The sequence below is a fragment of the Symphodus melops genome (genome assembly GCF_947650265.1).
Source record: "Symphodus melops genome assembly, chromosome: 19".
NCBI classification, from domain to species: Eukaryota; Metazoa; Chordata; class Actinopteri; order Labriformes; family Labridae; genus Symphodus; species Symphodus melops.
Window position 1 is genome coordinate 20,868,899 of NC_136709.1, and position 72,089 is coordinate 20,940,987.

Consider the following 72,089-nt stretch of genomic DNA (forward strand, 5'->3'; position numbering starts at 1 on the left):
CTGCACCTGCGTGATCCCCGTCACATGGTTTCTGAACTCCACATGCAGATTATGATCTCCCAGGCGGGGGGAAATATGCCAAGAGCAGATCCCCCCCCCCCCCCCTGTCAGTGCAGCGCTCGCTGAGAGGAGCTGAACGTGCGTTAGCTTCTTCCCCGAGGCCGCTGCATCGAAAACGAAAGCCCGTCAGCAGATCCTAACAACATTTAAAGATCTGACGATGGAAAGTTCTAAAGGCCCTGTGATACCTGGGTGATGTATTTGCCTAATTCTGATTAGCCTCCTGCAGAGTTGCCTCTCTGTTTGTCACAGGGAGGAACGTCTGATTCAGTGATTTCTTTAAGTGTGTGAATGGGGCAGGATGGGTGGGAGGGCCGGGGGGGGGGGAGAATAAGCCCCTCGCCTGCTCTGAAGCTATTAGCTCGCTCTCCTTTCACCTGTCACACATTGGTGACTTTATTTCGACTCAGACAGAGACCCCCTGGCAGATATCAGAGAGATCATCTCCGTCTTAAGCTAAATGACTCCAACAAGCGTTGCAGCCCCCCCCCCCTTCCCCTCCCGCCCCCTGTGACACCCCCGCGACCCCTCGGCACCACAGGGCCGCCCGGGGAGCAGAGGTCTGAGCCCCGCGGCCGGGAGGAGTGGCCATTGGAAGAGAAGGAGATGGGGTTGAAATGAGCTCGGTCATGCAGAAAACTGCAGGAGGGGGAGGCGACGAATACACACTCCCACCCCCCACAGATACGCACACACAGCTGGGACAAAGAGTGACACACACACTCACACACACTTTTTTTTCAGAAAAAGCTCAAAAGCAATCAAGCTCTGTTTTCTTTTTGTTCCTCACGCTCTTTCCCTTGTGTTTTCTCTCTCTCTCTCTCTCTCTCTCTCTCTCTCACACACACACACACACACACACACACACACACTACACAAATACACAAAAGCAGCTGTGACAAAGCCCTCCGCAGGATTAGCAAGCCTTTGTTGGCAAAACACAAATTACAAGTCTTTTAGTTCTAACTCCGCCCCCTCCCTGCAAGTATGGTGTGTGTGTGTGTGTGTGTGTGTGTGTGTGTGTGTGTTCTTGTGCTCAGGGTTTCATGTGAGTGTTTTGGTGCTTATACTGTCACAGTGTGTGTTTAATGTGACCTCAGCAGATCCAACAGGTGAGCCAGAGATGAACGAGTCGCTGTGTGAAACAGAGGGGAGGAACAGGTTGTCAATTAGAGACGTCTCTTTTTAAACCCCCCCCCAATGCCCCCCCATGCCCCCTGATGCCCCCCCTCCACGATATATCTTACCAATCTGTGTGTTTCACATCTGCTGCACACGCACGATGACGCTCTGGAGGAGAAGTTGGCGACGCTGCGGGCTGTTTGAGTCGCTGTCTGTCGTTTGTCTTCATGAACATTCGGATGATGACAAACTGGCTGTCAGACACGGAGAGCGGCCGCATTACAGAGTCAGCTTACAGCTTCACAAACACGCTGCAACCGAGCCTGTGAATGAAAAACTAAGACGCAACATGAATCACATTTGAAGTGCGTTCAACGACGTCCTCTGCTGTCACACTGTGGGGAAGTGTGTGTGTGTGTGTGTGTGTGTGTGTTAATCCATATCTGTCTCATGTTTTCGATATTGATAGTGATATTTCCTGTCTTCCTACTTTGTCCTTCAGAGTCGTCTCCTGGAGCTCAAACAAGCGGTGGAGTTATCAAGTATTGATCAGTATTGATGAGCACAGAAGCTCAGTGATCGTGTGGTCTGCGAGGTCAGGAGAGAACAAATGCACTTCATCACCCATTTTTAAAAAAAAACCCAACCTAACCTAAACCTCTGAAGTCCTCTTACATGTTCAAGCCAAAAAGGGGAAATTGAGAATGATATTGATTACCGTGCGAGTGGGCTTCATCGGAGGAAAGTTAAACAGGAAGTCTGTTATTTGTGACGTTCTCATTTGTGGGTGCAGTTTGTTAAAACCACGCAGAGTGAGCGAAACCTCCACTTAACCAGAGAGAACAGAACAAGCCGTGGTCTTTAAGTGGAAACGCTGCCAACGATTTGTCGGTGATAAAATGAAATGTGAGCACTGGATTAAATTTAAATCCAAGAAATTATGAACTGACTTTCAATTTATTTCCAAACCAAAGTTTTACCCGCCAATGCAGTCTGTTATTTAGTAGTGAGACATACTGTGGATTTAAGTTGCCTTTAACCTTTTGTTTTCTTTTCACCTGCAAGTCTCGGGCGACGTTGATGTTTGATGTTTTTACTTTGTTCTTTTTTTTATGCCTTTTGAAATGAATGAAGCAAAAACAACAACAACAACAATCCTAAAAAAAAAATCCAATAAAAAACAAGAAGACGAGAAGTGACACACTTGACCAGAAATAAGCGTAAAGGATCAATCTGTCCCTGAGCTCCTTTCCTTCATATTCCCCCCCAAAAACGTATCAACAGCACAAAAGAAATCAGAATATGAATCTATGAGAAGCTCCTGATTTTATCGGTTAAAAGATGGTCATGCGCTCTGATCAAGCCGGTGAGGTTAACAGCTGGGAGATGTTACCGACCTTCATCAGTTAAGAACCGAGGTCAGCCGTGTCAGTATGTTCTCAGCATGTCGGCTCAGCATTGTCTCCGTTATTTACCTTCCCTCTCCCCTTTGGCACTTCCACTCACATCTTAAGATGCCCGCAGATCACTTAAGCCACTGACCATATGTCAGAACTCTGCACAGGATTATCGGCACATTCTCCACTTTATGGGCTGACTTTGTGGGAAAGTGTGCGCACCTTGGACTAACAGTATTTGTTGGAGGAGATAAATAAGAATCTGGATTTATAACATGATAAATGACTTTACATGTTTCTTTTTGTGCCACAACCTCAAAAACATTTCTTGGTAACTTGATTCTTTTGTTTCGTCTCCATGTTGCAATCAATTAGCATCATTAGCTTCATGTAGCTTCATGCTAGTAGCCTCACTTTTGAAGCCTGCATGATAGATTTGACTTTCCTCGGGTTTTATTACAGGTGCATTAACACCTGAGAAACCTTTACAGTCATGCTTTAGACATTTAGTCTTCACAACTATTATTCTGTTTCCTTCTTACAGATTGTGACCAGTGAATGAGTCCAGCAGGGACACGGTGTGAACACTCAACTACATATTGATTGTTCATCTGAGTGATTACAGCAGCAGGATGCAATAAGGAGACACATAAAGAGGTTTTCAGAGCTGCATTTATGTAACATTTTAACCTTTTATGTACCAGCTTCAAAGCCTGATGGAAATCGATGTCATGCATTATGCATGCTGCAGATGAAGGTGAAAAGCAGCACGGATATGGTTGTGATGTGTTTGGAGAGTTTGTTGTTGGCTTGAAAATTTACACCTCAACACACAATGGGTCCATGAAAGCCTCCTGGGGGGGTTTGGACCTCTACAAAACACCAGACTGTTTACAGGAAGAGACTAAAGCTGTGGAAATATGCACACGTTTAATTCTTCTCTCTGTTATCAAAAATGAGCTCATGTGCAGAAACCTGCCGAGAAGATTAAGGGGAATTCTGAGTGTTTATTTTTGTTTGTTGCATAAAATGTCACAAAAGACAAAGATGTACAATTTCCACTTTCAGAAACAAAACTCGAATTTTCACACATGCGCCCCTGAACACATCCTCCTGATCTGCTTGTTCACACACGTGAACATGTGTGCAGATTCAGTATTAGTGAGAAACGATGAAGTGAGGTGAATTATTAACGGCCTACATTTTACCATCACGGACTGTGACAAACCAAACATCATGTTGTTCTTCGCCAAACCCCTTCAGGATGTTTTATTTGCTGTATAAATAAATAAAAGTGAAATGTCCTGCAGAAGGAAAATAGACTTTTACAGCTCAACTCATCAACTTTCAAAGGTGCCAGAGAGAGGAGGTTAAATCTGACAATAAAGAACAACTTCATTAACTAATGAAGCTCACTGTATCCAGCTCTGCATTATGAACAATGACCTCCTTCACCTTTCCCCGATCTATCTGAATCTATCTTGGAGCACAGTGTCGGGTCGATTTAAATATACATGCAAGCTTCCTACACGAGCGCCTTTAAACGCCTCACTTTAAAAAAAAACAACAAAAACACTTTTCTTCCTACATTATCAGAGACCTCAGAGGCAGCAGAGCAAAGAATCTGAGTTATGCGGTGTTGAGCGGAGGTGGATAACAGCTCAGCGCTCGGACCGGATATGTGACAGTCTTTAGATTCTTCTTGTGTTGAATACCTTTCTATCTCTCTCTCCGCCCCGCGGGACGAGCTGCAACCCGTCCAAACAGCGAAGTCACTGCACGGAAAAAAACACAGAGAAAGTTTGTGAGGGTCCCAACTCAGAGTGACATGTCACTGCACATGTGCAAACATCTGTTGGTTAGGTGATCAGACTGTGTTCAGATGAATGAATGGATGCTTGGAAATAACACTAACCAAATTATCATTTGGAATTATTAGAGTATTAATTTCAGCGAGACTCGTTAGTTGATTATAAAAACTCTCATTAAAGCAATCATGATGATAAAACTCCAAATCAATTTCTCTGGCTCTTAGCAGCCCCGCGGGTAATACTGTGATTAGCAACAGTGGTTTGCCTTAATTGGAAATAAACAAATGAGGTTTGAGCAGAGAGGAGGTTTACTTTATTTACTGCGGTTTAACTTTCTATCTCAGTAGCTGTTTTTTTTATATATCTTCATATTTATTTATCTTATTAACGTAACAGCATAGAGTGTTAGACGTAGTGTTACATATATTAGCTGTAGTGTTACATATATTAGCTGTAGTGTTACATATATTAGATGTAGTGTTACATATATTAGCTGTAGTGTTACATATATTAGCTGTAGTGTTACATATATTAGATGTAGTGTTACATATATTAGCTGTAGTGTTACATATATTAGTGTGGTGTTTTATATGAAATAAAAGGCGAGGAGTTGTTATATTTTGGGATCAGGATATGCACGAGCAGGACTGTTGATGTTCCAAAGTTGGGTCAGAACCAAAACCTCATCCATCATCTGCTGAGAGAGCAGTCTCTCCAGACAAGTAATAACACCTCAGCAGACCTCGCTTGATAGCCTCGATGTAAAAGGATCCAGCTGGACTTCTCACTTTGCTACTGTTAGCGCTCCTCTCTTTCTCTTGTTGGCTTTCTCGTCGTGTTTCTCCTGCTCGTCCTCCTCTGAGTGCAGGTTCAGAGACTGTCAGTCAGCCCTCCACATCCACCTCCTTGGTCTCCACATACATGTATAAATAAATGTCCTCCTTCTCCTTTTATTGTCTGGCGTGAGTGGACCGATGCCCACTCTCCATCCCGCTGACAGACGCCTCTATATTGGCGTCCAGCCGGCCGCTGCAGTTAAATACGGGTTACTATGTCTGCTTAGCGGTTTTTGTTCCCTGTGACAGCATGCTCTGTTTTCCCTGAACCCAAACATTTAGTGTTATGACAGCTAAAAGCAGGGAGCGTAATTACTGCAGCATAGTAACCTGAGTGTATCTGTGGGGGCGAAAGGACTGCACAAACACACACACACACACACACACACACACACACACACACACACACACACACACACACACACACACACACACACACACACACACACACACACCACTCTTAAATAGGTCGCATCCAAAATAGAAGAGCACAAATAACCTGCAGTAATAGAGAGAGCGCCTGAGAGCACTTCAGCCCGAGCATCACCTGCTGCAGAGTGCAACACATTGTGATATAAAAGCCTTTTACCTCTCTGTTAGTTTGTCTTATCTCCTTCTGTCAACTAACATTTCATATAAAGAGCTGGAACCACTTACAGCAGCCCGTACTTAGCTGAAGATCTCGCTCACACGTGATAGACCTGCAAGATCGCATACCTCCACCAAGTCTGCACAATCCTCTAATCCGGCTTTTTTAATAAGACTATGTTTTCCTTTTCAAATCAGCATCTGGATTTGGATCGGCGTGATCGGGGAGAGTCATGGCATGGGTGTGCGTGTGTTTTTTTCCAAGTTTAAGTTAGCTCTTTGTTTCACGTCTGATCACCTATCATGCTGCGTCATGTTTTGGGAAAACACAACAAACTAAGAACAGAAAGAAAGGGAGGAAGATTTTGCCGTTTGAAGAGATGAGCAGACTGCATACAAACATGGAGGAGTCTCAGTGATGTCATCCACTGGTTACTAAAGGGTAGCCAACAGGAAATCAGGATGAGCTGCATGTGTGAACACAAACGTTTGTTTACCTGGACGTCTCCTGCTGGCACTCTGGTGAAATGACTGTGTAAAGTCAGGGTGTGTTGATCAGAGACTGAGCCAGGAAATATTCAGGTAATTCAGAGCACGTGGGCTGAAGGGATGATGACGAAGACATTTATATCATTCGAGTGCAACACGTGCGATCATTGTGCATGCTATGAAGCCGCTTTATACTATTTTATGATTTCATTCAATTTCCTTTTTTATCATAAAGTAAAAGGTTTTAAAAAGTTTAACAGGGTCAGCCTCCATTAAAAATGCCTTACAGCAGGTTCCTGTTCCTGACGCAGCATTGCAGTATTATATTTTTCAGCGTCATCCTTCTGACAGGATACGCTGCCTCCTGAAGCCCCGCCTCCAGTCTGACGAGGAAAATCTCCAGCTGTGAGAGGCAAAGCAGACGTCTTCACGATGATGCATCAGAATGTTTGTTTTTCTGTGCAAATAATTATTTTGTCTTTTATATTTTAAATACATTTGGGTCCCTTGAAAACATCTGTATTTTCTTTCCAACAAAAGTAATTTTCCCGTTCCAGTGTTTAAACATGATTCTTAAAATTAGCTGAAAATAAACCACGAACACGTGCATTTGCACATTTTACATGCAGGATACATTAAAAATATACAGGCTATATCAGAGCATGTTTTATAATCGACGGTCAGACGGACAATTTCATTAAAAAAAAATTTGCAGGCTGTTGTTCCTTGTGCTGGTTTTATGGGTTGCATTTTTCCTCCCCTTCACCCTCCAACAGCCAGGCCCTGCATTCTCACGATAGCTTGTTTTGACAGGAGCTCCACACTCCAGACAGACCAAGTATTACTTGACTCCCCCCCCCGCCCGCCTTAAATGTGCTGAGCCTTGCCTCAGAAACCTGATTAAAGCCTTGGACAATAATCTTGCAGTATTTCCACCCCCTCATCTTCACTCTCGCCCCCACCCGAGCCCCTCCGAGGTCTCAGCCAGAGCTTCTTGGTTTTGGTCAGAAAAACGCGGCGAGATCCCTGGCGCCGGGGTGCGTGTGTTTTCACAACTGCTGGGCTAAGCACTCGCAGCGGCCAGTTAGTGCTGCTCTGTCCGCCAATGAACGCTTTGGACAAAAAGAATCTGTGAGGAAGGGGTGTTAATGTCAGTCAGTCCATCCCCCCTTAAACCCCACAAGTATTACGTTTCAATCCGGGAGGATTTACTGAACCGATTGACTACTGCAGATAGACTCTGAGCTGCTCTCCAACTTTAACCCGTCTTTCCTCTCTTATACCTTTATTTATCCATCACTCCTGCAGCCAGGGGGTTCAGAGAAAACATGCACTTTTCCAGAAACATCATGCTTCGTATTCAGCCACTTAATGCACGTTCACACCTGAGCTGAACTAGAATGAAAACTCTACTAAGAAGCATAAAACCAACAATTCAAGTAAAGCACCTCTTAATTATGCAATTCAATCTGTTGATTCATCTTTTGGTTTACAAATCCCAGTGCCCTTTTTTCACAACCGCTTTATTTATGTTCTTCTCATGTATGTGCATGTTAGCCAAAAAAAAAACAAAAAAAACATTGCAAACGAATCTCCTGACTCATGTTCAAACATAAAGGTCTCAAAGGATGTTATCTTGGCTACGAAAGATGCAAAAAAAGATTTGAAAGAAAACCCCCCACATTTTTCCAGGAGAATTCAAGCCCACATTTGATTGACATTCACAGAGAGAGATTCATATCAAGTATACTTTCTTGCTCATCACAATTTATACAATGTTCTCAGTTGTTAAAAAGGCCTTTTCTTTGCTACTGTGCATAACAAAGTCACCTGCTTAGTGACCAGCTACAGCAGTTCAGGTGCTAACGAGACTTAATTCAAAGCACCTGGGCAGTGTGAGACTGGTGTGAGCGTTTTGCCCTGATTTATTTCCCAGGATAAATCCCGACAGGTTATCGTGCAGACAAGGGTGAAGGATATTTGAGTAAACAAGCAGGGAGTGGCTGAAGAAGCTATGTTGCAAGCCCACAACATACAATAGAGACTGTTAGATGACGCAACCTTTCTAAGTGTTCAAACCCTCCGTAACCACGACGGCAGAACTAACCCAACAAAGCCTTGGGAGGAAAGCAGGCGACGCACAAAGCAATTAACATAGCAGTTATCTGTGAAATGCACCAGCCCATGAATTAGCAGCTTAACATGCCTACTTTAATTTTTAAAGGACAATTTATGATAAATAATTTCAACTTTATTGTGCTCATTTGGTCTGCCCTTAAACTTGTGCATGCTGAGACATGGACAGGCGGAGAGCTGGAGCCGAGGCGGGCCTTGAGCCGATGCGCCCGCCTGTCAATCACATCAGCTTTGCAGCTTATTGTGAATAACTCTGATACTTCATAAAGTCAAAAGGAGCGAGTTTTTAAAAATGAACCCTGAGTACAGTGTGTGCAGATCGAGACATGATCGAATCAGAACTACATTTAATTATTTTGAACATGGCTGCATTTATTCTGTAGAAATTTTTTATTTTAAACGGTTGTCTACGTGACTTCCAGCCTCTAGTGGACACTTGATGAACTGCAGGTTTTCCTCAATTCCTCATCGGCTTCATTATTTTTAAAACTGTAGTTTGTCGCTTAGTTTGTGGAAGCTAAAGAACAAATCTACAACTTCACATTTGTTCATTTTTCATTTACACAATGTGAATGAAAAACTCAACAAACTAATACACCTGCTAAAATAGCTACCAAAGATAGCCTCCGTGGATTTACTCAATAAGCTACTTTAGCTAGCAGCACATTTATCGTTACTATGGTAACAGCTCTCCGGCTAGCTAACAACAGCCTGTCAGCCTAGCTAATGTAACCCTTAAGGCACAGGACATATTGTAGTTTCACTTTCAGTTCATTTACAGTTTAAACGTCCAAGTCGTCTTCGTCATCCTCCATGTTTGACATCGCTGGAATTAGCCTCCCGTGTTTTTATCAATGATAAAAAAAAATAACGCTGTCTACACCGACTCGGCTCGTTATCCTGAAATGAACAGTTGGGACGGACATGCTCATGTTTATCACTCCGTAGCATTTCTGCCAATCTCGCTTGATGTAGGATTTCAGCTGTTCAACAGTTCAGGGTCTCCTTTGTCTTCTTTTACGCTCCACAAAGCTCCACACATTTCAAGGGCGGCAAGTTGGGACTGCATAATGCCAAAACCAGCAAATATGGTTCCGCATCAACTTTTTTTGGGATAAAGGTTGCATGCATTTTCATTTTAAATACATGTTTGTCTGTAGAGGGCTGCCGCTAGTCGGCTTAATACGAGACAAAACATTAAGAACATGATCCGAATGTTGGCTCAGCGCCACACGTCAGAGTCTCTGCCTAGATTGTGGACGAGTACTCAGAGTATTAATCATTGTTTAACCATCCTCCCCTTCTTCACCTGCTCCTACTTTTCAGGACTGAAGTGGACTTTAAGAGATTAAATCAATAACACAGTGAGTGTGCGTCAGCTGGGTCACCGACTAGCTTGAGTGTGTGTGCAGCTCTGAATAATGCATACCTATACCTGAGCACACTCAAACACACATCAAGCACCGAGCAGCCTGCCTTCCCTCCCAGCATTCAAGGTGTGCCAGAACGATCAGCGGAGAAGAATTGCTGCAACACGCGTGGGAGACAGCAGCAGAAGAAGAAGCTCATTGTGCAGCCACGCCTTCGGGGTGAAGGGACCGAGTGAAATAACCACAGATATCAATCATAGCCCGGCTCAGCTGCTGGCTGACGGGCCTGCGCCGACATTCCCCGGCAGGTGTGAAATACCAGCAGTGAGAAATAATTAACGGAGCATTGAAGCACGGTAACCTCTGATGGGCTTTCTGCACATGGAGCAGTGGTGTTTTTAAAAAGGACCCTGTGCACTGGCTCTGCAGTTGATATATGCAGACTTAAAATGAGTTTAGTTTGGAACCTTTCACTGACAAATCTCTTTGCTGACCTTCACCTTCAGGTGAAATTATTTCCATTTGGAAATCATGAAGCTGAACTATTTGGTGCCTAATTTCCAGTTTGAAAGCTAAACTTCCCAACAAAGCTTTTCTACCTGTGAGCATCTTGTACCTCAGGCATAATAATTAAAAATAGATAAGACAGTCTTCATGACAGTTGATCAAACTGTGTACGGGAGGGTCATGAGATTACGTTGAAACTTTGGTCTTAACTTTGCTGTTTTTATTCATTCCGCCTGTTCACATTTGTTCCTCACATCGTAAGGTTTGTCCCTGTAAGGCACAGGTGTCAAACTCCAGTCCTGGAGGGCCGGCTTCCTCAGACTTTTAGATGTCTCCCTGCTCTAACACACCTGCTTTAAAATAATGTGCTGTCATCAAGCTCTGCAGAAGCCTGATAACGAGTCACTCATTGGATTCAGCTGCGTCCGAGCAGGGAGCCGTCTAACAGTCTGAGGAAGCCGGCCCTCCAGGACTGGAGTTTGACACCCCTGCTGTAAGGTAAGGAGGTCCCAGGATACATATATATCGTTTGAGATGTCGTCATAGGTATTGCAACAGTCGGTTTCTCTTTTTCATATAACAGCGCTCGTCATTTCAGCACCTTCCCTCATTACTCACCTGCATCTGATTATCTCTTCAACGAGCCACTTCATGCACTCTGCAGTTTGAACTTTGTTTTCCTTCCTGTCTGCACTTTGCTTTCCAGCGTCTTCCATTATCTTACAGTTTGTTTATTTATTTATTTATTGTTGAATATCAGCCTGTTCCCTGTTAAGTTAACCCTTATGGTGTATAACCTTTAAGTCAGGAGTGTCAAACTCCAGTCCTGGAGGGCCGGCTTCCTCAGACTGTTAGACGTCTCCCTGCTCGGACGCAGCTGAATCCAATGAGTGACTCGTTCTCAGGCTTCTGCAGAGCTTGATGACAACACATTGGTTTAAAGCAGGTGTGTTAGAGCAGGGAGACATCTAACAGTCTGAGGAAGCCGGCCCTCCAGGACTGGAGTTTGACACCTGTGCTTTAAGTTGTCAGTAAAAACAAACCCGGGCTCTAAAACCTTTATCTGTGTATCAGAGAATTTAAATGTTTGGGAGCTTTTACAGTTTTTATGAGTGGGTGGACTCTTATTTTGAAATGTCTTCTTGTCTTTAAGCAAGTTAGCAATCCATATAAAATAAAATAAATAATTATTGACAGTGCGGTGAATCTTATCGCAGATTATTTCTTTGTGATTGCAACTGTTCCTTACGATCCCTATGAGCCCCGCAACCAGACAACACAGTTAAAAATAATTCCCCCTGTTAAGAGAGTTGACATTGGCAATAACATATTTTGCAGGTCTCTACCTGTTGCTCCTCTTGAAAGCAAAGGGCCGCCAAGTCCTTCGGCTGTCTTGCTTCTTTTTTTAGACCCCAAATACTGCGCTGAAGTCTGTTAAACTGCTTGTCGCTGCCATTTATATCCACACCCAGACAACACCCTGTAAGACACACACTCACGTCTCTGGGCTACAAACTCATTTCTCTGGGAGTATTTCAGAGGCTAAATGTTTTGCTTGTACTTGCATGTGGTTTGGCAGCAGCAGCAGCAGAGGTTCATCACTCTTCTGGTTCCACTGGGGAGCTTTTCTTTTTTTTTTTTTTTTTAATCGACTTCAAAGATCTGAAGTTACTCGAGAGCCTCCAGGTCATCAGAAATCAATGGAACCACTGTTTGGAGGTTGTCAACAGGAAAACGACACTCGGACTCTTTGATTCTGAGCTAAGAATACACACTGTGGATAATTAAGGCTGGAGACTCTCGCATAAGGAAAAGTGCATCCCTGCAGCTTCAGACGTTCCCCATCTTTGTTGTCCTGGAGACGTTGCCTCTCCCTGACACTCCCAGCAAATTATTCCTCTGCAAACGTTCATATGTGGCTCCAGCCACCAAGCTCCTCCAGGACAGCCTGTCTGCTTCTGGTGAGGAGGAAGTGCAGCGCTCCTAAGCACAAAGTTAATAATGCAGGAGGGTGCCAGCAGCCAATATCAGAGGCATGTGCTGAACTGATGACCTGCTGTGCACCAGCATTACAGAGAGGTCACGGAGAGGTCACGGAGGGAGCGAAATGAAAAAGTCCTGGATCCTATATCACAACATGGAGAAGATCTCTGGACTTCTGATGTCACTTTCACCTGATTTGATGTTCCCATGAACGGGACTTTTGATAGGTTGTTTCAAGGTCGACATGGAAACTTCTGACGTTTCATTGCAAAGCAGAGATTTACAGTTTTATAGTAGACTGAAAAATAATCCTGAGGAGCTTTAAACTCGTGAAACTTTGTGATAAAATCTTAAAACACACCAAGATTACATTTTCCTCCTGATTTGCCCGTTTGTCGAAGAATTGTATTTTCCTTCACAAAATCACTTACAGTGTCATTGCACACTGCATGAAGAACGTTCTCAGTGCTTCACATTTCCATCAGCGAACCACTTTGTTTTAATGCTATTTTCAAACATCTAGTGGACCACATTTTTATTTTTTCATTTAAAGGGATACTTCACTCATTTGCATGAAGCTGTGTATCATTAGAAACATGGTAGCAGTGTTGAATGGTCGTGAATCCAGCCCTCATTTTGCCCTGAGAAGAGAAAAATGTGTTTTTCTTTGCTTGAAAGTTTTCTTCATGTGATGCAAAAAGCGTCATATTGCATCACATGCAGCACAGCAGAAGTACAGTATATGTAAAAGTTTAATTTATTTAGCGTGCTCCAAAGTTTCCAATAACACCCAGATTGATCGTAGTGCAGAAGTAAGATGAAGTGAATCAATCCTGGGAAGTTTGCACCTCATGAAAGTGATGTCACAGAGGTAGTGATTGCTTCTGTCTGTGCACCAACCAGCTCCGAAGACGCCACATAAAGAGAGGTCATTACTCTGAGGGAAAAGGCTCGGCCAGTGCTGTGATTCATGGCTTCATTTCAGTTTCATCGTGTTAGCAGAGCTGGATGTAAAGCTCCTGTGTTTATAGAGCCAGAAAAAAGCAGGAAATCCTGAACCGGCAGAAGGAGAAGTTCAGGTGCAAGACAGAGGAGATGTTTACAGGACATGAAGAGAGACTCTTGAGTGCTTGGAAAAGAGAAAAAAAACACACTGACTTTGATGCTTTCAAACACTGTTTTTATCACTTCACATTTTGACGTACAGGCCTGACGTTTCAATTGTTGTGAAAATGATCACACAGCGGCTTCCACATAAACTCTTTCACTTCTTCCCCTTGTTCTTCTTACATCAATTTGTCAGAGCTGAACAGGAAACACATCACCGCAGTCACCTGAGAGGAAGCTCACGAAAAAGAGAAATCAAAGAATCTTATGAAAACAGCTCAGGCTCGAAGTAGGACAGCGAGGAAACAGTGCGAATCAAACAGTCAATACTTCATTCATCTGCATTAAACGAAGGCCATAAACACTTCCCCGGGGGCTTCGTGCAATTTCTCTCTCTCTCTTTGAACTTTTCCCATTTTTAAAGACGGATGACTTGACACTTTCAATAAGCAATTAATTTGTCTGCAGCAGGTGTTGTCAGCCGAATCAATAATGAATCGTGCTTTTAGGCTATATTAGATCATATTTAGCATCCGAGCTGCAGAACAGAGCGAGCGAGCGAGCGAGCGTCTCTCCCGAGAAGCTTTAGATGGTGAACAAAGCTGAAGGTTTCCTGAAGGTTTAAACCGTCAGCAGTAAACAGGAAGACTCTCTGAAGCTTTCAGGGAAACTCAGCGTTATGTAGACATGATTATTATTCCTTTAAAGATGGTCTGGTTTTTAATGTAGTGCCTGTGGCTACACGTAAAGCAATTTGATCATTTTTGTATTTCCATCTGTGCTCTTTGCATCATCAAATCATAATCTAATGAAAAGCCTGTGATTTGTTTTTTAAATTTAGAAAGAATGGGATTAAAAATGTAACGTCAAATTATAAATGCATGAAATTATTGCAAAATAGGTGGCGACAGTAGCCTATAGTGGTTATTGTGCCAGTCCATGTGCGGAGGCTGTAACCCTGCAGGTGGCTGACCTGGGTGCACTCTGAGCTATCCTAAAACAGACCGAAGTGTCACTGCTGAGGAAGAGTTAACTTGCATAACTTTTCTCCAGAATGATGTGAAAATGGCCGACCTCATTTCACGTGAAGCCTTTGGCTCGATCTTAAAGGACGAGGCGATCAGACAGTGCCGACTGTGCGTCTGATTTCTAACCTGTCATCACGACCTAAACCGATCTGCACGTTGCATTTGTTGTTTTCGCTTATTGTCTGTAAACTGTTTCTTAATCATGTGCTGCTGCCCCTGTGCGAGAGAGAGCTTCATCTCAACGGGTTAATTACCTGGTTAGATAAATAAAATAAAAACCTATAGCAACACTGAGAAGGGATCTGAAACAGTGTTTGTGGATGCATGCCGTCACACTCAGTTGGAATGTGTTGTGATATAACCAAACAAATGTTTTTTTCATCATCATGATTAATGGGAAACTCATTTGAAACGAGAACTTTCACACCTCCTCATGCAGCAAGACAGGTAGACAGCTAAACAGAGCCAGGCTGAGAGACAGGCAGGCACTTATTACTCTTACTGCAGTGGAGATCAACAGTAATTATCTATTCGGACCAGGAGAAGGCTGCCTATTAATGCCTCCCTCTCTGCTGACAGCTCATTAATCTCCAGCAGCTGAGCGGAGCGAGCATTAGAGCGCAAACCTGTTTCGACAACCTGGATACATACCTGAGAGATGACGGAAAAACATACCATCACTCCCCCATGTTACCTAAAGAGGCTGAGATGCATAGGATCCTGCTTCCATATATATAAGTGTGTCAGGTCAGAGGGAGCAGAGACAGGGATTGGGATTGATTCGCAGTCGAACGGTCGGCTTCTGTCTTAAGGTGCTGCGGGAACTCGTGGGTGGATAAACACATCTCTGAGCTCAGATCGTCTTCGTTTCACTCAAATTATAAAGCGTGCGTTGAAAGTTGATCCTCTTGTTTGACAAACATCAGCATGACCCACGGTGCTTCTGGCTCGATGCAAAGAAGAAGGAATGGAAGTTTGTAGGCGGATATGAAGAGTTTTATTACAAACTGAGACGTCAACGAATAAAGAACCGCCAACATGATCTCGGGACAAAATGCGGTTTCATGGAGACGTTATTACTTGAACAAAACGGAAAACAAAAATCTCCCCGATGATTTGCACATATCTAACGAAGAAACGAGGATACTTCTGAGAAGAATAAATCCCCTCCGAAAGTCTGACACGTTCCCATCAGGAGCAATCCCAGAGAGGGAACCAGGACCAGATGCTGTTGATACAATGGGAGTTCATTTTCAGGGTTAACAACACACATTGTGTAAAGCAACAATAAAACAATGCCTCCTTGGCTGGGTGGCATGCCATAAACAGGCAGGCATGCGAGGCTGCTCGCTGGAGGAAAGAGCTGGAGAGTTTCCACTCATTGTTAACCCGTCGGCCAGAGAGCAGCACCCTGAGCTTTAAGACCAATAAGTGCATTTAAAAAAAAATATCTTTTTTTTCTGGTTTTAAGATTTATCCTTACATCTTTTTTCATTTGTTTTGCAGATCTGCGGCAAATCTGAATGAGCTTAAGCTGCACTGCTTCAGATTGTATTTGAAACGTCTGTTAGCACGAGAGGAGGAGTGTGACTTGCACTTCGGGTTGGGGTTGAACTTCCGTGCAGAGTTGTGGTTTAACTTGTCTTTTTTTTAGAAATGTTGACATTTCCTTTGTTGCATCATTTGCCCAGAAATCAGAGCATTTAACTGTCTTATTGTGAGACGGGTTTGATGATCGACCTGATGCATCGGAAAGAAATGTTAGGAAATGATTCCTATTCAATGCTAAGCTAGCTAATTTGCAAAAAAAAAAATGGGCAAAGAGGGGAAAGAAGAAAACAAACTTCCGATTGTTTGTTTAACGAGGCTGGAAAATATTTCAGCACGAATCAGGAATCTGCAGACTGAAAATTTTTGCACAAAACTTTTTGTACTGAATGAATCGAATAAGAATGAGACATGAACTTTTACGATCTTCAGAGGTGAAACGCTTCCTCATGCCTCTCATTACAGGCTCTTCTGTTGCTTACTGCTGATTTTAACGAACAGTCCAGACTTTCTGTGAAACGTGTTACAGTCCTTTCAGAGTGTAATGATGCTGCAGTCAGCTGCCTTCTAGCAGCTTCTCTTATCGCTGAACTGCAGAGGAGAGACATGAACGCCACTTTTCTGCTAAGACCCCCTTACATCTGAGCCGTTGCCCGGAGTCGCCAGGATTGGCAGGCCCCTCGCTGTATAATGACTGTAATTCATTTCTATTAAACAGGTCTGTTATTATTGTTAAACCGTTAGAGTGGCGTCTCGGCGATTAACACACGCCGCCAGACAGCAGGCTGGGCGAGGCAAATTAAAAAACCCTGTCACCTCGGCGAGCGACCGCCGACACTGTCACTGCTTTCACACAGCCGGGAGAATACAGGCTTCATAAGCTTTATTATAATTTAATATGGAGACACGTGGCGTGTGGACGCAAACGTGACCGTTTGATACAACGTTCAGAGGAGGGATAAAACACACAAGCACAGTGCTTTAAAAACATGTTCATAGACGACCTGTCGATATTCCAGGAGACACGTCGCACTGAAAATAAATCATGAAACAACAACAGTTAACTAGTTAACCCCTAGTGTTTAAAACAGGTACTGCAGTCCATATTTGAAACATTGTAGATTGTCTCCGCCCCTCCTCTCACACAGGTCAGCATGTGGTGGACACTGTAGCTTCAGTGTTTAGCCAGGTTAGCATGTGGTGGACACTGTAGCTTCAGTGTTTAGCCAGCTCTGCATGTAGAGACACTGTAGCTTCAGTGTTTAGCCAGCTCTGCATGTAGAGACACCGTAGCTTCAGTGTTTAGCCAGCTCTGCATGTTGGTGGACACTGTAGCTTCAGTGTTTAGCCAGCTCTGCATGTTGGTGGACACTGTAGCCTCAGTGTTTAGCCAGCTCTGCATGTGGTGGACACTGTAGCTTCAGTGTTTAGCCAGCTCTGCATGTGGTGGACACTGTAGCTTCAGTGTTTAGCCAGCTCTGCATGGGTCTGTAAAGCTTTCCGCGTTCTAACCTCTCTCTATATTTTTTTAAAAGCATCTCCAACATTGGATCCTAGTTTGAGCAGCTTTCTGCTGGTGGAGTTTATTAGAAATGCTAATTTTCACGACAGATTTAAACACGTTTCCAACCTGGTACATAAAAAAGATTTCAGTCGGAATGGTTCATGTATGGTATTACCAGCACTCGGCATGTATGGGGTTAAGAGTTTCGCATGATGAGAAGCTTGGCTGATCGGAGTGACAGGTGGGAACGTCGCCGCTGTTTTCCAGGCTCAGCTTCGCCTCGTTGTCTGTTACCTGGATGAACGAACGCTTGTGTGCGACTTCGTCTACGTTTTATAAAGTCTATGAAAATATTACACTGAAGCCTTTTCAAGGAGCAAACCTAAAATTTTAGGTGCTTTCTGCCTCAGTGCCAACACACACATAATACAACCAGACACATAATGAGAAGTGTACTTTCAATCTTTTATTCCACCGAACACGCTTATTCAAACTGTGATGAGCTTCAGCAGTAAATCTGTCTCTTCCTGTTTCCTGCCTGTTTAACTTTCTGTCGCTGCCTCATGTTTAATTATAAAGATGTTATTCACAGATCCCAAAAGCAATATTTGTAACATTAGATGCGCATAAGCCCCTTTTAATAGATTTTCCTTTCCATGCCTCCCTTTTTTTTTTTTTTTTTCCTTTTTTTATTATGTCTGTCTGGCACCACAAACATCTCCGAGCTTGTCTACAGCCTCCACCCAGCAGCACATCAGCAGCACAACGACAAACTGGATAGTTGAGGAGGATGGGCGGAGGGAGGAGGAGAATATAAGGGGCAAGAAAAGAGAGGGAAGAAGAGGGGAGTGGGAAGAGAGGAAAAACAGACGGATAAACAAACAGGAACAGGAGTGTAGAAAGAGGGAGGAGAAGAATAGGAAAGAAAATAAGAGATAGTATCCAGAGGAGGGAAGAGGGAGAGAAATATTCTCAGTTTCATGTGCCAGTCGTGGATAATCCCTCGAGACTGCAAAACATGATTCACTCACTGCATGACTCATACTGCAGATCTTCACTAATGATGCCAAATGAACAATTCAGTTTAGTACAGCCGAGTGTTCGAACTGCTGAAAACACTCATCTTCTACGACAGCCCACTCTGATTGTGGGAACACAGCAGCATTTATTGGCTTGTGTCCCTGGGAGAGATATGTGTCTTTTATACAATTATTACATTTCTCACAGATTTAGAGCGAACAAGTTGCTGCCATCAGTCAGCTAAAAAAAATAATATTTCAGCATTAAAGCGCCACTTAAAGAAATTGATGAGTCGGCTTTCATTTTATCAGGAAGAACTTTTTGTTTATAGCTTTTTTTTAAAGCCAGAAATGAGTCATTAATATCACATTTACAGTAATTGTTAACCAAGCTCACAAAAAAAAGCATTATCTGACAATTTAGGCTCCGTGTCCACGTAGCGTTTTTCTCTCATCGCCAGCATCTTGTTTTTTTAACGGGCAGAGAGCGTTCGCAGCATAAAGCGTCTTTTTAACGAGCACTCTGCCATTTTTGTTCGGCCGCTCCAAGTCTTTGAACCGGCGCTCTTTTCAGATTGTTTCAGATATTCTTCGTATTTTAGTCTCCTACGTGTCGTGTCTTTCCTTCTCAGCGAACAGACGCTTCATGCGAACGCTTTTCTGCCTGGCAAAAAAAACCCCCCAAAAAAACCGCCAGGTGTGAATGGGGCCTTAGTTTGCCTATCCCTCGCTCCGCCTTTGGGTCTGAATATGGTTGGTTTTTGGTTCCAGAAAAACAAATTTTTCAGCCAAATTTCTAAAGACTTTAAAAGGTATCCAAAACCTCAGGGTTGAGGTCACTAGTCTACGATTTTGAGCTCAACTTAACTCAGTACTTACACTACCACACCTTGTTTTGCCACAGATAGTTTGATCCGGCTTGATTCTTTGCCAGCTTTTTTTTTTTTTTTTAAATTTTCCCCACTCTTTACCTTCAGGACAAAGTTGTCAGACGTTAAATACATAATATGTGCATGGAAACCAGAAAGTGAGACTGGAGCTCCAGGAGAGGCACCGGGCAGGCAAACAATGAGAAGACTGTGATTCCAGTGAATTTGTGATGAACAGATTCCTCTGCAGTCAGAGTGGAGGTATTTTCGTATAAACCCTCTAAATGCTCCTGTGTGCAGCAGCAGCAGCAGCGTGGTGTTGATGGAAACAAAGTTTTATATCCTAATAAAAGCTGGTTTACTGCAGTCCAGCTGGGTGTGTATTTATATCTATAAAAACACACAAGAAAAAAACAGAGGGAGGATTCAGAGAGTTTTGTAATTCAGAGAAATGTGCACATGTGAATTAAAGTATTTAAATAAAGTCCTGCATGTAGAAACAAACGTGTCCCCTTAAATGCCTCGACAGAAGCTGAATAACTGCAATATTTATATCTTGGCATCAGATACGTGCTGGTTAGTTTGAGCTTAAAGTCATCTTGTATAGATTCCTTCTCGAACAGTCAGCTCTCCGGTGCAATTAGTTCGTCTGTAAATTGAGGACAAATAAGAAAAAAATTAAAAACAGATTTCTTGCAAAAATGAAATGGAGAGCTCAGTCTCAGCCTCGGCCTATTATTTCAAAATAAGATAACAGAGCCTGTAGGGACACAATGATATCCAGAGAGCAGGAGAAAATCAGCTCATTAGTTCTGATTAAAATCGGTGCAAAGATTCAGAAGTTTATTTTATTTTTTTAAAGAAAAGCAGCAACCTTCCTTTGACTTCTCCTGTTATCATCGTCATTCTGCCTTTTAATCACAGCGACGGGACAAAGCTCCACCATCTTTACTCCTTTGTGCTTACATATTGCATCAGTGTCACATTGGTGTCCATGTGCATGAATCCACATCGCGCTACGGCGCCTGACTCGCTCCAACAATACACATGGCACCAGATAACGTTGATAGTTGTGAAGTACAGAGCCATGATTAGGGCTTCACCCTCCTCCTCCTCTGGTCACTTCTTGTCTTTAGTGAAGGGTCTTTAAACTCAAACCACAGTTTACCACTGTGTGCATTTATTATAATGACCTGATGACGGAGAAAAACTGTAAAAACGTGGCGGCGCCAGGCTGGTCCATCACTTTGTATCCACGCACGCTTGCTTTGTGCGAGGAAACAACAGTTAGCAAGACACAATGAGACACGATTGGTTGAATCTGTTTACTGTGCATGTTGAAGCCGACTGTTTAGATGTAAACATGAGAAGTAAACTGCATCCTTCTATACAGAACTTAATGAATTATTTTAAAGGAAACAGTGGAGAAAATACATTTAAATGTGACATCCATAACAGCTTGTCATGTACCAGTTTTATTTTGAAAGGACGCAGGTTTTTGTGGTTGTTAAACAGTACTAGTGGGGCTGGAGTTTTTTTGCGTTCAGGGGCCCAGATGCACGACCTCGAGACAAACAGACCTAAACCGGTCTCTGCAAACAACCGCCCTGTGGTGACGATGCCCACGCCACAGCTGCTGTCCCCCAAAATGGCAGAGTGAAAAAGCTGTGTTGGCTCTTGCGTTTAGAGTATATAGCTGTTATTCAGCATGCTAACCATGTGTTTTTTAAGTATGTGTGTGTGTGTATTTGGACAGCATGTTATTCTGGTTAGGTAGAGCTATATCTGGACAGCAATTCAGCGAGCGACTTACGGTAACCTCCGACCAAAACACTGGCTTGTCTTTACTGGATGCTGACCAGCGTTACTGCCGCCCGCCTGTGGAAATAAGACAGAGAGACCAGGCTGGTCATGGAATAATGGCAAACAGATTTAGGTCAATCAACGGGGCTGCTTCATCACTGCAAAGCTCCAACTTGAAACACTGAACAAAGATTATGATTCAATAAAGACAGTATTGATGATGGTCTGTCCCGGGCAGACTTCTGGAGGAACATGTTGATGGACATGTCAGAGTTCAGTTAGAAGTTAGGTCACAAAAAACAACATTTATGTTTCACAGGTGAAGCAAAGAGAACGTCTGGGTTCATGTCACGGTTCAGTAGGAACATTTTTATTGAAAATTAAGTCATGAAAGACTGAGATAAATTCACCGTCATTCATGACATCTCACTTTTTTTTTTTTTTTTCCAAATTCAGGAAAGATAAATGAAATCTGAAACTTCGCAATTTGGCATTTTAGCACAAACTAGAGCAGAGAAGCAGCCAGAAGAAACAACTTTTGATCAGCTGTTGCTCAGTTGACGGCGTGTGTAAATGGACTCGAGCTTGTAAAGCTCTTTTCTACTCTTCTTTTTCAACAGATGTTTTTTTCAACAGATGTTTTTTTCAACAGATGTTTTTTTGCGTGTGGACACTTGGTGAGGACTTTTCTGGGATACAAGTCGGGGATGGCTCCAAAAACAAAACAGTTGGAAGCATTAATATTTTTGGATAGATATTGGGAGATATTCAGAGGTCAGTAATTAGTCCAGATTTCTACAGATTAACACAAAGTTCCTGAGCTAGGGACACATTTTAGTATCTGAAGGGTTTTGGATTCTCTTTCTTGTCGGAGTGGCGTAAACCAATCACGTCCAAGCTGACCGAAGGTACATAAAGGGACACGGTTTGGAGCAAAATAGGAGGAATGCATTGGCTGAAAAAAGCTTTAAATGATTATCTTTCATTTCGTCTCTCAGCTTGAACTCGGTTCCTTCGTCTTAAGTTGCTTGTAAAAAAAAAAGCGTCCGGCAAGATTTTATGTTCTGAATGTTTGTTGTCAGATATCCAGTCTTCTACATGCTATTCTGTTATAGCCAAAGAATCCAGTCAAAAGTTAATGGGTTGGAGATTGTTTGGCTCGCTGACTGGTGAAATGATAACGGCACCAAAACACAATCATGAGAAATCTGTATTTTAATAAGAACATGCTGAATCGGCTTTTTGTCCATAAAACACTCCAAAATATAAAAACAACAGGACTGCTTCACATTCTGCCTAAATTCAATTTTAAGTTCATTTAATTTGTGGTTGCTGCATATTGACCAATATGTTCTGGCATGCAAACATGTTGGAGGACAAAATGCAGAGTGTGCAGTTCTTAGAGCGCAGGCTTGATAACCCAACAAGAACGCTCCTCCCCGCTGAAAGCTACCGTGAGCTGTTCAATGGGCCCAGCTCAGTCAAAACAAATGAACTTTTCCCATTTTGGAAAACTGTCTCCTGCAGGGAGTGTTTTCAAACACAGAACATTTAAAAAGTTCAGCTGCTGTAATCGCCACCTAAAATCTCCTCGAAACCAACTCACAACAACATGATCACATATTCTACTTTAGCAGCTTTCCAAGACACAGTTTCAAAATGTTGACTCCAGCAGGAACTCCCAATCTATCCCGTTATGTTCTATGCAAGCGAGCGTCCTGCAGGGATGCTGGGCTACATCTGCTGTCGTCTTGATTCCTCCCAGACTTTGTGTTTAGCCTCGCAGACGACACACACAGCCTGTGCAAAGCAAAGCCCTGCCGGTGTCTCATTAAAGCTTCACTTCAGCGTCACAAAATATTAGCATAACAGAATCTTCTGCTCAATTTGAAAGCCAAAGCACCCCGTGGTCAGGTTCTGGTTTTGGTGCTCCTCTTTTTCTCCTGAACACAAAGCGAACGATGAATTACGTGCATCGCAAGCTTGAACGCAACACGGCTCACTGATGGCGGCGAGGCTTAGGCTTCTCGCTCTGAAAATCTAAGACAGAAAATGTCTCTGGAACATATTGAAAGTGTTCATAAATCATTCCCACCCTCATCCTAACCCTCAGACCCCGAGTGTGTGTGATGTGTGTGTGTAGACTCAACTCAGACGCGGCTGTGATGACATCGCCGCCTCGAGTTGGCCTGTACGGCAGAGCACACGGACCACCCACACGGGCTTACGTCGGAGCTCTGTGAGCTGCGGAGTCCCGTCTGCTGAATCAATGAGAACATTTTTTTATTGAGGCTGTTTGACTGCACGAACAAAGGCGCAGCATCGCCACAAAAATGTCAAACATGGGAAATGGGGGGCTATTTTTTCCCAAACCATTCGAAGTGGTTCTTCAAAAAAAAATGTAAAAAAAAATGACAGATTGAAGTTGGAAGTTGATGTTTCTTTAAATCAAACAGCTTTGTAATTTTCCAACATTTCTGTTGACATTTGTCTTGTGGTAAACACAACAAAGCTGTTTTTCTTCATGCTGCAGATGAGAGGCTGCTGAAAAGCCTGTTTCCCCTCAGCACAGGCTTCATCTGTGCATTCTGAACTCTTTAATAACAACATGAGCATGGCTTCTCAAACGAGGTTGAATTACAAAGTTTGCACTATGCATGAAATTTGATTTTTTTTTTAATATGTTTTTATCCAGGGTTTGCAGGCTGTGCTAATTGAGCTAATTGCTAGCATGTGCAGAAACTCTACAGCGCTCAGTTCAGCCTATAATTAAGATCACTTAATGATGTCAGAATACCTAAAGCTTCATGTCAGCTCAGGCTGATCATGTTTGGTGCAACATGCACCTCTTGGTTTTTTACTACTGGTTTGAATATGTGATGTGCAATTGTGCACATACTGTATGCACATGTATGTTTTTCATCACTTAGTTGTAATGCTTTGTGTCTGTTTTTTAAATGAGCTTTGAGATGTGATGTAATTAAATCGTCAGTGATTGTCTCTCATCTCGACATGTCTCTGAGACAAACTGAATGTTCGCTCTTTAAAATGTATTTCTGGGACTAAATAAACGCCTCGTAATGTTCGACCTATACGTCCCATGTCAGGGAAGAGTGGCCGTGTCAGAGCTCTTGTCCCTGGGCTCTGCTCATTTATCCAAACACCAACATGGGACTGGAGCGATGAATTGCTGGAGGTGAGACAAGCTGCAGTAATTGACTGCAGCGTGACGGGTCACACCTCTGCAGTCACCAGTGTGTTGTGACTTTGCCTCCGAGACTTTCAGTCATACAAGTAATTAAATCCCTTGAATGGGACGGGCCTGCGAGCGAGGCAGAAACCACAGCCTCCATCCCCTCCCTCCGACAGCCTCCTCCTCTGCTCTCAACTCGACTTGCAGGCTCCGGCATTCCTTTGGCCTGACTGCATCAAACTGTGCTGAATTATAATTAATTAGCGGTTGGAAAAAAAATAGAGACGCGGCTGGCTTAGAGAAAATTATACAGTGCGCTTCCAGAGAGTAAAACCTTCGAGAGAGTCGGAGAGAGAGAGCTCTGCTGCTGAAGAACAGAGAAGCTCACAGAGTGGAGTCTTCTGAGGAGCAACATCTGCACGTACTCAGGAAGGAGCGGCGCTAAACAGGAGGGAAAGAGGAAAGAACTCATTAGGAGGGGAACCCTGTAAAAAAAAAAAAAAACACGTACTGAAAGATTACTGCTGACCCAAATGATGTTCACTTTACTGCCTTTAGTATCACAATCAGGCATACAGCCGTCTCTTAATATTTATTACAGAGACCTGCAGGATCTCTGTGAGCTCATTGGTAAAATTATTATTTCAGTTTAAAGCCAGATATTTGATTATGCATGACTTTAAAGAAGAGTTTGGATTTAATCACGTCCACGAGGAGAGGATTCATGAGACAAAACAGATCTTAAAATCTTTGATCAAATAACACCCTCAGCTCTCACAGGTGCTGTAGTTTACCTCCGTCCCTTTAAACTAACGGGCATCTAAGATCTCATTCTCGTCCTCGACCCAGCAGGCAGAGCCCTCGAGAGGTGAGCACCGTGTTGTGGGCAAACGTAAGGTCCAACCACGACTTTTATTTGAAAGTGATCTATTTCCCTGAACTGGGATTCATCAATCTCCTCTGACACTCGAGGGCTGATTAGATTCGCCCTAAAAAAAAAAAAAGTTCTTCTTCTCTGCCACTCCATGCGGGATAACTCAGCAGACCCGCTGAGCTAATAAAAAAAGTTCGGTAGAAAAGTTGAACTTGTGTGACGCACCTCCTTCAGCCTTCACGCTCCCCTCATAAATCTCACATGTAGTCGAATAAAGCTGATGCCTTCAGATAGAGTGCAAGATCTTATGATGTCATTTCCTGGACGTGACTGTCCTCTGCACTTGATGTCAAACACTTTCCTTTTTCTTACACTTTAAAAACTCCTGAAGCCAATCAGGCGGTGAAGAAGCCGAGCGTCTGCTGAATCTCAGCAACTCTGAGAAAGCTGCTGACAAAGACGAGGCGATGCAGGATGACCTAAATTACTTTGAGCTGAATCTGCTCATTCATGAAGTATCAGTGTCAGCCTTCGCCTCTCATTTAGCTCCGCTGAGTAAATGATTTCACGTCAGCGTCTGAAAGTTCATCTTTGATACTTGATAAGCTAAAAAGATTCACGAGGGGAGAGGAGAGGAGGGAAGGATAAAGATGATAAGGCGAAAACTTATCAGACATTCATATTCATCATCAAGTCGTTAACGTCGTTATTTAGTTCCTCATGATTTAAGATTCATCTTAGATTAATCAAGAATATTCTCTTGCAGAAGCGTGGATTAATTCTTTCTTTCCACTTCCTCTTGAACCGGAGAAGGTCGGAACAGAGCAGCCGATGACACGGGAGCACAAAGAGTCCAGTTAGCATAGAAACCGAATACTGAACATTCAAGGTGAGCCACACAGGCGGCAAAGGCAGGTTTATATTCAGCAGTTTATTTGTACAGTTTAAAGCGTTTCTAACGTGGGAAGGAAATCTTGTCCAACATCTTGTAAAAACCGTGGAGTGATGATAGCGTTGTGAGATGTCGGGTGGGAGGGCTGCTGTGACTCCTTTGGGGGGGGAGAGGGGGGTCAAAGTCGTCTCTTTTCTCCCATAGGCTCGATGCTCAGCGGCAGAGTATCCACCGCAGGCCACACACACAAAGTTATATTTATCCCCTCATGTCTCCAGCGAGTTTTCCTTTGGTCGCAGACTCTCTGAGGCTCTTTTCAAAGTGCCTTTAAATGCACCCAGTGTAGCCCGGCTTCTCAATAACACAGGATCTCTCTTTATTCTGAAAGTCGCCTCTGTCTTACTGAATCCCCCCCCCCCCCACCCACCCACCAACCACACCTCCTCCTACATACAGTAATACTTGTTTTATGAGCTCTAATATATCAAACCTTTCAACCTTTTTTTGCCTCAAGTTTCATTTTTCCACCATCTTCTTCGCTTGACCTTTCGCTGCCGGTCTGCTGTTTCAGGTAGATGGATCAGTGGGATTATTGGAAGTATCAGTTGTGTGATTCACGGACAGCGTGAGTTTGTGTCTTTGTGGCTGTATGAGTGCAGATGTGTGTGATTTGTGATGCTGTGTGTAAATAAAACTGAAGAGAAAGGAGTTAAATATGACTACTTTTTGCAAACCTTAAAGTCAGAGATTCTTCTTTGAGGGTAGAAATCAAACCTTCGCACTTTGACGCATGTGATCCTCCCACTCTCTACTCGCATCACTTCCTGTCTCTCTTCTGCTTTCCTACCAATAAAAAGGCAAGAATAGCCCCCAAAAAGTGTAGCTTTGATAAACATCTGAATGATATTTGCTGCACAAAACAGACAAACCTTTAGATGCAGGAAAATAAACATTGTAGAAATGCGTTCTAATTCAACATGCCAGCGTCACAGGTTGAAAACCAGGAACCCACTGCAGGTAAAACAAAAAACATATTTCAACAAAAAAGACAAAAGGAAAAACAAAACTTTCTATTCAAAACGAAAAACACAGGAGCAGGGAACATGAGGAAATGTCTGACTGGTACAAACACACAGAGACTAATTAGACACAGATCAAACACAGGTGAGACTGGTTACACAGGTGAGGACAATCAGAGGCAATCAGACAGGAGGGAAACACAGAGAGGAGCAATTAACACAAGACCAGCAACACTGAAGACAACTACAAGGTAAAACCTGAACACACAAACAACAGATTACAAAACAAAACAGACTAAACTAAGAAACACTAACAAAGAAGAACTTAACATGACAAGAAATCAAAACTCCGAAATTAAAAACTAATCCGAACAACAACCATGAAAGGACCGTTTTTCCTGAACCGGCAGCTACGATTTGATTGCATATTTTTTGAAAGCATGAAAATAAGCAGAAAAGAAATAAAGAGGTCATGTGTGTGCGTCAATGATCCAAAAACCCCCCCAAAAAAGCAGCATTAGAAACTTTGCAAATGTGATTAATAACTTTACGGTTGTCAAAATTTGTGAACATCATAACTAAAAAACATCCAGCGTATCAAAGCAGATTAAAGTACCAGAGCTTTAAAAAAACCCTGGAAGATCTTGAGTCAGATTTTTAATAAAGGACGCTGTGAGTAAAAGAGAGAGAGAGCACTGTCTCTCACACACACACACACACACACACACACACACACACACACGTTACGTAATGTGTGTGTGTGATAACGACAGTGTGCAGGACATGGCCTTGGTTATTAAAAAACAGAAAGAAAAGAAATAGCTCCAATATTGGTTGCCGAGGACTTGCATCGTGGTTGCCATGGTTTTTAATCAGGTATCAATTTTGTTAAATTTTTCCTGGGATGGTATTAAAGTATATGATAGCAGTGTATCTGGTATCATGCAAACGTTAAAAACCAAAGTTTCACTGTAAATGACTTTGTGATTTTGAAGGGTGGAGGGAAATTGTCTGATTAGAGTTTAATGCTGCCTTAAGTGTAAGAAAATAGTCAAAGTGGTTATTGTGTGAAATATGGAGGCTGACATGAGAATGACTCAGTGAAGGCGACGAGTGTTGGTACATCGGGCCTCTCTGTGCTCTGTTCCTGGAGGAGGGTGTTTATGTTAAGCTGAGAGCCTTTTTTTCTCCAGCAGTGATTAATGTGGTGCCCCGAATGCTGCGACTTCCACATCACAGAGATAACGCCTTCTCTGCCTCAGGAAAAAAAAAAAGAAAAAGAAAAGAAACTGGGTCTTCACACAAACACTTTCCAGGTCTGTGCTGCTGGCTTCTGTCCACTGAATCCCACATGCAAACACACAAAAAGACATACGTGCACATAACGAGACCTGTAAATACAGACACATACTCATGCAGGGCGCACAATCTCTCTCTCTCTCTCTCTCCCTCTCTCTCTCTGTCACACATCAACACACACACTTACACACACGCGCACAGTGAGAGTCATGGCTTTCATTTAGCGTTGTGCGACGGGTGACCCTAAATATTTACGATGCTTGGCAGAGTCAGTGCCCGAGGATTTGGGTCCTGTTGAGCAGAGAGCCCCCGTTACGCCGAGACCGGGGTCCAATCTTAGCTGTGAATACGTCTTGTGCTTATAGCAGCCGGGTGGAGTTAACCACAGTTCACACAGTGTGCTACATTATCAACTGGCTCCAATAGCACTCTGACTTTCAATGCCTTATCTGTGCTTGTGTAAACACGCATACACAGTGATGTCTGTCATATCGCTGACTAATGTTAAGCCCAGTCTTTCCAGTCCGGACTAGGTTACACACAGACTGGGAGACTGAGCCAAACCTTGTGTCAACATGAACCTCTCCTTGTTCAGCGGTGTGACTAACATACTGGCTCATGTGACGACTTTTCAAAGAAGCACTGTGTCAGCATTTTTAATCTTCTCTTGTGATTATATCCGTAAACATTAGCATTTAGCTAGCGGTGTTGTTTGCAGAGTATGTGCCTTAAGTTGACTTTAATTTTGCAAAGTGCAACGACTGAACATGATACGACTTTCTGCCACTGAATGTAGATATGGAGGGCAGTGAGAGCTAGCATGGAGAGGGCTAGCATGGAGAGGGCTAGCATGGAGGGGGCTAGCATAGAGGGGGCTAGCATGGAGAGGGCTAGCATGGAGGGGGCTAGCATAGAGGGGGCTAGCATGGAGGGGGCTAGCATGGAGAGGGCTAGCATGGAGGGGGCTAGCATGGAGAGGGCTAGCACGGAGGGGGCTAGCATAGAGGGGGCTAGCATGGAGAGGGCTAGCATAACTAGCTATGGGACCCACAGATCTAATTGATGAGCCTGCCCTTGTGTTGTTGGACTAAATTGACACCAACATCGGTGAACGTTGGTTCCCACTTGACAATCTCCTACCTATCCTGTTATAACAGGTAGTGACAACACTGATACCTACGCTACTAAATAGCCTCTATTAGCTCACATAAACGGAGCCTGGTAATTGTAGGTAATGTAACACATCAGAAGGGATGTACGTGTTTACTGATGTTTTAATCATTGAAGTGTTTTAAATGATTAAACAATCTAGTTGGCATACAGTTCCTAGTTTGCTGGACGGAGTGGAGTTGGCTTTTTCTCCCTGTGCATGTTGGGTTTCCTCCGACAGTCCAGAGACATGTTTGTAAGGTTAATTGGTGACTCTTAATTGAATGTGAGTGTGAATGTTTGTGTCCGTATGTTGGCCTTGTGAGTGACGGGTGACCAAACCATCTCGAATGCCCTGACTTTTTGGACTAAAATTTGTCCCTGACACACGTTGTCCTTTATTGGCCCCACTTAACTTCTAAAGGTCTAAAAATATACATGCAGAGGTACTGTAGCATAAGTATTTAAGAAATTTTAAGAATTCAACTATTTATTTTAAAAGCAGGCTTCAACATGTCTCCATTACACAAACTGTGATGTTGTTTTCACCTCCCTTTTCTGCTGACTGTTAGCGAAGTGTGTTTCAGAGGAAAGCAACCGTCCAGATGTCTGTTAATGGCAGTCGGCCAAAGCTCACGGTATGTATGACAGAGGCTAAGAGGACAGGAGCTTTGCCAGGACACTTTTCGCCCTCTCCGGATGTTGAAGCCAGGCCTCGGTTATGCCAAGAGTCAGTGTGAATGTTCAAGTCTGCATCATATTTACAGCGTTCCAAAGTCATGCCTGCATGACGCAAGAGTCCTTGTCCTGAGTCGAGGAATGCTGAACCCAGTCACAAAATGACTCCTTGGTGCCTCTTTTTCTCTGATATAATTTGCTTGAGTTTTATTGGTGCTGGCCTGTCTGGGCTTCTGTGCTTGTGGAGAGCTATTAACTTTTAACAGGGCTCTGTCAGGCTGCTCCGTCTAGCAGAGAGTCAGACACACTAAAGAACAGATAGGCACAACTGTCATTAGACAGTGAGACAGAGACAGGCTGTTAAAACACGTCTTTCTGTAAAGCACAATATGTTTAACAGTCCCTTTAAATATTTACACGGCGGATTTTTCCACTGGTATCCATGACATGTAAACGTTGGTATATTTACTGTTGTGGCACCAAGATTTGGAAGTTTGCCAGCAAGAAATGATGGATCAAACCTGAACACACCAGGCTTGAAACAGCAACAGATGCGGCTAAAATAAATCAAGCCAATGGAAAAATCCTCCCAACGTGCAGTTCCTTGAGTGACCACCGGAGGCGTTCTCTAAAAGTGAGTCAATCTCCATTGTACCCAAGGTTAAAATACCCAACTTTACTGCAGACATTTTCACAAGCCTCGGTCATTATAACATATTTATCTAAATAGTGAGAGGTTGCCTTTCATTCAACATTCATTCAAATTATTTTACAGGTAAAAGTTACGTATTGTTCAGGACTTGGTGGATTTGAGTGATTAGTTCTGTCAGCTAAAAGTGCCTCAGCCGATTCAGTCATTTAAATTATCCCAAGTGTTTTTGTTGATGATGCCTCATAGAGACTTTTTCTTGCTATTTGAACACAGCTAGCTTTATGTGATTCAGCTAATCGGCCATCTAAGAAGTCTTTGCACTTTACACCACACTTGTTAGCTTGTCAGCCTTTTGCCATACATTGATGTATTTCTGACAACCAATGCGTTATGTTTTTGGCTTTTCCTGCAGAGAAAATGCCAGGGCTTCTTTGAGTTTTTTAGTCTATCATATCTGTGTAATTCTAACAACAGGTGGCTTGTTGTGTGTTTCATTTAGACACAAAAGTGCAGTTGGAATTTGCAGATTTCATACATTCAAAGAAAAGAGAATGTGTGTCTGCTTTTTGCAAGTTCAAGCGGCTCTTCCGGCCGCTCTTAGTGTGTGCACAGTCCTCGTCTTAGCGTGTCACATCAGAAGTGAAGTGATCCTGCCAGAAAAAGAATTCCCTTCAAAAAGTGAGAGCCTGAGTGATCAAAGTGCTTAAGGTGTCAAACAGGTGTTCCAACAAAACCGTGAGCCAACAAAGAGGTTTGGGATTACACTCGTCATTGATTGGCTCTCTGATGATTTTGATCATTTGCCGACAAGTTGTCCCTCTCCGCCTGTATGTGGCGAGGTTCCCCTCTTGTTGCTTATGTGGAGTGCTGTCTATGCCGACCTGTTGGTTCTCAGCCAGCTGCTGAGTGAATGAGAACTGACTCACCCTGCATTTGGCCCATTGTTCCCTCCCAGGGCCCTTGGATTGGAGAGCTTTTTGTTGGCAGCTCTTGGCGCTGCCGCCCGGTCAAAGACGTCTCTCCCGGGCTGTTGACGACCATCTGTTTGCCCCCGGTGCTGAGGCAGGCCATCACCTCGGCACTGCAGCTATGTGGCATTAGCTGCAAGCTGTGGGAAAGGATGATGTTCAGAGCCTCTTCATGGGAACTGAAAATTAATTAAAAGTTGAATGAATGAGTAATATCTTCTTTTACAGCAAAGAGCAGACAAATCTTTTTAGCTGAAAACTGAAGCCTCAAATTCAGCAAATATTTGAGGCTGCATACCCAAAATGCTCGTTCTTTTGTCCATTTTCAGAGTGGAGACTTTATAGTCCACAATACTAATACGCTGCTTTTGAATAACAGTCTCTTGTGCAAAAAAGCTTCTCTAAAATCACTTTTGACTGCACATTTAGAAGTGGTCTTATGTGTCTACATTCTGTTATACTGTTCAAACACACACAAGAAATAAGAAATAGGAATGCGTGCTTCTTAAAATGTGTTGAGTTGGGCTGAGGAAGTGGCCAAGATAGACTTTTATTTGTGCCTAATGGGAATATTCTTCTAAACAACAATCTAGATCTTGATTCATTAGTTCATTAGACCATAAAGGTAGAGGAGAGTTATCTGGCACAGATTCTGCCACAACCAAGGAAAAATGTCTAAACTCAAGGAGCACTTGAATGATGGAACAAAAAAAAACACTTTCTATCTAAAGTTTAAACCATTTTAAAGAGGTGTTTTGTTTTTTTTGCTGAGAGAAGAGAAGATTACCACTCGTGCTTGGTTTGAACTGGAGCCGTCTGCCTCTCTAAGCAGGAAACTGGAAGCAGAGTAATGATGCTCGCCTGTTCATTTCCAAGGTTAAAAGCATGCTGAAGCCAACCTCTTCAAATCCGTGTGGAAGAACTTTGTCTTTGATATGTTAGCTTAATATCGGAGAGACAACACACAGTATTATAATACTTCAGCCCACAGTCCAGGTCACTGATTTAAAGGCAGGGTAGGTAACTTTTGAAAACTAGCATGATTTTGAAAGTAGCATTCCCTCCGTGCTCCATCTTCACCCCCTCCCCACTGTGCTCCCTAAAAAGACACGCCCCTCATTTACATGCATGTGCGCCATTGGTCCAGAAGCAGATTGAAGCTCATGCTTTGAGTGTGGGCTTGTGCATGCATGAGGGTAGAGACTGAGCGAGAAGACAGGGAGGCTGTGATTGGGTTATAAAAATCAAAAGAGTGCAAACATCGGTTGAAGATTTTTACAGGCAAACAACTTCTAAAGATGATGGATTTTCTTTGTTCCTTTTTCAGAGCACGAGTTAATAATCTGTCAGGACGTGAAGACAATTTCAACCAAAATCTTAAAAAGTGTATCAGGAAACCCTGCATTCAATTCTGCACTCGAAATAAAATGGAACCGTTTGTCGTTGCGGTAATAAAGGGGTGCGAAGGTCTTTGAGGTCATGATAATTTAAAGCTGGATTCCAAAGGCAGTTGGACTTAAGGTTGTTGAGGACATTTCAACTCTCACATGAAAGGCGTCTTCAGTTCGAGCACTGATATTAAAACATTTTGCATCCAGATTTGAAGTTTTAACAGAAGTTTCCTGGTGCAGAAATACCTTAAGGAATAACAGTGTGTTCATCTGTCCAGCGCTAATCTGCTGCCTTTTCCAGGAATCCTCGACACATCTTTGTGCCCTGTCTGTTATTTACCAAGAATAGATAGAGCACTTAACGCCACTGGAAAGTTGGAGTCTCAAAGTCTAAGCTTGGATAACCCCCGATGACATAACAATGGCGACCTCCTCGAATTCAAGGAAGCTTCTACAGAACTTTTGTTATATGGAGCTCCCATTAAATTCTAAAATGGTGCAAATAAGTTTCAGCGTAAACTTGATAGCAAACCTGATATCTCACTCCTATGATGGCTACAATATGTCCTGAAAGAAGATCAGTTATTTGTATATAAATCAGTTTGATATAAGTCGTCCTGTTCTGAAATTTAAGGGGAAAACGAGGCTTTGACCCGCCCTTGGTGCGAACTGCCTGGTATGGAGTTGGTAAAAGTGGCTGGGCTAGCCATCGAGCGGGAGGTGGGGATGATCGCACTAGCCTGACACAAAAGCTAATCCACGGGCTAAACACTCAAAGCCCGGCTCTGTGGGCTCTGATCCTGGCTGTGTGAACAGTAGTCACGACTTGAGTCAATGCTGGATAAACAAGCCAGTAAACCCCTTTGCTACCACTCACAGCCACACCGCTCCCCATTTAAACCTCTTCATTTGTTCACTGGTAGGCAAAAATAAGGAATGATACTATTTACACAGTCTGTTCTGCATTTGCACATTTATTAACTTTATCTACCTGGCCAGGATGCAGACAGCTCTGATTGTTCACTGAGATAGTGTGAAAAATGCATTTTGCTCTAAAATCTTTGGAGTGGCTGGTGAATTATGGGTTGGGGCCTAAAATGAGGTATTGACCTACTTCCAGTTGGTCCCCAAATGGCATGAAAAATTAGTTATGATGCTCGCCTCAGGCAGGAGCCTTATTTCAAGATCCCCTTTAGTAAAAAAACAAACAAAAAAAGTCATTACCTGAAGTTTTGGTGCTTGCACAAATAATGATCTGAATTCCCCGTTAGTTTCACAGCTCCAGGAGGAAAAAGTTTTCAGCTTCAATCCCGAGAAAGGCAGCAGTCACAGAAAGCTGCATCAACTCTCCACAAAGTATGCAGATTTCGTCTTTGACCCTAAGACGTACTGATCTGAAGCTTGTTTTTCCTGAGTCAAAAGCAGAATTTGGATCTAAAAACTTTAGTTGTGTGTGGACCGGCATACCGACCCAAGGCTTGAACTGCTAGTGTTGCTAATGTTAGCCACACTCTGCAAACAAAGTTAATCATCTCAGATAGATTGTGCTCAAGAGTGTTTTCTTATCCTTTAGTTGGTTAAAACAGAATTTAAATTTCCCTGAAACCGATTTTGGAAATTCCTCAGCTGGGAATGTCCCTTGTCTACATTGCACACATGCAGCACATTGGCCATGTATTTACAGACCTTAGACAGCATGTGTTCGCAAAGAGAAGTTACCCAAAACTTGTTGCCAAAGAGGAATTTTGTTTCTTTGGTTAAAAAAAAAAAAAAAAAAAGTCATTTGCTGCGTGAATAATTCGTTTCGGGTTTTGCACTAGAAACACTTGATGGATTCTGTCTTGTGCTGCTCTGGATCTCACCATCTCTAACCTCCATGGCTGCCTGAAAACGGCAAAGAGCCTCTATTGTATGATAGGTAAGACCCTGGCTGGCTCCATGAAGCCCCTCAGTCACGCAGCAGCCCCCCCACTCTCATGAAAACCTCTCAGGTTGTTTGCTCAGGCTGTCGCCCTGAAGACAGCCCTCACAGTTTGGATGTTCTTTTCCCAGGCGGGAGCTGCCGGCTACATGTTTGCTTTCCCTCCGCTCTCAAAGGCCACATTCACCTCAGGCCCCGAGGAGAGAGGGAGCACGCTATATGAAAGTATGCAGCTCATGGTGGGCAGCGCTACTTTGAAACTAAGTGCCCGTTTGGTATGTGCAAGCAGGCGAGGGGTCGTCTCGGTGCTTTTATTTATTTACTCTTTTTTTGGAGGACTCTTGCATTCCTCACAATGCGGTTCAGAGTTTTGATAGGTTAGTTTTATGGATCTTTCTCCGTGGAAGATACATTTATTTTGGTACATGTTGCCAATTCTTGTCAGAAAACCAAAGTGTGGCAAAGATGAAAAACGGACAAAAAATACAGAGAGGCAGTAAAAAAAAAAAAAAAAAAAGAATGACTAATGTTCCCTTTGTTTTAATATTCACATGAAAAGCTCGGCTCTCTGACGTTCACCTGTTCTGCTCATCAAACGACGACATCAAAGAAAGAAGCTCAAGTCCTGTATTTCCTGTTCCTCTGAGTCACTGTAGACCCTTAAGATAAAAAGACGTATTAAAGGTTAGAAAATATGCAGTGTCTTCTCTCTCTCTCTCTCTCTCTCTCTCTCTCTCTCTCTCTCTCTCTCTGTGTGCAGCAGAGCAGGCAGTAGCGGAGACATCTGCAGTCATTAATTAGCCAAATGAATTAACACCTTTAACACACAAACCCGCCGACTCTAATTAGTGTAGAGAATTAGCAAAAGTCTGTCTGATTATCTTGTCATAGCTTGTTAAAAAAAGTCGGTCTTGAGTAAGTTCACTCTCCCCTTCGAATGAATCACCACCCACACACCTGTATAAAAGAGGTGGAAGCGACCACGTTTGGAAGGTAGAAGATTGTAGATGCTTTGTGACCGAGCAGCAGCCTCCAGTCAAGGAAAATGACCGTACGATTCTCAGAGGAATATTTACTGAAGCCGGCTTACAAGCTCACTGCCCCTGAAATCTTCTTGACCTGCAGCTCCCAACAAGGGAGACTGTCCGAGGCAGGACAATTATTGAAACCAAGCTGCAAACGTACAAAAAAGAAAAGAAAAAGAAAGCCGTCTCTTTCTTCTTAAGAAAGCCGAATTCTCTCTGGATCTTTAATAAATAAAAGGCAGCTGTAGAAGAAGAAGTTCAGTTTCTAACTTTTGGCTGATAAGAAGGGCTGCTGTGAATCAGCCACGGACACAGCAGGGTGAATTTAATGAATATTAAACATTGTTTCTCAGCTTAAAGTCAGTCCCTGCAGCATGTCACGTCGTCTTCCTTCATTATTCTGACCTAAAAGATCAAACACTCCTCTGTCACTTGTTCTTTTTGCTTTGAATTTAGCCTCTCTTACCATGCTCCGTCTCTGTCTGCAGTCTTTTTCCGAGTTTTTCTGTTAAAGTGCAACTAAAAAACATTATTTAAAGCAACCCTACACGTTAAACCACTGTGAGCTCTACGCTAGTCGAAAGTCTTTGCGGATTGGTTGGTTTTGCATCGCCTAAAAGAAGTGAGTGTAAAGTTTTAACACAGGTGTTTGTAGATAATCTGACTTATTAGACATCTGCTCAGGTGAATGTACAGTTGACCTTTCTCAGAGCAAACGCTGACCTTCTGATATCGACAAATGCATGCATGGATGCATGGGTAGAGAGGTTGTTGGCTAGCTGGATGGATGCATGGATAGAGAGGTTGTTGACTAGCTGGATGGATGGGTAGAGAGGTTGTTGGCTAGCTGGATGGATGCATGGATAGAGAGGTTGTTGACTAGCTGGATGGATGGGTAGAGAGGTTGTTGGCTAGCTGGATGGATGGATAGAGAGGTTGTTGGCTAGCTGGATGGATGGGTAGAGAGGTTGTTGGCTAGCTGGATGCATGGATAGAGAGGTTGTTGGCTAGCTGGATGCATGGATAGAGAGGTTGCTGGCTAGCTGGATGGATGGCTAGCTGGATGCATGGATAGAGAGGTTGTGGGCTAGCTGGATGGATGGCTAGCTGGATGGATGGGTAGAGAGGTTGTTGGCTAGCTGGATGGATGGCTAGCTGGATGGATGGGTAGAGAGGTTGTTGGCTAGCTGGATGCATGGATAGAGAGGTTGTGGGCTAGCTGGATGGATGGCTAGCTGGATGGATGGGTAGAGAGGTTGTTGGCTAGCTGGATGGATGGATAGAGAGGTTGTTGACTAGCTGGATGGATGGGTAGCTGATAGGTGTACTCGGAGAACTGATAAGATATGATGTTTTCTGATTAGTTCTTTACCATAAGACTAGTCAGCATAGGAACGTCTCCTCTGTCTCTAACCCTCGCTGGATGTTTGTGGACTCATAGCTTGTACCTTTCCTCACCGTGAAGGCAGAAAAGGGGGGTAAAAAAAAAAAAAAAAAGTCCACAACAAGTTTGTGTAATCTCCCCCACGTTGCCTCGCAGGTATCGCTGTCTCTCCTCAGCCATGGCTGATTTCAAGGCAGGTTTTTTGAAAACAAAACACTTCCTGCAGGCCACCTCTGGCTCTGTGTGAGGAGACATTGTGGCTGTGCAGCTATTTCTGCCCGCCTCAGAACGGTGTGCACAAACAGAAAGGCAGCGGACAATGGGCAGCATGCAGTGAAGTGCAGGCTATAATGAGGCAGATGTCTGGCTATTTGGAGCCCACAGGGGCGGAGAGGGGGGGGACACATCCCTGCTTTTGTTGATGGGGTTCACCCTCTCCCTCTCTCTCTCTTCTCAGTGCATCTCCTCTCATGGCCTCTCGCTCTCTCTTTCTCTCATACAAACATGTGAACATGCACACGTAAAAACACACACATACAGCCCCCTCCCCTTCCTCCATTGGTTTTAATTATCCCACTCCAAATCCGTCGCTCCATTAGTAGCTGTATAATAGTGTGTCCCCCCCCTCTACCTCCCCTCTTCCTCTGCAGTTCCTCTCCATTCAAGTCGGGCAGGAGAAGCTGCCCTTTGAGCCCCTGTCAGCCTCGCTGGCCGGGGTCTCCAGGTTCTCACATTCCCTCTCGGCCAATCGGAGCGCTGCGCGGAGGCAGGGCCCAATTAGATGACAGCGTCCTGCCAGAGGAGAGGAGGTGAGAAAAAAAAGAGAGAAAGCCAATCGCTGTGATTAATTTATTCAGATTCCCTCCGGGGACTGACTCTCCTGGAACGCACCCCATTTTTATGTACCCTCGTACCCGACACCCCCCTCCTCTTCATTCTTTTATTGCGTTTGTGAAGAGTGATAGAAGAATGCAGAGTATTTCTTTTTCAGGCACTTTTAATATGTGTTCCCCCCTCTCTTCACTTCCCCATTTTATCCTCCCTCCTCCTCCTCCTCCTCCTCCTCCTCCTCAAGGTAATTACAGAGAAGCCTCAATAGATGGGAAATTCATGTCTTTGAGCCCCGGCCATATGATGTATGAGAGTGAGGCTGGTGCAGAATTAAAGGAAGGAGACGGAGAATAGGGGGACGGCAGGAACTTGAACCCGCAAGTGTTATTGTGCTGGAGCCGAGGGGGCCAAAACATAGTATCCATGGTAAATAAAACAGAGAGCTTCTTCAGAGCGCTCCCCTCCTCCCACCACCCCTCATGACCTGTTGCTTTCTTCCAGCCACTATTGTCCACAAGTGTGAAGTGGGTGACATCACTAGTTCCTCTTGTAAACAGGTGTGATGGGGTAGAAAAAAAAAAAAAAAAGCCCCAGTGTGCGCTTCGGGGCTTTCGTTTCTTTTCACTGCGTGGGTTCCATTTCACCTCCTGTACCTCGGCGCTGCTGGGGAGCCCCGCCCCCCCCCCCCGTTGCCCTGACCCCACCCCCACCCCTTCTTTACATCAACTGTAAGAGCAAACACAAGGACAGAAACAAGGTGGGGCAGAGGGAATCTAATTGGTTGATTTGAAGCTGACAGAATGATAGCTGGTGTGATGACAACATAACGCAGGGCGCTCTGCATTTTCAGTACAACCACCTGTGTATCAACATCAGGTGAGATCATCTAGTTTAATGGATTCAAAGGGAACGTTCAGTGAGGTCTGCTGTCATGAATCGGTGCATTGGGGGTTGAAAGAAGAGCAGGAAACATGCTCCATGTTCACCCCTCCTTTTTATCCCACTTTAACATGGAGCAACGTTTTCTAGTTCTCCTCAAGGATTCTGAGATGTTCCCAGGTCAGACGGGATACATGATCCCTCCATAACGAGCTCTGGGTCTACGTCAGGATCTTCTCCCAGAAGGAAGGCGCCCAGGAAGCATCCGAACCAGATGCCCGGAAAACCTCGACCGGCTCCGTTCGAGGCGAAGGAGTAGAGGCTCGACTCTGAGCTCCAGCCTCCTTCTCATTCTGTCGTTACGCAAAATCGGATTTGCATGTGATCTGGACTATTAAAGGTCTTAGATATAGTGTCAGCGGTCTGATTAACTCGGGTCTTTGAGTCTCAATGAGCATCAGCTCAACTCAAAGAACATTTGAGGCATTAAAAAGAGTCAAACTATGTCTGAGCCTGCCGTCTCTGTTTTATTTCTCAGCCTGGTGATTTGCTTCTTGTACAATGTGACTACTTTTGTAATAAACCAAGTCACTCAGCAGGTGCTCTACATGTGTCTCCTCTGGTTTTTAAATCTGCTGAGGTCAACGTTTTAGAAATGGCAGCTGGAAGAGAAGTCATTCTGAATGATGACTTCTCTCTCTCTGCTGCGTAAATTCATCATTTTAAATAAATAATTTGAAGCTGCTGTTGCAGATTTTCAACAAACTGCACTGTGACAGCGCACACAGATGTGTCCTATGACCAGTTTGCAGTCCATAATCAACAGAGGAGTGAGGATTTATTTGTTGAACTTCATATGAGAAAGCGACCTGTCAGTTATTTACAGTAAACACGTGACAGACGCCAGCTGGAGTTGGTTCATTCCCACCCTCAGAGTAAAATATAGTGTTCAAATCGTAACATTATGAACTGTTTGTGTTAAAACTTGGTGTTCACTTGACATGTAGCCTTCATCTTAAATTGCTCTGTCTGTCCTCCGTGTTTCCTGTCACTCTCGCCAGTGAAGCAGAAACACTATTATTTCCTGCACATACACAGAGTCACTCCCTCGCTCTCCATCCAGCACGCAGGAGCAGCGCCACCCATCTCCTGGAAGTTTCAGCGCTCACCCGTATTAACCTCGATTTAATCTGACCGCCTGCCGCCTGATGATTTATGCATCCGGACGGGCACTGCGCTCTCACGGCAAACTCTGACAACGATCCACCAGGGAAGACAATTAGCGAGGCACTTTCACAGATCATCTCGCCGCCTCATTAGGCGTGTAAAAAAAAAAACATTGCATGTGCTTTTATCCACTCGCCGCGCTGACACGGTGACATAATTTGGTTTTGATCTTCGGCGGTCGCATCACCGGCGCTGCACGCGTCTCCATTCTTAAAGACGAGGGTTAATAGCTGGTGATGGTTGCTTTTGATGTTGCTCGGGGTTTCTGTCTGGTTTAACTGTTGCAATCGCTGCGAGTCACTGCTGTGTCTGTTTGAGATGCACGAGTGCCCATCTTGATATTTTACTGTAGCACTACCATCATGTTTCCTCAGTATCACTGCACAGCTGCAGCGATGTGACGAATGCATGATTCATTGAGTTCAAAGCGAGCTGAACTCCCATCTAACGCGAGCGTTGGTGGAGTTTCCATTTCCCACCTCGGCTTCTGCTGCAGAGATGGACCATCACGCCGCAGCTCCACAGAGGAAATTACATATTCATGAGATAAAAAGCACGAGTCTTTAATCCTTCTTCTGCTGCCTACAAACACGCTGTTGTTTAATAAAGGACACTCTCTTAGATAAAGAATGCATCGAAGGGCTTCGTCATTGGTGCAACATGTTCAGTATGGCAGTATAAATCTATAACATCTTCTACTAAACATGAGCTCTGTGCACTTTGTCAGGAGCAGCTCAACACACTGGTGGAGTTTATAAATTAATACACCACATGCTCTGCGTTGATGATGTTTCTGCCCAGCCTTCCTTTAGCAGATTTCATGGCCTCCCTCCACATACATCAATATACTGACATCACACACATGCACTCAAGTTTCACCCCCCCATAAAGTGTTAGTCCACCAGTATGCATCTTTGCATAGTTTCATCAGAAGTCTAACAGAAAAACAAACTCCATATTAGAAATCATCGGCACTAAATGTTGAAATGACGCACACTGAAGAGGCCGTAAACATGACTTTTAAATCTCCATCAGATCCCCGAAGGACCCGACATGTGACATCAAATCGACTGCTGCTGCTCTCTCTTTCACTAATGGCGACTGTAGGTTAAAATATAAGAGTGAAAATCTCGTCAGAAAAAGAAAAAAAAACGGAATAACGGTCGACCTCCCATAAACTCTTGAAATGCTTCCAGATGTCTGAAGCCGACGTCGAACATCTGCACACTTCTGTTTCAAATCCAATTACACCCAACTTGTGACGACTGTTTAGATGTTTATATTGGAGTCTTAACAGGTTTACTCACAGTGGCTCTCATGAGACACACACAGATGTAGACTGATATACACACACACACACACACACACACACACACACTCTCATGAAGAATCCATTAAGGATCCTCAACAAAGTGTGTTTTCTCTCTTTGTACTCCGATTCTAATTTGTTCAGACCTTCAATCAAAGTCAAGAGCTGCCTGTTTGTTTTTCTGCGCTCGCTCTTATCCCGTTTTAATGTTCGCTCAGAGAGGGAGGGAATTGTCACACATAAAAGCTTGAATGTCGTTGGTACCATCATACTTTCATTCTTCCCCCCACGATGAGAGAGAATCCCCGGGGTATTCATTAGTCAGCCCCCCCCCCCCCCCCTCTCTCTGTGTCCTCCTCTGCTCGTCACATAATTGCAGGCCTCCACAAATGGCTCCACTTTGAGTCCATATCGAGAAACGTGTTTCATGAGAACTGTCAGTTTTATTGATTTGTGTTGAAGCACAGCGGACGGAACGAATAATGCCAGTAAAGCAGCGAGGAGGGGGGGGGGGGGAGGGGCTTCCCTTCCCGGCTCATGTTTACGAGGTTTTCTGAGCTGCTTGTGACAGCTCATCTAAAATGCGTTTTGATCCACACTGAGAAGGTTTTTTTTTTTTTTCAAGATCTCCAAGTGATGCAATTATGGCGTCATCGGCGTGAGAGGAGTGACAGCCGAGGTCGGGAGGTCAGCGTCAGAGACGTCTCAATCCAGATGAAAGGTCTTCAGATTCAGCTGTTTGTGCTGTGTTCTCCAAGACGCTCCAACCAAGACGATACCATTCATGAAATAGTTTTATACTTTTCAGATAAGCAGCTAAAATAAGCTCCATCGAGTTTCTGTCTCACGCTCGTATTTCATGTTCTAATGAGGCGTTACAGATTAACGCTCTGAAGATCGGTAATGCATCATTTCTAAGAGGATCTTCTACAGTACCAGGTTGTGAAAAATCTCTTTGTGTATATTCTCAAACCAAATCTTAAACACAAACCAGCTCGCTGGTATCGAAGCCTCTTGTATCGATGGTTTGGTGCGTTATCAGGTACGTTCCACTTTGTGGTCGAACATTTTTAAAAACCACAGACATGTACTCACTCGATCGCCACCACATGGTAGAGTGGTGGTCGAGACCAAGACGGACCTGAAACCAGAATGCTCAGAGACAAGATCGAGACATTTTGGATCAAGACCAAATCAGGACCAGACCATGAACATCATGGTTTTTCACTCTCGGGACGTTTGCGTCCTTCTAATCTCGTTAATGACGTGGAAAAGAAGCCAATCAGTCGTGGTCTTTATTTGAAATCTGGAGTCCGCTCAGTCTGAGACCGAAACAAGACCCGAGTAAAAATTCTTTTGATTCCAAGGCGAGACAGAGACCTTGAAAAATTGGACTCGAGACCAGTTTTCTGAGCAAGACCGATTTCGAGCGCTACAAAACTGACGCTGGTGAAAGAACCAATTCAGTATTGGGAGTTTTTTTTTTCTCCTTAATTTTTTTAAATTTCCGTTTACTGAAAAACAGCTGAGGTGAGCTCAGAGAAGTCACCTGATTATCTCACCTGACTATTTAATCAAAGATTTATTCAAGCTGGAACGAGTCATGTGCTTTTCCAGACAACCATGGCGGACTTTCCTGTTGGACGTACAGAACATGTATAAGTCATGTCTCAGAGCCCCCCCGCCCCTGCACCTGTACACGGACGATCCCATGATGCACATCATCTTTAATAAGGGATAATGAGCTGCTAATGAAGGCTCACTCAGTCTGTTAGTGATGGATTCATGTTGAAGCAGCAGTTTAAACGGGGACTTACACTGTTTGCCTTTCCTCCCCCTCCTCCCACGTTGGGTTGTAAGATATCAAACGTGACGTATCACTTGGAGAACACGTCAGCGACGAGAACACAAAGCTCTCCACAACCAGACGTCGACGCAGCCTGCCTGCCTTCCCAGCCTCCCCTGGGCTGAGAAATGGGAGCGTTCGTTTTGCGACTCGAGGGGCAAAAAAAAAAAAAAAAGATTGTTTTCTCAGATGTTCTGTGGCCCCGGCGTTCCCCACGGTGACGGTGACAGAAAGATTCTGGGATAGGCTGTGGCCGCGCTTGGCAGGCCTCGAAGGCGTCAGCGCTGTTTCTCCCGGGACGTCCTGGCACCGCGTCCCAACCCGCAACGCTGGAGCAGCCGGCTAATTAAAACCACACCGCTCCTCCTCGCACACAGTCACATCCCCTGACTCACAAAAACAGCGCTCTCACTGAACCAATCTTAAAAGCTATTTGCATCTAATTCTTACACAAAGTGTTTGTTTTAATCCTCTTCAAGCACCACATGGGTGGAGTTTATAGCGTCGGATTTTGTCAGATTAGTTGTCAATCACGTAAAACAGCATCAAATTAAGTCTCCAACACTCTTTGGTGGCTGTTAAATAACTTTCTGGCGCACGTGGTGTTGTCAAATGTGGTGAAACCCGCCCATCTGGCTTTAAAGTCGCCTGCATATAACTTTCAACTTGAAAGAAAAGAAGTTATTAGCCCAGGTCTGAGTCAGAGTCCACACACACACACCGAGTGAACTTTTCACTCTGCCCAGACACACACAGACACGGGGGTCTGTGCCACCCGCCGCTGTAGGCTCAACATTTTTACATCCAAATGTTTTTCTGCTCCGCTGCAGAAGGCTCCGATTAGCTCATTTCTCCGCTTCCATAAGTGCAAACGTCATCAATCACAGGCTTGTTAGCTACACAAGAAAACACTTTGTCAGAGCTCGCTGAACCTGGATCGAACTGTTTACAAGTTGAGTCTGAAGTTTGTGTTCGCCCGGTGTGCAAGTTTGCTTCCAACAACCCTGACAATGTCAGAAAAGTGTTTGAGTCAATATCAGCGGCTGACAGCTCACCGCACATTATTTAAACTGTCCTGACGCGCCGCCAGCCCGCCAGTCCAAAACATATAACTCACACACGGAGAGGTGCTGCTTTCTGCTCAGGTTGGCTGGAGGAAAAGGCTTCTTTCACTTGTTGTTGCTTCGCTGCCGAACGCTGAAGTGTCATCAATCACGGGCTCGTTAGGGGCCAAGAAACGAGATACCCGGGATCCACTGGCGGCGGCTGAATGTATCGCTCAGAGTTCAGACCTCACATCGTCTTCACGAGTTTGGTTTTACGCACAGGCTGCGAGGAAAAGGAAAGTAGCTCGTTCTCAGCGCTCCCGCACGTGTTGGTGTTCCTGAATTTTCCCAAAGAATCAAACGCAGCTTTCATTAGAAGTCATGTTCTGTTGTCTTTGCCAGGATTCTCCTTCGTCAAAAAGAGCCCCCAAAATAAAATAAAAAAGCATTTGCACATACGACCTGGAAAAATCCGGACGTGCATCTGTCACGTGCCGAGCGCCACAGAATCCTCCTCATCACAGACGTGTTGCACAACAAAGTCCCAGCGACTGTCACAGGAGCTGCATCTCAATCAGCTCAAACTGCAGCAGCTCTGATAAAATCCATTTTTATTCTGAGGTTTAAAAAAAAACAAAAAAAACAAAAGAAATCCTCTCCAGCGGCGTGTTAGATGAGGAGAATATCTGAATATGCACGAAAACATGAGACGAGAAGTTTGCAGGGCGCTGCGTGTCAGATCAATGAGTGATGGCGTTTCCATGCAAACTCACAGCACGACGACTGATTCAAAATGAATATTCATCGTTGTGCAGTGATAAATATTTCCTCCCGTGTAAAGACTCCTGAACTTCAGCCTTTGAGTATTTTAAAATAGCAGTGAGGGTAATTTCACAGAATGATAAAGGAGGTGTTGTTGGTGACGCTCCTTCACACAGAAGAGCTTCCTTTAAACGATACATCTCAGCAAAGTGGGACACAGTTTGTTGTGTTCTGATCTTCCCTCTCATTGGTCACACACAACCTGAGCTCTCTCACGCCTCCTCGATTGTGATCAATGCCGCTCCCACGCAGGCCTCGGAAAATCGCACCACAACTATAAAAATAAGCCGTTAATGACATTTTCTGAGAGTTAAAAGTCTGAATGATTTCGTTTTTTCGGCGTCATATATCGACGTGTAAATGACGTGATGGTAACGTCCAGTTGACGTGTGTTTAAATGTCGGCCCGAGGCTTCTCGTCTCGTTTCAAACAGGCTGATCACACTCCCCTCTCTGCTGTTATACGACATTAGATACAGCCGTCCTACTCTGCCTTTTATTTCCTTATGTAAGCATCACGCGTGGCCACACACACTTCGTCCTGGATATAAAAGCAAGAATGTGTAATTTGGTAGATTAGATTACGTCTGAATTAAACTTTATGGGCCCTTTTTCCACGGAGTTGTTCTCGTCTGTAAATCGAATTAGCTCGGCTCCCTGCTTTGTCTTCAGCGTTGTGTACTTCAAATGTTATTGGCATGACAGAAAGCAATATCTACACTGTTCTCCCGTGTAGCTCTGTTTATACAGGCGACAATAGAAGGCCCAGAGAGTCTGTAAAAAGCTGTTTCAAGCCTCGCTTGAAACAGGCCGAGGACAGGGAAGTCATGACATCACACGCTCCTCGTTCACTTTTAGAACGACATGGTCACGTGTCCATGAGTGGCTTTATGTCACTGTCAGCGCCCCATTTTTAACACAGAACCAAAAGACACAGACGCCACAGAGGGAATAAAGGATTAACTGTCATGAGCTGGCAACGATGAGCTCGATCAATCGTTTATTTATTTGTAAAGCGAGTTTAAGAGAAGCAGGTAAAGGAGCTGCAGCGGACCGAGATCTCACCTCTCAGTCGAGGTTTAGACGCAGCTGCGTCTGAGGACACGGCTGTGTTAGAGACTGAAAATAATCATCATCATGTGCCCTCGGTTAGTGGCTGGGAGGTTTTTAAAGTCACTAATCGCAAAGGCAGGAAGGTGAAAAAGTTAATTTCTAACGGCGGTCTCGACAGTCATGTGCAGCTCCTGAATAATTCCTGCTGCGCTCTCACATCGGACATGAAATATTCCAGGTATTCTGTTCACACCACATTTGTTGTTTTATGAGTACGAAGCAGCTCGAGGACGACGGGCTGAGAATCTTCTTTTTCTCCCTTTCCACCACATCCGACGACTTCTCTCTATTTATATGCATATCTTAAACTTTGCATGAGTGCATCCCACACATGGACCTGCTCTCGGCTGCAGACGGCTTCTTCCAGACCTTCCTGAACCTCCTCGTGCTCCTCGGCTCGTGCTGCTCCCAGAGACGCACAACATGACGGTGACTCACTCTAAACACCTGAGTGGGTGCAAAAAGCATCGCGTCCTAGATTACTCACTGCTATTCCAAGACAGAGACTTTATTTCCTTCTTGATCATTTTCTTTCCAACAGTGCAGAGTCGGAGTGTTTGTCGCCTATGGAGAAACATGAGCTCAGGAAGGAGACAATTCCCTGTCTCTTCCCTGCAGGGACATGTGTTTACACCTCTGCAGCTTTTCCAAACAAAAAAGGTTCTAATGATGTGGAAAATGAGGAAATAAATACCTTCCTTGATTCTGCTGGTGATTTAACGCACGCTCATCCGTATAATTTTGTTGAGTGTTTTGACTACGTGTCATAAAACAAGACGTTCTCTTGTGCACTCCTCCTCTCTCCTGCACGCTATATCGCCGCACTCCCTCGAGGCTTCCAGGAAATCCCTGCGTTCCTCGCAGATGTTTTCCAACTCTTGTTTATTGTGATGTTTTCTAGATTTAGACCAAATTTATGTCTGACTATTTTGCTCGCACCACCACCAACACTGCAGCAGCTGTGCAGAGTTACCACGAGGAAACGATAAAACATCCCGCTCTTCTGAAAATGTGTCGGGAAATGTCTCCAGTTTGAGGACTCTCACTCGGGTGTTTTGTGCGGTTTAAACCTCACGTCTCACTGTGTCATGTTGCTGCACTGAAATTCAACCACGGTCTAGATTATAATGCAAAACGTATGAGGATTGCAGCTTGATTTGGAAAGAGATAAATATTCAAGTCGAACATTTAATATTGTGACTTTTATTCCCTCTATAAAGCGATAATGTTCTCTGTTTGTCATGAAGTTTAATCCACACGTCTGCAATCATTCGCTTCATTTTCTCCATGAATTAACGTCCTGAGGGAAGTTTTATCTGAATAGTGCAGCGTACGGGTCAGTGCATGCGCCCCATGTGCAAAGGCTGTCGTCCTGCAGCGGGCAGCCTGGGTTTGAATCCCACCTGTGGCTCCTTATCCGCAGCGTAAAAAGCCCCCCCCCAAAAAAAGTTACCTGACTCAAACATGTTTAAAGTGCATGACGAGAACGAAGAGAAACAGCTGAGAGACATTTCAGCGTTGTGGGTTTGTTTGTTTAATATGAACCAGAATGACTCCACCAGTCGTCAAGTCCGTGTGATAAATGAGATCTGTTAATTACTACACCATGCTGGTAGGTCAGGATGTGTGTAAAAGTAATGTAGCTGGTTTGTTTGGAATAAAATTAAAAAAAATAAAAAAGACAGAAAGAGAAGGAATGGCCCATTAACTAAAAATGAAATTTGTGTTCTACCACAGCGGACCACTTTTCCACATTTGTGACCAGGAACACCAGGACGTCAGGCTCATTACACGTTTACAGGAACCAGAACTCCCAAAGAGCAATTAAAACTCCTGCGCACACACACACACACACACACACACGCACACACACACACACACACACATACACACACACACACACACATCTGTGAGTGAAATACGGAGCTGAAATCTCCCTTCTTTCATCAGATGACAGGGAAATGGAAAGACACTTCCTCCACATTCATCAATCCCATTTTTTTTTTTTCAGAAAGAAGAGATGTGGTTTAGAGGAACTTTAGGCCCAAAGAGCTTTCAAGAAATCTGAAGAAAAAACCCGAAAACTTTTGCTAGATGCTACTTCTCTGCGGTCCATCTTCTCACCTGTACCCAGGTTAGTCCGGGGGGGGGGGGGAGTAAGACTGTGGAGATGTGAGATTTTCTTGTAGCTTCTTTCCAGCTTGATTTAACAAACATTTAAATAATAGAAAACTCTGAACAGCTCAAATTGAGACCCTCTTGTGTCAAAAACCTTCGGGCACTTTGACCCTATAGATGACATCCTGGGGGTCACATGGCACGCAGGCGCCAGGGTCAACATGGATCCTCCTAATACTATAAGGAGAGGGGGATTGGGGCCCTTTCCTTGTCTCCACTTTTTTTTTTTCCAGCTGGCACTCTTTGAGTCTGTGCGGCTGAAGACTTGTGAGGACGGGGTGATAATGGAAGAGTGATGGGGAGAGACGGCCTGTTTGAAGCATCACAGAGGAAATCCAGAGTCGTCACCCACCGTGTGCAGCATATGGAGAGCACATGGCTCCACGCTCTTTATGTCTCTCTCTCTCTCTCTCCGTCTCCTACTTTAAAAAAAAAAGGTTTTGGTTGGAAAGCTGCACTTTGATGACGGTCCAAAACAATCTTCCTCTTCACTCTGGACATTAGTTCTGAGGATTAGTTGTTTCCTTGTGCAGTGTTGGCCCATCCCAAGGTTCCCAAAAAGGTCCCGACTATATTTAGACTGTGATTCTCTTTTTGTCTTCAGGCGGTGAGGAAGTACAGTAACAACCTGCGCGTCCAAAATCCTGACTGCTGGTTTTGATACAAAAGACAATTCAGGAAGACTAAACAGGAGAGATGAAAGAGCTGGCAGAGGAAGCAACGGAGCAGAGTTATGTTAGTCTATAATTAATATGTGGAAAGAAAACATCCATTCTTTTTTTGGCTCAAATCGAAGGATGTGTCCATTTTAAACTTCAGCTAACCATAGATGGTGAATGTTATCTTGCGACGTCAGCGATGCCCCATCCAGACTGTATTTAAAATAAACTATTATTCATGTTGTTGATGTTCACTCAATCATGTAAAGCTCTTTTATCGGCCTGGCAGCCATGCTGAGCTTTGGTACGGTCACTGACGTGGAAGGTGGGTGTGAGGAAGTATTTTGGCCAACATGCTGATTTATATTCTTCACATCCTGAACAGTGTTTGGCCGTATACTTGCACAGACTGAGCAGAGTTTTAAAGCAGGTTTTCCTTCATTGGGATGATCCGGGTTCGGAATTTCATTCAAACATTTTTTTTCTTTGATTTTCTCTTTTCTCCCCCCCCTGCTTTCCTTCCCTGTTCCGTCCTGCTGCCAATCAATCTGCACACCTGAAACCCATCTGCTCGTCAAGTTCCTGCTGCACTGATACCCAGGTGTTAAGACTCCTGTGCCAGGTTGATCAGTTCGACGACTTGGCATCGATTATGTGACGCTCGAGCAGAAGAAACAGGAGAATTAACAACGCACTGCTCGAGTCACAAAGGGGTTTTAAAATAAGTGGGCCTTGGGTTTTTGAGAGGTGGAAGAATGAACATAGCCTCCCACGGCCCCCCCACTGATTCTATCAAAATGAAATACAAACAGAGGAGTGTGAGTCACTGAACAGAGGGGGAATGGGATGGAATAGAAAACGACCAAAAGGAAAAAAAAATATCACTTCAAACACAAACTCAAATTAGATTTTCTCTCAAACATAAATTATCGAAAGCCGAGAGAGAGAGAGAGAGAGAGAGAGAGAGACAGAGACAGAGAGAGAGAGAGACAGAGAGAGAGAGAGAGAGAGACAGAGAGAGAGAGAGAGAGACAGAGACAGAGAGACAGAGAGAGAGAGACAGAGAGAGAGAGAGAGAGACGTGGTTAACTGAACAGGGAAAGCCTTCCAGCCCAGCTGATGGTCGTCTGCCACCAGCTGAGGGAGAACATCACAGGTGCGCTCAGCAGCTCCTGATGAGCAGGGAAAACCGAGCTTCCGCTGAGTCTGTCCATAACAATCACGAAACTTCAATCCAAACCTTCGAGATCTTTGAGACGTCTTTTGGAGTGGCCACAACTTCCTTTTTGGTCATTGTTGACAGTCTGACTTTAGACATTACAATCGAGATGATTTCAGGGACAGCTTCGATGACTGGGGCGATTGCTACACTTGTTTTATCACTTTACACGTTTCATCCATTTTTCTTTTCTACACATGGACTGTTTTGACGAATTCAGCCGATGTCAGTTGGATTGTACTTCTGGGGTAACAAACAGGATCAAATCCACCGTGTGTAGAACTGAACCTGCTACGATCAAGCTGACCTCTGGATCAGTTTTGCTTTCGTGATTGCGTCATTCATGTTTGAGTCTAAACAAGTTTATCTCAAGTCGGTGACCTTCTATGACCTTCCCTGCAGGTCAACCCACAAATAACAAACGATCTCTACCTGCCACGCTGCACTGGATCCGCCAACTATCCTCTTCCTTGATTTAACTTAATGTCTTGGCACTTTGACGAGGGCGTTCGGGCGTTTTGGTCTTAGATCTCATGTTCTCCTATGATTCAATGCAGTCGAACAACTGTGCAAAATAAGCTATCATGAAGCCAAAGTTTAATTTGACTTTTTTCTTTCCAAACATGAAGCCATAACAAACACTATTGAAGGTGGACATGAATACAAAGAATTAGACCCTGATGTGAAAACTGAATTCTTCATGAAAGAGTCGGAGGAAAGTCCTGCATGAGAATCTCTGAGACAATAAGTCCCAGTGCAAAGATCAATCTCTGACATCTCCGTCCCACAACCGAAATTGTAGAGATGTTTTTTTTTGTTTTTTTTTGAATACATAATAACCGTCATTTATGCAAAGATATTACATTTGGAAATAGTTTGAGTTATCGGGAGACAATTACAGCCGTCTCGTTTCTCCGAAAGTGGAGCTCTCTCGGTCTGCCAAGATCCCTTCTGACTCACACATTACTGCTCGCTGCATGAAGCCTTAAACTGTAAACTACAATTAGATCACATTCCAGGTCAGTTTGTGGTTGTCCAACACATTTATAATGCTTCAATTAACTTCCCCCCGGGTTTCGACTGCAGGGATAAATTCACCCAAATGGACCTCTGGGCAGCTGGCGGTCACAGAGCTATTTTATTTATTTATCGTCTCTGCGTTGTTTGTGGCTCCGCGGCTTCAGCATTCCTGGAGATGTCACTTTGACGGCCAGGACAACATTTCAGTGAAAAACACGGTCCACCAGGGGAAGTTGTCATCGTAATTTTTGTCAAGTTACACGAAGGAATGCTTTACTTCACTTAATTACAGAGGGCTGTTTTTTATTGTAATTTAACTTCTCTGACAGGACACCAGCTTGTTTTTAGGATCCATCTTCAAGGAAACAGAAACACACGTCCCTCGTAATGATAGCGTTGCAGATAGAAATTTATTTTAATTAACAGAGGATATAATTGTCTGTCTTTCCCAAACAGCAACATGGGTGTTGAAGCTTGTGTTGTGTTGGCAGCTTTAATTCAGAATCGGGTTTTATTGCCAAGTATATTCACACATGGAAGGAATTTGTCTTGGTGTTTTGATGCAGAAAAATTCACAAAGGAAAAACCAAACTAGCAAAAACTTAAATAATAAAATATAAGAAGCAATTACAAATATATAAAATAGAATTTAAAACTGTCAAATATATATATAAAAAAAAAAAACGTAAAATGTACAGGAGTTGCAATTTGGTGCCTGTCAGAAAATAAATATAAAGTCCAGTGGGCGTTAATGTATCGCATAAAGAAAAGGTTGCTGGTTGGAATCCTTTATTGGACAATATCAGGACGCCCCACAGAAGTCGCTTTATAAGTTTGCTTTCTTTTAGATTAGATGTTGTGCACGGGTCTGGGCGGATGAGAGTCTCAGGCTCTCATTGGTCAACACTGTGGAGGTGGCGCAGATGTGTGCCTATAACACTCCCACGTTTAGTGTGATGTGAATCAGCTTCTCGTGAGGAATGTGTGGACGAGCCCATCGCTGACCCGATCACAGAACAATGAAACTATTACACAAACTCCTCTTCTTGCCCCGATCTCTGTTCAACTCACTGAGCTTGTTGAGGTTCAAACCAACAGAGTTACTGTGAATTTAAACCGTGGCAGACTTGATGCACGCTTGTGCTTGAGACTGCGATTCCTCAGATGAACATAAAACATCTTAATCCCCTCAAGGCTCGGCCCACTTCAGCCCCCCCTTAAACCGGCATTCAAATATGCTCTTTCATCCACTTCTTCTGCTTTACCTTGAGTGCAGGGTTTTACTGAGGTCAGCAGCCCTCTGAATGTATACACGGAGCATCGGGGCTTAAGGAATGCCGAAAAGATCCCGGGGCAGGAGATCACTGACCTTGCACCCTTCCTATCTGTGGTCCTCGTCCTGATTTACCGGAGCGGCCTAAACGCCCCCCGTCACCTTGGAGGATAGTTTTCTGGAATGTCCTTTTATCACTTCTAGTCGCTCACAGAGACCCGGCTGGGCAATGAATCAATATGTGTGCTCAGCTTGAGCCTCGGACAAAGTCTGAACACGTCGCCCGGCAGACTAATTATCTTCTTATATTTCCAGTAAACATCGACTGTTTACACGAGCTCAAGCGTTTACAGTGTCAGCAGATACGTTTAGTTTGAGGAGCTGTGATGAGGCGGTCTGCGTTTCTTAATAAGTCTCTTTTAAAGTTACGATCGTGAAATAGCTCATGGGATGGTTAAATCCATCTGTTGGCCCATCAATCCACCACTTTGGTCCTCTTAATAATCTCATAAAGTGCTCGACTGATCAGCACAAGAGGTGGATTATTGCCCAGCGAATGTTTCTTGACGACTTTGTCAGCCAATAATTCAAGAAATGACTTCTTTAATAAACATCTACTGGAAAGATTGGGACAAAAATTCCAACAATCGCCCTTCCTGGAGGGTGAACCGTGAAAACCTTTCAATAATGAACATTTTTATTGTAAATGGACTTGAGCTTGATCGCTCCCTCATATCACACCGACACATGAGGTGATCCAATCCCATTCATTCACATTTATGCGCCAATTCAGGGTTCTTGCCCAAGGAAACGTTGGACATGTTGGTGCGGCAGCTGGGGATCAAACCCTCAACCTTCTGGTTGTGAGACGACCACCTGAGTGGTGGCCGCCCATCATCACACATTACACATTTTTCTCATGCAGTGCAGGCCGACGTCTAAAATGGCCTTCATCCTATTTTTCCCAACAATTCACATTGTCCCCATCTATCTACTACTTCATGCTGGAACATATATTTGACTGCCACCTATTGTGTGCCTTGCTCATGGGAGCTTTACCCACAGCTGACAGACGAGGGGAAATGGACTCTTGCTTCCTGGTCCCTGTGTTCCCATGCTCGCAGGGTGTTCCTCGATGAAGTGTGTTGGTTGAGAGACAGGCTGCATCTGTGAAACGGTTACACTGCCTCTCTCCATTTCCCTCCACAATCACTGACAATAGAACAATATCCAATTATCTTGCAGAGCAACGCCGCCTCACTGCCAGCTGTACATTAGGTCTCAGTTTCTGGGAATGATTCTCATTTCTGGCTGGCACTGAGGGGCTCTCTCTCCACAGCTGCTCAGCTCTGCTTCCAAAACATGAAAACAGGAAGACTGGGAGATACAATGACACTCAGTAGACCACATCTATCCCTCTGTTCATTTGTTGAATCGCAGACTGCCTCCGGAGAACCTGATTTCTTTCTGTCTGGTATCAAATCTGGTTTTGGGGTGCAGCTAGTTTGGATTTGGAGTCTTAACTAGTGTGGACATTTGAATGATTGGTAGATTAATTATGAGATCCTAACAGGAACAGGAGCATGTTCTGGACGATAAGTAATGGACTTGTTGCATTAAAGGTTGATTCAGAGGGGTGTGGGGGGCGTTGAGGCGGCAGTAGCTCAGTCTGCAGGGACTTGAGTTGGGAACCGGAGCGTTGACGGTTCATGTCAGTGCGGACCAACTCTGGAAGTTTGTCTGGTAGCAGGAGAGAGGCCAACTCATGTCCTGAGCACTGCTGAATATTTTTTAATTTTAGGTCATATAGAGATGTAACTTTTAATTTCAATCGCTTTTATAACCAGCTAAAAAACTCCTATAAGGGCTGACACACGTGAGAATATGTGGACTAAATATGACAGGAGCCAGATCTGGAAGTCTTCCTATGTTGTCAGGAAACTACAAACTTGACCATCACACTTGAAAATACTATCAATCAAAGCATCTTCATCTCCCCATTTAAAATCTCAAGCATCAATATCCCAAGTGTGACTCCAATATGCTTTGCTGCATTAAAACTGAGCACTCGAGTATCTTAAGTGAGCTGCAGCTTCCCTTCCACATGAGTAATTTCCTCCTCAAGTGCTCTTAGGTAAATTTGAGCCAGAGCAGCGTCAGTGCAGCCGCCTCAGTGAGACGTCTCGCTGCTCGTTTCCAGCTGTGGAGAAGGAGAGAGAGAGGGAGGGAGGGGTGGAGGAGAAGAGAGGAGTTTGGGGTTTCCTACTGTAGATCACAGGGTCAGAGGAGAAGGGTGGGTCCTGAGAGGATCTCAGAGTTATGTTAGATGTCTATCTTCTCCTGCTTGTCATCCATAATGTAACATGCTTTTTTTATTTTTTTTTTGCGTATTCTGCAGATATAGAAGAATAAAAAAAAAAACACTGCTTCTTCTCCAGCAACATGTGTAAGCAACCCCGTTCCTGTGAAATCCTCTCTGCCTGCCTGATTCTCGATGGGCATATTCAGCATAGCAGCTCACTCTGACTCGTTAGTCAGAAGGAGAAAAAAAAAATGCATTTTTAATGGAGACACAATAAGAACGCCATGTTCAATCAGGATGAATTTGCTCTGCAGAAAGTGATCGCTGCACCGCGGGAGCAATGTTTTGTCTGGAGATATCCTATCATGCAATTTTGTTATCTGGTTTGCTGCGTGCACGGAGCAAGGGAATAGAAATGCACCCTTCTTTTTTTCTCCTCACTGGCATCTCCATATGATACGGCATCCAAGAGGGATAGTCTTTGTGCTTTTTCTCGCCTCTCTGCCTGTCTCTCATCCCATTTTTTTTTCTTCTATTTTTGCTGCTCACAGTCTCTCTCCTGAAGTGGAAAATCTAAAGTAATTGGTTTCTGAATTAAAGAAAGCAAGCAGGGATGAAAACAGGCTCTAATTCATTTTCGTCTCCCTGGGAGAGAAAACTGGGATGGCAAGGGACTTTAGGGAATTTTTTTGTGGACGGCAATTCGCCCCTCAATTTCCTCGCCAACAATCAGCACCGTCACTTATAAGGATCTAGGTGTTTCTATTAATAGGGCTCCGGGTCAGCGTCGGCATGTGGAGGCTTATTTTGATTAACCTCACGCCTCTGCAGCCGAGGCAAACTCTGTGGCTAAATGCACTGAAAAAAAGGAGTTTTAGCCGAGGTGAGAAATGGGTTTGCTCAAAAAAAAAAAGAGCTTAAAAAATACATAATTGGCCGTCTGTCAGGGGAATAAAGTGGCAGAGTCATAATTGGAGGGGAGAGAAAGCTGCCATTTAAAGTGCAGGAATTAAAGAGAGTTCAAACTCTGTGTCACAGTCTGACACAAAGGCTCGGCGTGGTGTATTACCTGAAAATGAGGCATTACGCAGGCTCTGACAATGAGCCATTACATCAATCCTGCATGATACGTCTCGGGGGTTCAGGTGGCCGCTGTCCTCTGCATACTTAGTAGTTAATCTCTGCCGTCTCAGTATGTGGAGAGTGTGACTCACCGGAGATACGTAACTTTGAAGTTAGGCATAACTTGAAATTCTGAGCATGTATGATGGTCAAACAGCTACATGTCCTGTCACCACTTTGTTTCCACCTTCATTAAATGCCTCCATATTGGTCTTCAGTGTCGACTGTGCAGGTTCCAGATCTGCTCGGGGTCCTTCCTGTGCGTTTGTATGACGACAGAGTAGCAGAGAGAACTCCCATGATTCCCTGCAAGTCTTGACGCCATCTTTTGTTTTCTTTAAGCGTTCAAACCAGCAACACACACGGTTGTTTTCCAGGAGTCACACAAGAACTGGTCAAAAGCTAATATTTGTAAAAAGGGCGATAAATAAATATAGTTTTTACTTTTTCCTCATTTGTCGTTGAAACACATTCCACACAGTGACACCATCTGTTTGCCTAAGTCTTTGTTTTTCCATTAGGATTATTCGTTGTTTGACAAAGGAGCCAGCTGTGTGAGACTTTAATATTTATTTTCTGGGTGAACGTCTCTGTATATGTGTGGCCTGTAATATTCTGTTGGTTGCTTTATTTATGGCAGCAGAGGTGGTGACTCACCGTGAATCAAAGGTTTCAGGAAACTCAATGTAAATAGAAGCTGATTCAACCGCCTGCAGCCGTGAAGTGGATCTGTGTGCACAGAGGAGCAAAAGGGAAACGGACATCTGTATTGATTTGTTTGCTGCCATCTTTATAATGCAAAGAATCTGGATGTCCAATAAGCGTATTTATTGACCTAATGGGTTTGAGTCATTAATGTTCCTTTTGATTGACTGGCTCAATCTTTCTAATTAGTTTTACTAATAGGTCTCTTTAGGTCCAATCATGTCTTAAACACACAGTGTGTAGATTCCTCCACCAGGGGGCGCTCAATCAAAACGATAACAAAAGATGGCGTCCAGTCGACCTAAATGAACACACAGAGGAAGAGAATATGTTCACGGGCAATGTTAATGTATCTGCGTTTAATTGACGTGACACTTTTTATTGCAGCAGCAGAGTTCAGTAGCAGCTCACGCTTCCTTACGTAGCCGTTTTTGACATTGTATCCATGGCAACAGGCTTCGAAAGCCGGGGAACCCCATTTATAAGAATCCGAATATTTCTACTTCTGAATGGCCGGCCTCTTGTTCCAATCGCTGTTCCTCTTCCAGTGCAGCGAGGGCTTGTGGGAACAGCTGTAGAGCCTGAAGGAGCGGGCATTAATGCGTACCTCGTGTCGCTCGCTCCAGGTTACAGTTCAGCGTTTGATCCTCTGCAGGCTTCAGATCAATCAGCAGCTATCAGCGACGTCACAGTGACAGTGATGGATTTGGTGTAGGGAGCTTTCACACTGTAAACAGGGAACATGTGTGTGTGTGTGAGAGTGTGTGTGTGTGTGTGTCTGGTACGCTCAGCAGATAACCTCCTATGTGTGCGTGGAGGTTAAGCCGGGCTGACAGGGCAAAGTTCCTCAACGTGCTGCATCTGCAACCTCTCGGCGTGCGGGGATTTAACCGTCCAACAGCAACAAACACAACGAGACAACTGTCCATTCACTCCCAGCCTCCACAGTAAACCTCCCCACACCCCTCCCAACGGATCACAGCACACCGATCAGCAAAACCCCATTCACCCAACCGCTGGATCACCACATAAAGGGGATCAATGCTTTTCAATGAGGGAATCCCTTTCATGGGATTGGCCGGTGATCTGCTGGAGGACTTTTGTGTGACTCTGCAGAATCCGAGTGAGTGATGGGATTTTCATCTCGTTATGTAAAACCCCTTCTTTCTTCTTCGGAGAAAATGAGGTTAACACAATATTGAAACACTTCATTCAGAAGCTTCCCTGCTGAACACGAATGTTGACAATTTCATTTTGGAATTATTTCGATTTTTTTTTATTTATTTTTTTTTTCCAAGCAAGTTGCTCTCAACTGAATCACAACGTTTCAAATGAAACAATCTTTTGCACCCTATGCCACTACCATGCCACTCCACATATACATATATATTTTTTTAATGTTATTTTGCTCTGATAGAAAAAAAAAACAGCTTCAAGGTAAACGCAACAACAAACCTTTTCTCTCTGTAAGACGTACTCAACCTTGGTAGGAAACGATGCCGTGCTCTTGAGCATGTTAATCGTAAAATGAATGGCACAGATTTGTAAGCACTGCCACTTATTTAATTTTATACTGAAAGGAATTGTTGGTACTTGATGTTTTGAAAATCAGAAACATTTGAGTAACAGTTAAAAATGTATTTCAAGTGAATACACGTTGAGTGTTGGGGGTTAATTTTGGGACAGACAGACAGTAGCTATAGATGTTTTCACATAGGCATCATTTCTGGAGTGCTGCTCCCGAGATCTTCCTCATCTGCGTGTTCACATGCACCGCTCAGCAGGAGGCTATCCCCTGCAGACGGGAGGCGAGGCGGGGGGGTCTCCTGAGGCGAGGCATGATGTTGAAAGAACAACACAGAAGTGGCAGATGAAGCAACATCCCTGGTGCTACCATGAGAATAATTTCCTTTTCTATCAATGCTGTATGTAGTTTGGCAGAATCACCACAACAACAAAAGAGTGGAGAATAGATTTTGGCACGTGCACGAAGGATGCAATCACGTGCAGATAGGTTTATGGTCGTGCACTGTTTGCAGGGTCCCTGCAAACAGTGCACGACGAAGAGGCGATCGTCATCAGCCTCTTCCACTTCCTTGACGGGAATTCTCCTGATGATATCCTGCTGTGTTTTCACACCAGCTCCCTCTGACGTCATGTGGAGAAAACACGAAGTGGCTTCCAGGTGAAACTCCGTACGATGTCCCGGGGGAGTGTGAACAAGGCTTCTGATGCAGGAAAAAGGTGGAAGTCACACGATATACGAATATTTAAGCAATAAAGTTTCGGTGGGCAGGCAGGGAATTGTGGGAAATCAGCGGATTAAACACACACTGGACTCGAGGTGGGATATCGTTAACTAGAGGTGACATTGGAAACCCAGAAAAGTTCAAATCCTCTAAAGCAGGCCTTTTACAGCTGCTGTGTTTCGCTCCCGTTTCCTCACGTCCTCATATTTCCTCCTGACATGACACGCTCGGAGAGGCAGTTGTGATCTGATCGCTTTTCTTGATGAAGACGAATTGTCATATTTCATTTTAAACTGCAGAAAAGCTCCTAGGTTACAAAGCAAAACATTGCAGAAGTGTGAAGAGTTTGAAAGGGAGTAACCCCCCCCACCCCCCCCCCACCCCCCCCCCCCCCCCACACACACACACACACACACGAAATCTCACACGAATTAACCGCACGCTAAGATTTGGCTCCAACGTTTACAGTGTGTTTGTTTGACTCTGCATTATGTCGCTCATCACCTTGTAAAGAACTCGGAGCCCACTTTGTTTGAAGCACTTTCTAAGTAGATGTGTCTGGACTGGAAGTGGGTCAGAAGCACTTTGTTCATCTTCAGCCTCCTCGCGTTGTCTGACACTCGCGCTCGCTATCAGCGCCTGACAAGCCTGATTGATGGAACATGCTCGGCAGATTACAGCTCAGTTGTTTTTGATACAGTTTTGTGCCGACGGAGCGCTTACGCAAGGCTCCGCTCGTGTTTTCATTCGTGTCTGCTGACAAGTCAGGGACTGTAGCAGAGCGCCGAGGGACGCCGTGTCGGGCAAGGCTGACTGCAACAACAACACGGCTCTGTTATCAAAGACAACAACTCAGGGATAGAAAGAGATACTTTTCATGTTACAGGCGCTTCGACTCACTTGATAGTTTAATTAAGAGGGACGGCAGTTTACTCGTTCCCACTGAAGCTGAAGGATAAATGTAAATCACAAGGTTTCCTGGGACGTTACGTATGAAGTCACGCAGTTCATAAAGCTCTGTGACTGTATTCATCTTACTTCTTCCATACATTGTTTTTCCAATGATTTATCTCTCCTGTAAAGTTATGGGCTTTCTCTGTAGAAGAAGATGCAACGAAGTGAAAACCCGTCGTCTCTATGTTTCCACACGCTGATTGGCCTCTGAATGACGTTGGTCGGGGTTCCCCGGCTTTCTCGTTAAATTCTTCCCTTCACATCAGGGAGCAGTGCGAGTCTCTGCAGACATATCCTTACGTGAATAAACTCCTATATTAAAGTGAAAGAGTGACCGGGCAGAGAGCTAGCAAGCTCGGGGTGTGTGCTTAGCGACCTTCACTGCAGGCTGAGAGCTCAGTAGGAATGCAAAGTTCACGTTGTGGAAAACCGACTGAACTGAAAGAGCGGCTTCATGTCCAGCAAGTGTAGAAATCAACATGGAGGACGACAGCTCTGGGTGTTTTTTCTCTCTGAGACCTTCACAAACAGAGCGTGACTTCTGTATCAGAAAAGGGCGTTCAAGACCATTTGAAAGTATTTTTTTCTTCGGAGGACAAATGAGCATGTCACAAATGAGAGTCAGGCTTTAGCACGCACAGTCAGTGTTGAACACAAGGTTTCCTGTAAAATGTACTGAGCAGCATCAAAGACAGAAGGAGAGACGGGTTCAGGGACTCCAGATTAATCTCACCTATAATCTGACGGAGGCAAAGAGGCAGTGTAATAGCTCAGCAAAGGTCTCCCTAAAGGTCTCAGGGTGGAAAATTGGCCCGCGCCTTCAGCTCCGACAGAAGACAGCAGAGACAGAGTTGTAGTGTCACTGGAGCCGTGGCACGGTCACACATTCCTGCACGGCCTTCACACTGCTAACTCATCCCAGAGCGCCCTGTAGGGATGAATAATATTTTTGTTTCCCCGTCACTGCTCTACTGAGTTTTGTCTCCATTAAGGACCCTCCCTGAACATCACTTAAAAGCAGGGTTGGTAATTTAAAAATGATTTTGAATGCAGCATTCCCTCAGTGCTTCGTCCAGAAGGTGACCTCAGCTCATCTCTTCATCGTGTAGAAACGACGTCGTCTCATTCAGCGATAAATAAACTCTCAGTATAAACTCCGTCATCGGTGACGAGCTGTGAGTGTAGAGAGCGAGCAGGGAGACAAGGAGGCCTGTGATTGGTTCATCAGAGAGCAGGGAGACAGGGAGGCGTGTGATTGGTTCATCAGAGAGCAGGGAGACAGGGAGGCGTGTGATTGGTTAATCAGAGAGCAGGGAGACAGGGAGGCCTGTGATTGGTTCATCAGAGAGCAGGGAGACAGGGAGGCTGTGATTGGTTCAGGGAGACAGGGAGGCCTGTGATTGGTTCATCAGAGAGCAGGGAGGCCTGTGATTGGTTAATCAGAGAGCAGGGAGACAGGGAGGCCTGTGATTGGTTCATCAGATTGGCACCTCATGGCAGATATTGGTTGAAGTTTTTACAGACTTACAAACTGATGCGGATGATGGATTTTCTTTGTTCCTTTTTCAGAGAACCTGAGTTATTAATTTCTGTCAGGACCAACATCTTAAAAAGTGAATCTGGAGAGAATTCGGACCTCTGCCTTTAATACAGATATGTATTGCTGTCCTGTCCTGTGTTGCGTCTTATTTCTCTTTGGAGATGATGTTTTCCTACATTTCTGCATACCCCTGAAAAAAAAAAACTGGGATCTGGTTGAGGATTGTCAATTCCCACTGCGGGTGAGAAAACATGAGATTATATGGAGTGTCATTGGACCGCGCTCTCTGAAAACACAGGTTTCTCATTGGCCGAGGAGCCTCAATCTGACGAGCGCTGAAAGTGAAACAAAGGGTGAGGTGAATGCTGATCTGATCCTGATCCTTTCAGCAGGAGAGTGTTTTCACAGGAGGAGGGGCGAGATAGACGCTAAAGCAGGCTTGTTGATCCTTGAGAAACTCCTTATCTCTTCTTTGTTGGCTCTGCGCACATTGATCACCTCCATTGTTGTGATTGTTCCTGTGAGGCGGAGTGAATGAGCGTGCTGCGTACCAGCTTTTCTGCCCCCCCCCAAATGAAGACGTTCCCACAGAGAGCGAGCGAGAGAGAGAGAGAGAGAGAGTGAGACGTCAGCCTGACAGATTGCTGCTCTCTGCACGCACAAGTATTTTTATCTCTTGCAAGGTTATTGTCGGCTTTGCTTCAGATTTGGTGATTTATTTATTATTGAGAGATTCATACAAATCTCACGTTTCTCCAGATTTTGGGATGCAGACACTGACATGTAATAAATACATTGTTCATTCTTTGCAGATATTATTCTTAACTCGTCAAACACTTACCTACTTTTTTTTCACTTTCTGTCTCAAAATGTATTTTAGTTTCATTCCTTCATCATTATTTATTTTTTATTCATGTTGCTTCATTACAGATCTAAATGTATCTCAGGACACTTCGTTACTCCTCGCAGTAACAACGATGATCACAGACTGATCCGTCTGTTTTTTAAAGTGAGGCTCGAACAGGGACTGATCATGTTAATGCAGAGGTTGAATCTGAGCAGCTCTAAGGTGACAGATGTGACAGATGTGAGGCTGATCTCAGTGTTTGTAAGTCTCAGATTTGGCAGTCGGTTCGTCTGCAGTAAGTAATCCAAGATACACGATCCATGCTCCGTGTTTCAAGCTGCCTTCAGAAACCTCTGCGACTCTGCATCGGCACAGACCGAGTCTGGAAAACTGTTCTGGAAGTTTTAGAAGCGCTAGTTCACTTCCTGAGCATGGCAGACCTGCCCTTGAGCAAGGCACCAATTGCTGACCCTCACTCTAACATCTCCCCGTTAGAAGTCCATAGGATCCTGTTTGTGCATCACTGTGTGTGTGTGTGTGTGTGTGTGTGTGTGTGTGTGTGTGTGTGTGTGTGTGTGCGCGCAGCATATTAAAAAACACCGCGTTGAACTTTATTTTCCCGCTCGCAGAATTCATAAAACACATCTTAGATTTGTGCAGATCTTTTTTTTTTTGTAAAACTCTCGTCAGCTCGGCTTTGTCAGCGGTGAAATTCGACGGTTTCTGAAGGAACGGCGTGCACACGCAGACTTAATCAGAGCGTGCAGCTTGTTCTTCTGCTCTCACCCTGACCTCATTTCTGCATAAAATGTGTTATTAAAGCTTCTTGTCCTCTGAGCTATAGATGACTGTTTTGACAGTTAAGCCCTACAGCAGTTTAATGTTCGGGGTTTAGGTCCTAAATTAGGATCGCTCAACCCTCCAACTCTCAGCTCATACTTTCACTTAAACACAATATTTACTTTAGTCTCATTTTCTTTACATAATTTTTTTTTGTCTCGCTTTATGATGTTTTTTTTTCCTCTTTTCCGATGGCAGAGAAAAAAGCGTTGGTTTGAATCTCATTACAGCATGAAACATCTTTTATTCATCGCATTCAAAGCAGCAGGCATGTGTGGGATATTTATAGAGATATAAGGGTCTACCTTCTCTTTAATGATAGGGTTTAATTTTAATGAATGCAGCCATGCTCCACGTGTACAGTACAGAGCTGAATGTGGAGGTTACACAGCTGCCCAAAATACATTTTTAATTGGTGGTAAAATGACTTTTTTATTTTGTTCCTAAAAAGAGAAAGCATATTCTTCCCAGACGGAAGATTTCATCCCTGTAAGCCTCGTAAGTGTAACACCTCCTCCAGCCTGCTGCTTTATGCGCCTGTGGTTTGGGTGTGGTGTTTCAAGTGTTTGTGCTGCTCTATGTTGGGCACAACGCTAAGCAGACGAGGAGGTGTGACTACAGTGCCCTCTACTGGTGGAGACGGGTTGTGTTCCACGTGTGCCCTGAGGTGTGCTGGCTGTGTCTTTGTGTTATTGATGGTAAACATTTGGTTCTGTCCTCTCGCTGTGAATGTTTCTCATCTTATCTGCAGCACAGACAAACATTCATCTGTGTGCTGCGATCGTTTCCCAGAAGAAGGAGAAGAGAAGGAGCAGATTAAGTTCATCTTGGCATGCTTGATTAAACCACTGAACATGACTTTCATGATAATATCCACTTGAGAGGATCTTGTGCTACATAACATGAGATAACACGTTATCGATCCTCAGGCCTGTTTGTTAGAGGAGTCACTCTGATTGGCTGATCAGCTTAGCGAATCAGAGCACGAGGAGGAAAAATGGAAGTGATTAAAGCGAGTAAACAAATTCAGCGTTTCATCAGACTTTGTTCTCGATCAGGAGTACGATGTTACGAGACAGTTGTCTTCTCATAACGGTTTATATCTACTCTCTTCTGGTTTCAGCTTGTTGGAATGACGATTACAGACCACCGCCGCCTGCTGGCATGGCGCATAGCGTACGTGGTCATTGGCTGTGAGTCGTGGTCACGTGGTCGTGACTGTTCTGTCCAGGGCAAAAGGCGCTGTGAGGTGACGCCACAGTCGGCTTTCATCGCCTCCTGTGGTTTGCCGACTGCTCGGTGTGAGGACATTTCTCAAACTGGAAATTTGCTCTTTGTTTTTAGTTAATAAAAAATAATAAAATGTCTTTCTTGTTCTAATGCAACCAGTTATTAGGTTTGGAACGTTTCTTGTTTCCTACGGGGGAAAAAATGCAAGAAGCGTTAATGTATGATCTATTGAGTTTAAATCTATTTATTTAATAGGGACAAACAATTGAACATAGTTTCTATACAAAGCATGAAACTGATGCTGCACAGACAGTTTATAGCCGGAGATTATTTCCAACTCTTGTTGCTCGTTGTTGGACTTTATTGCACATTCAGAACACAAACTTAATTCCAAGAGCTCCACGTTGACAAGATGAAATCAAGTCAAATTGATAAAACGTCTAAAACTGATGAGAACACAAAAAGCTATAAGAGCGCTCGGTACAGCTGAGTGAGTTGGACAAAATACTAATTCATAAAAAAAAAAAATCAAAGCAACGAAAACATCTGACGAAATGGACAGGAGAACAAAAATCTAATCAGACTAACACTTCGAGGCTTCAGGAACCGAGACGACTAAAATACTTTTATAAGTGATGAATAAAAAATGTCAGGTGGTCTGCAGACCGCCGCACAAACATGATCATGTTTCTTCCTGTCGGTTAAAGTGAAAGTGTTTTCTGTTAGTGCCACAGTGTCGGCATTGTTAGCAGCGCTGCTGAACGTTAGCAGCACACACAGAGCACACAGGAGGTGTGTGTGTGTGTGTGTGTGTGTGCGTGAGAGGCGGCTCCCCTCTGCTTATCTTTCCCATGATACGCCGTCTCACGCTGCGTGGGCTGGACTCGGCCCTCCTCCTGGCCCGGCCCGGCTATTCTGCTGCCTCAATAGCTCTGTTTGACTCCCCCAGCGGCGTCCCGAGCCGTCTGAGGGCCCCGCTCCTCTATCGGGGACGCTACACCCATGGCCTCCCTGCTCCCCTTACACCCCCCATGGACAGGCCAGCGAAAGCCCTGCGCCACAGGCTGAGCACTGGAGAAGAGAGGTCGGTGCACGCCCCTCGCCCAAGAGCTCCCAGACAAAAGCTTGAGAAAGAATAGAAAGAAAAGAAAAGTACGCGACCAGGTCGACCCGACACTAGGCCGTTAGTCTGACAGCGCGATTTATGGCCGAGTTTGAGATTCTGCCAGAGCCAAGCTAACAGTTTACACACAACAGTTCCCAAGGACTTCAGAGAGGAGGGAGGGTGAGGAAGAAAGGAAGGGAGTGGGAAAGACGGATTGAAAGAAATAAGACAAAAAAAAAACAAAGAGGCATTTAAGTGTAAGGAGATCGGTATACAGAGGAGATAATCGCAACAACACAAAAGTGAGAAAACGGAAAAGAGACACTTTAAGTCCACTGCATAGCTAAACGTCTCCTGTTTTTCAGGTAAGAACAGAACTTATAAAACATGGGAGTCGTCTCAGTGCAGAGGCTGGGAATCTTTGGGTGTCTCAGGATTCGACGAGATTTTGCTTCTTGGGGTCATGATTCGATTCAAAATCTGTTTTCGATTCAAACAATTCTGGATTCTGGTTTCAAAGTCTATTTTTGAATTAGTACATACTTCAAGATCTGGGGGGGGGGGTTGTTTTAGCACTAGTTTAACGCATTTGACGACTCAGCACTCAGACTTAGTTTGTGTTGGAGTCAAAACGAACGCCCTCCACCTTTTGGAAACAGCTCAGAGACACAAAGACACAAGATGCTCACACACACGCGCAGACACCGAAATTGTGGGATTCATTCTCTTGATTCTTTTCCTCTGACTGGGAAAAAATTGCAGCCACATTTTAATGCAGTTAATTATTTATTAGGCGACGTTGGCAGAGTGGGAGAGCGACGCAGACATAATGAGAGAGTGATTGAGAGTGGCGGACTGCGAGACACGGGATGACAGATGGAAAGAGGGAGAGGGAGAGGGATGAGTCGGGCTGAATGGGGAGCTGGGATCCATGCAGAGTTTGAGGTATCAATTGAATTACTGTACGCTCGGCTTGTTTGCGGTTGCCATGGACACCTCGCAGCGGAGAGACGTGCGTCCTGTGGAGGTTTTTTTTTTATGTCTTTTGAGAGACTTTTTCAAATGATGTCATTAAGGGCTGTGACAGCTCTGACATCAGACGAGTTTCACAAGTGCAGCTGTTGTTGTCTGCAGGTTGATGGTCAAGTTTTTACACCATGTGTCTGTTTATTGAATAACAAATATTTCCTATGTTCACCTCTGGCATGGATGCAAACTATTCCATGCTGCAGACTTCTTGGCCACCATTTACTGTCTGTACACACACGGGCAGGAGTCCACAAGAAGAGCAGGAAAAACTTCATTTAACTAGTGCCATTTTTACACCATGCATCTGTTCTATCTCAGTTTATAATGAAAATTAATCTCATATATTAGTCTCTGGAACCATGCAAACATGGCTGTGCCGCGGGCTGCTTGGCCACCGGCAACCTGCAGACGATAACAGCAGAGGATCTGCTTCAGGAGGAAGGAGCGTGCCATTGCATTTGCTTAAAAAAAATAAAAAAATCACCATGTTTTCATTTATTCATTCGACTGAAATGATTTCCTCTGTTCAGCTTTCGCTTCGATATAAACAGGCGGCTGCTTTTCTACCGTGTCCCTTCAGACGAACTCAACACCCAGGAGCTCCATGAGCACGTCGTTCAGTCACTTACAATTCACTGCATGCATTTTGTCTCTTGATTCCAACTACCATGTGTTGCAGACTGACTCACATTCACATATTCATTTGCCATTTTCCATTCACTGAATGCAAAAATATTTTCTGAACTCATCACTAGAAGAGAGACTGTCGTGGAGGCTGCCCACCTTCAGACAGTCTCCACCGCCAGGAGTTTGTTCCATGAGCAAGTCGTTCAGTCTGCTCAAGTTTTGTTCCTATTCTTTAGTCATTCCTGTCACTCAGTGTGTTTTATTGCCTGGATCTTTTTTTTACTCGATCAAAGTAAAAATGAATTTAAAAATCCTCTGTAGCATGATGCAAACTGGTCTCTACCTGCAGACAACCAAAACCTCCACACAGCCAGAAGTCCGTCGAGGAGCCGGAGACACATGTGCTTGGTGTTGCATCTTTACACCAGGTTTCAGTCAGCTGCAATTCACTCAATGCATATTATTGCCTATATTAGTGTCTACAATGCAAACTGGATCTCGGGGAGGAGAGAATGTGTTAATCTTCAAATTTCAAAGGGGAAAAAAAAAGTGCAGAATTCTTTCGGAGATGTAAAGACTGGGAAAACATCTCTCTCCGCACGGATAAATATTTGGATTAATCCGGGTTTTCTCATGCAAAGTGGGGCCTTAGCGATACCTTCAGCAGAGCAGCGGCTCCTGGATGAGTTAAGTAAGCCCCAACAGCTTAAAGAGATCAATTGGAACCCCCCCCCAAAACCCCTCCTCCATTTTCTCCTTCTGCCCATTCAAAAAGCAGCCAGCAGCATGAGATGGAGGCACACTCATGTGTGAAATAGACTCTTCATGAGGACGCCGGTCTTTGGCCGACTCGTTTTTTGGGACCTTCGTCTTAATCCCTCTCTGAGTTTTTGGAGGAGGGGGAGCGCGGACAAGGCCTTTTCTTTGGGAACAGAGGGCGAGGGGCGGGGCAGGGGGAGAGGCCGACCACTCCATTGACAACAGTTGCGTATCTGTGGAGATTTAAGTGATGATTTTATAAGCAATGGTCGACTGAGCAGCAATGGCCACCCCAGAGTTCGGGGGGATAAAAAGGCCTTCCCAGCTCTGCTTCTTCTCTGCTCATATTTGTTTGTTTTCCTTTATTCCAAACAATCTGCTCCATCGGATGATATATGCATAAACTTATTAACAGACAGGCAGACGGCGTGAACAGTTACATTTAATCTTTAATGTGCACATGAACATGCATACAACACACTAATACAATAAAAAATACATTTATGTCAACGATTCAGACAAATACACACACGTCCACATGCTACAATCTTTTAATCTGTGATGAAGCAACAAGTCCTCCAAACTATTCGACCGTAGAGGTCGTCTGTCACGTAACACGACCCACAGGAGCGTTTCCTAAATTAGCGCCCCCTACCGGCGAACGGAGAAATACCAGTAAATCTTCACCCTGCACCGTCGCACTGCCTGATGCACTTTCCAAGGTAAGTGCTAATTAACTATTAAGTTAGCTAGCGTGGGCTTGTTTTAGGGTTAGGGGTCAAATGTCATTCGATGACGAACACACATTCACCAGATCGAGGTTATTTATACGTCTGCTAGAGGTTCGCTTGACTCTAAAACGTAAATATGGGTCGTAATTTGACGCTTGCACAAACGACCAGTGGGGTCGTATCGGTAGGAGGACAGGCTCGGATATTTTTGTTAGTCCTTGTACTTACCTGTGTTCTCTTGTGTCCAGTTTTCTACAGCCTTGTTGAATATTAATATGAAGTGTTGAACCTTTGAGTCCGGTGTCAGTCTCTGTGATTTTGGGGTTTTAACTTCCTGAGACCTTAACATCGAGTCAGGAGAAGAAGAAGAAGAAGAAGAGGTTAATGATTCATCTCTGTTTTCCATCTGTTGTGTTTTTAGATCAACACGGTGTTGATGGATGCAGCTTTTCTGCTTGTACAGAATCGCACATACAAGCTGGTAACTTTGAACTTGTATGAAGTCAAAGTCATTAATCTCACAAACACGTCGGACTTTGCTTTAAGTCTTGTATCCGATAATGAAGGCGTTTCTCGGGCTCTCTGCTCCAGACAACAGATAAATGTGTGTGTTTGTAGAAACAGATGCTTGCACCTCTGCCGTGTCCTCTGTGGCCTCGAGTATAATGAAGCGCTCCCTCTTTGACTGGCCGACAGATTCAGCTGCAGCTAAGTAATTATCCGTGCTCTGCAAAGTCCTCGCAAGCACATCCTCTGCTAATGTCTAAGGATTCATTATGGTGTAAAACAGATAAAAATTCAATTATTTTCTCCTTGGGTGCATGCATTAGTCCGGATTGTCCTCCTTCTGTTCGGGCCGTGGTATCAACACTACATCACAACCTGATGGCTAATGCAGCGTTTCTGCTTAAATAGAGAGAAGATAATTGAAAAAAAAAAAGAGGTTCATTTTCTGTTAAACAGTTTGAGAAAGAGGGAAAAGTTCCACTGATCACCATGAAAGTCTTCTACAGTCTGTTCGGGAAGCCGTGAAGTCCAAATGAATGTTCTGTGTGTGGTCGAGGAGATAATAATTACAGGAAGGAAAAATGCATGTTCACGCCTGTTCTCCATCACAATGTTCTGCTACAAAACTGGAGCTGCAGATAATAGCAACTATGAATTCACTCTGTGTCATTTTCCCCAATTATGCTCACATTATGCCCCCTTTTGCACGCCGATGTTACGCATGTGTGTAGCCGATGTTCTCTAAATGTCTCCAACATCTTCTCACACGAAATTCATTCATTGAAATCCCAGCAGCACTTTTCTCCCAACGATAATGTAATTTACCCCGAAGCACACACAACACGAGGGTTTAGTGTGGATTGAATGCGGGTGCTTGCCACGTGAAAAATGTGCATCCTTTAGTTGGGTGTTTGTTGTTGAAGGAAAATGAAGAAGAGATTAAAATCCAACAGATTTTTTGATTAAAATCCCTCTTTAGCATCTCTTCAATCTTAAACGTAAACCCTGAGAGCTTTAACTCTCATGGGAATGTGAGAATCACAAAAAAAGAATAGAGGCAAAATGAAAAGGTAAACAAAAGAGAACACTGATATTTACATCATTAATCAGCTCATAAACACAAACAAACCTGAGGTGTCTGTAAACTACAACACACACCCTTCAGGACACACTTTTCTGTTTGTGTCTTTACAACCCTCAGCTGGACTTCCCTTTTTACAACAACACCAACAGTTCAAACTCACTAATTTGTTTCCTCGTTTATCGCTTAATTAACTTCCAGCGCTCCAGCCGCAGGTCCTGACGATCAATATAAATCACCGCAGCAGACGGGGACCCGCTAATGAGATCAGATTAAGGAGCCGAATTACACCCGCTGCTGCCACCGATGATTAGAAATCACTAAGTACCCCTCTGTGCTATTAAAAGGCCATTTAAACAGCATCCATATACCCTATTTCTGTCTGTGACAATGAAGTAATTACAGCCTGTTGGACACGGATGAATCACCGCCAACCACTCTTCCCTCTCACACTCTCACACTCCCTGGTGTCACATTCACTTTTCGTACATATAAACCTCAGCAGGTCACTCTTAATGTGCGATGAAAACATGTTTGTTTCTGTGAGTTCTTCGACAGCAGCCGCTGATAGTTGTGTTTGTTTAAGTCATTGCGGCCTGTGGCGTCGTACAGAAGGATGCGAACCAGCGTGACAGCACAAGAGGGCGGAGTATTACATCCATGTTACAGATCAATCGTATTTGTGATGCGTCAAGATTTTTTAGGAGGTTTCGAGTCCAGTCTGTGACTCCTCTCACAGGTCATGTTGTTCCCCGCGCTGATTTCCAACTCTTTGGTTTACAGCGGGCGTTTTCCCTCCATGAGGGGAAATTCATTTTTTCCTTTTTTTTATGGATGACTGACGAGAAATTCAGTTTGCTTTTGTTAAAGTTTCTTGATTTAAAAAAACAAACAAAACTTCTTTATAGTCATTCCTTCACATAAATCGAGTTTGGTATTATTTTATTTCATGCCACATCGTCCAGTCACATAGTTACTTCAATGTAAGTTAATAAAAAACCTAAGATTATAAAACTTTTCTTGGGACATGCAATGTGTTTAACATAAACAGTAGATGAACAGTGGATCTTATTTTAGCGCTCAAGATGACCTCACAAAGATCGTTTTTTATCGTATCTTCATCAGGGCTGTTTGTGTCCTCGATTTAAATTTAAGCAAACCAACGATATTCTAAAGGTAACAAAAACACTCAGGAAACAGTCCAGATTTAGCTCATTTTATTTTACATTTTCTGCAGGAAACTGATGTATTTAGTTAGCCGTGTGTCGCTAACGTTAGCAGTGCTAGCTCTGCCAGCCTTCCATCCTCCCTGCAGGAAAACCTCCACATGCCTGCAGTAAATGTTGTGTAATCAGAGTCAGAAGAAGGCCGGTGTGGATCTTCAGAAGTTACTTTAAACTGAGGCGGTGAGTGGGAGA

The 72,089-nt window shown here is 44.0% G+C and overlaps 1 long non-coding RNA gene across 1 annotated transcript; it reads left to right on the forward strand.

Annotated features, from left to right (window-relative positions):
- Positions 1-27,313: 27,313 nt before the first annotated feature.
- Positions 27,314-39,352, forward strand: LOC306840514. Its single transcript, XR_013781336.1, has 3 exons — positions 27,314-27,406; positions 38,273-38,431; positions 38,698-39,352. It is a non-coding gene; the product is annotated as an uncharacterized lncRNA (long non-coding RNA).
- The last annotated feature ends 32,737 nt before the right edge of the window (positions 39,353-72,089 follow it).